The following is a 72089-nucleotide window of genomic DNA, read 5'->3' as shown; positions in this document are numbered from 1 at the left end:
GGTGAAGTTATTGGGATCATCCAGGTCAGACTCAGAGAATGCCTTCACCTTCTTGTACGAGGCAGTATGGGCCATGCCATAAAGGTCGTACAAGTGTGGCATCTCTGTCTTATTGTGATGCGCCTATAAGAGAGGAACAAAATATTAGCATCAAGAATGAATTGCATGAATCATGAAGCAAATCACATACCCAGTTTCGTCCAAACTGAAGTAAGTTGGCGCTGCCTTGATGGTGTGGCACACCAACCATTTGGCTACGCCGATCCTTCACATTATCTTGGACGGCTCACCAGCTGCGTGTGCACCACTCATCGACCAACGCCTCCCAACAATCCATCTTATCCGCACACCATCTCGGGGGCACCTGTAAGTTATTAGAAAGAATTTTCAGCGCTACGCCTATGAATGAAATCAAGAAAACTACGTAGAAGGACTTAAGAATAGGTAATTACCTTCATGTATTGCTCCTTCTTCAGAAACTTTCCGCGGCAATCCTTCTTCTGCTTCTTAATACCACGCGTGGCGTAGTAATCTCGAATAGCCTGCGACCGAGCCTCGTGGCGCAAGTTCTGTAGTAACCGCCTACACTCCGCCTCGAGAACCCTGGCCGCCTCCTCCTCATATTCATCCTCACACCTATAGAAGGTCTGCAATCAAACGTGAAAACACCGATTAGTACAATAATTAGCTATATTGTTAATTTTAGATTCTGTAAAAGGATAATTTACCCAAAAGCTCTTGATCACCATCTCGGCTCTCGTGTGGCACAAGACACCATCTATAATCTCCTCTGGCGGGGCCTGCGCAGCCTGGTAGTGCTCCCAGGAAAATCCTAGTGTAGGAACCTGACCCTCACCAGGCAACGTGACAAACCCCGGGAAATTTGTCCGGCAAAGCACACCAAGGATGGAGTTCGGCCTGCAGACTCCAAGAGGGTGTACCCATCCCCTGCAGTATGATAAGGTTAACGCATTAGATATTTGAACAAACTTGAAGGCAAAAGCAAAAAAAAGAGTAAATGTACTTACCTATCTCCTTCAGGTTTAATCACCGGCCTTTGCTCGGGGGTAGCCGGCGCGACCAGGAGACGTGTGCAACCACGCTTGTACACGATGGCCCCGTCCACCTGCACATCGCCCTCACTATCCGTAAGCTCATCCCCGCCATCCCCGCCCCCTGAGCCACCCGGACCCTCGGTCCAATCCGGCAACTCGGTACGATCCGGCCAGGTCTCCCATCCGGGCCTCTCCACGTCGGGTGAAGCCTCCGGAACCGTAGTCTCCTCCTGCTGCTCCTGGGCCGAATGCACCTCGACCCGAGGCTGCTCCTGGACCGGAGTCTCATGGGACGAATTCCCGTCAACAACAGGCTCCTGGAACGGAGTCTCTGTAGCCTCCTCCGCAAACGGGTCGACCATAGTAGTCCTATGCTCGGGTGAATGAGCTGGTGGTGGTGGCGGGATGGCTCAACAGTCCTCCTGGATCTTCCGCGGCCACCACCTCTCCCTGTACCCTTCCCCTTCTTCCCTACCCGACCGGCACCTCTCCCAGTAGGCAATGCCGCCGACGAAGAAGAACCCACGGGTGGTGTCGATAGACTGTCTGCCAAGGCTCTACGGAGAGATAGGGGTGGAAGGGAAGTACCATCCCTCGTGTGGGGCGCCTGGGAAGAACCCATCGAGCGATCTGGACCAGCGCCCACCATCTTTCCACACCTGGTGACCTGCCATGATAAAGATTAAAAGAAATTAGTACAACATAAAAAAATTGAATAACTGACATGAATAATAATATGTACATGAATAATAAATATTAAAATATATATAATTTAAGTTCCGAATCTTACAAACTAATAATCATCATCAATAAATGCATCATCATCATCACTATCACGCATGTATTCATGAATGACGTGCTCGTCGGGTTCAACAGCGTGAAGTTGTGAAAGGCCTTCCTATAATCGTTGAAGCATTGACAGGTCATCCGCATCAGTAACCTCTACGAGTTCCAGGTCTTCTGGTTCGGCTCAGGGCTGGAGTTGGATTCATTGTTGCTGCCTACTTCCATGATCTTGGGAGAAGCACGGCGATTCTTGAAACGTTTCTTGGAAAGACGTGTTTCTTGGAAGAATTCTCCATCATATGTGTCTGGGTTAATGTGAGGTTCATCATCCTGTTCATTTTGGAGAGGTGGTCTGACATGTGGCGGCACTTCATAAACATAATACCAACCTTCCAGATTCTTATCCGTTTGGCATGCCCACGATAGATAGAAAACTTGGGTCGCCTGTTGAGCCGTAATATAGACATCGGGAACATCTAAATGGGTGTTTGGATTGATTTCGACTAGTCCTATATGTTCATGAGTACTTCTAGTCTTTTTTGGCTGGAACGATAAAAACATTTGAAGACTACGACGTTCGGTGGGTTTTCACCATAGAATTGAAGTTCATAAATTGCTTCAACTCTTCCATAATACTCGATAACACCTTTGCCGATAGCAGAGACACCACAATTTGTAGATTTCTGGTCGGGTATAGATAGCTCTTTGCCAAAGGTACGAAAGAGATACCAGTTGATGTTGTATTTCTCAAATGAACGGACCTTATAGTCAAAACCATTAGCGACTTGTCTCAATTCAGCGTCCATAGACGCTGAATTAGCCTACAAGTTTAATACGAAATGGTTGTTGCATTAGCCGCAAGTCAGACCAAGAATGAAATGGGCCATTATTGATAATTACCATTTGTTTGAACCAAGAGATGAAACCGGGATAGCCGCCTCCTGTCTTTGACAGAAGCTCATACTCTTCGAGGGAATCATTTTCGGTCACCGCTCCATCCGAGAATTTGGCGACGTAACGGCTGTTTGAAATATCCGAGAATAAGAGCAGTTCAAATGAATTAGAAGTTACGGGAAAATGTGCCGAGAACTCAGTCGATGTACGGCCGTACTTCTGTTAGGTTGTTGAAGATATACAACGAAATGTTCCGCCATTCTTCTACATCCAACGCTATTGGTTTTGAAGCACCGGTTGGTGCGAGCTTCCCTTTGAATAGGCTGAGGTTGGACCCACCTTTTTTAGGGTCTGCATCATTGTGCCGAGGCTTCGGATTATGCAAATGATGATTTTTGGCTTCGTAGTGTGTTGTCACAAAGTTTGCCACCTCCTCAGTAATGAATGCCTCAGCCATCGATGCTTCAATTCTACGCTTATTTTTACATTTAGCTCGAAGGGTCTTCTGCATCCTCTGAGTTGCATAGCACCAACGATCTTGCACGGGCCCACCCAATCTTGCCTCGGTCGGTAGATGTAAAATCAAATGCTGCATTGGATTAAAGAAGCCCAGTGGAAAGATCTTCTCTAACTTGCACAACAACTCCGGTGCAAACTCCTCCATGTCTTCTACCACGCCAGGCGACAATTCTTTCGCACAAAGAACACGGAAGAAATAGCTCAGCTCCGCCAGTACTAGCCATTCATCCTGAGGAATAAAGCCACGTAACATCACCGGCATTACCCGCTCTAGCCATATGTGCCAATCATGACTCTTGAGACCAAAGATTTTTAATTTTTCAAGACTCGCTCCCCTCTTTAGATTCGCTGCATACCCATCGGGGAACATCAAGTGCATTTTGACCCACAAGATAATTTCCCTCATAGCTGGCCTTCCAAGATTGAACCAGGCCTTTGGCTTCCACAACTTCTGCTTTCCTTTGCCTTCTCGCATGTTTTGTAACGGTCTATGACATAGTGTCTCTTGATCGACTCTAGCCTTAATATTATCCTTTGTCTTCGCATCTATGTCGAACAATGTACCAAAAATAGCCTCTCCGATAGTCTTTTCAGTGTACATCATGTCGATATTGTGTGGAAGAAGGAGGTCTTTGAAGTAAGGCAGATCCCAGAATCATGGCTTGTGAGTCCAGCTGTGTTTTGAATTATACCCCTTGAAATACCCTGGACGCTCTGGATCAGGCTCGAGGGCGTTTAACTGTCCCACGATCTGTTGGCCTGTGAACGCAGGTGGTGCCATGTTTTTGACAACTTTACCTTTGGTAAAGTTCTTCTTGTATTTTCTGAACTGATGGTCAGGATCGAGGAACTGTCTATGCAAGTCAAAGCAAGAATACATCCGACCCTCCTGCAACCAATCAAACTGAAGAGCTGCCTTGCATTGGGGCACGAGAACCTTCCTTGCACACACCATCCAGAGAATAGCGCATACGCTCGCAAGTCATGCATAGAGTACATGTACCACACATGCATTTTGAAGTTTTCTTTTCTAGCGGCATCGTATGTCTTGACCCCATTATCCCAAGCTTCTTCCAATTCATCCTTAAGAGGTTGCAAGTACACATTCATATTCTTCCCTGGATAATTGGGCCCTGGAATTATCAACGTCAGAAATACTTAAGATACCTGCAAGACTCGCAATTGGGACAGTAGTCCAAGTGTGCATACTCCTTCCTAAATAAGACACATCCTTTCTCACAAGCATCTATCTTCTCATAGGGCATCTTAAGTACACGAAGTATTTTGTCCGACTGGTACAGGTTTGCAGGCATGACATGGCCTTTGGGTAGGAAACGTCCAAATAGTGTCATCATCGCGTCGTAGCATTCTCTTCCCAAGTTGAACTGAGCCTTCAGAGCCATTACTTGTGCAATTGCATCCAGCTGAGAGAGCTCAGTGTGCTCATGGAGAGGACATTTTGAAGACTCCAACATTTCATAAAAGGCCTTTGCATATTCCTCCATCTCATCTTCCGAATCCCGAGCATCATCAAAGTCTTACACCATGTCTTCGATCCCGATACCATGCTCGTCCGTGCGACGACGGACCACCTCAGCTCTTGTGCATTGTATAGACTCACCATGAAATGTCCACACCGTATAATTAGGCTTAAAACCCCTCCTATGCAGGTGTTTAATCATTACAGCCTCTGTCGTCTTTTTATAGTTGTCGCATCCAGGACAGGGGCAATAGTTTCTTTCCTGGCCATTTGCGAATGCGGCTTTCACAAATTCCTTTGTTTTTACAAACCATTCTTTCGTCATCTCTTTCTGACTAGGGTGACCGGTATACATCCACGCACGATCACTCATCTTGCGTAGCTACTAAAGACAGAAGAAATATATTTATATATAATTTAGCATTTATATTCGTCGGTTAATCAGGTTCGCCATTTTTGTTACGTCCAGGCAACCTACACGCTAATAGGTAAAGATAGGTCCTAATCCCACCCGAGTATGTGTAGATTGGGTTTGTTTTCCCATGCTCTGCTCCGGATCCAACGCAAAATTACGGCAGCACCTCCCAGCTGTTCGCCTGATACACGTCTCTGCAATAATCAGAGAGGATGTGCATCCGGAGAACAACACGGAAGCACTGACGAAATTCCGCATCGGATCCAAAGCACATCATACGGGAAAACGAACCCAATCTACACATACTCGGGTTGTCGATGGATAATGTTGGACAATTTGAAAGGATGGCGGTTATAAATATGGAAATACATGCATATTTATAGATGACACCCTTTCGAACGGGAGACGCATACTGGTCACGCCTACTCATGATTGAAGAAACCTATATATAGCTAGCAAGTTTCATCAACACGAATACCGGGACAGAGCAAATTAAGGTGGTAGGAGGAGAAGTCATTTGTGCTCACCAACAAACGTAGGGGCGGAGCTCGTCCAACGCACGTGGAGGTCGTCGAACAACTGCACATTAAAATTCACCCGATCAACACAAATATGATGTTTTTATAAGATAATCGAAAAATATGTGACCTAACTCTTATTTTATTTTTTCTTTTTTCCTATTCTTCTTCTTCTTCTTATTTTCTTTTTTCTTTTTTCCTCTTATTCTTCTTCTCCTTCTTCTTCTTTTCTTCTCTTCTTCTTCTTCTTCTTCTTCTTCTTCTTCTTATTTTCTTTTTTCCTTTTTCCTCTTATACTTCTTCTCCTTCTTCTTCTTTTCTTCTTCTCTTCTTCTTATTCTTCTTCTTCTTCTTCTTCTTATTCTTATTTCCTTTTTTCTTTTTTCCTCTTATTCTTCTTCTCCCTCTTCTTGTTTTCTTCTTCTCTTCTTCTTCTTCTTATTTTCTTTTTTCCTCTTATTCTTCTCTTCCTCTCCTATTTTTCTTCTTCTTCTTCTTCTTCTTTCTTCTCCTTCCCTTCCTTTTCCTTCTTCTTATTTTCTGTCTTCTTATTATTATTTTTCTTCTCCTTTCTCCTTCTTCTTCTTCTCCTTTCTCCTTCTTCATCTTCTCCTTTCTCCTTCTTCTTCTTATCTTTTTCTCCTTTACAAAACAAGAAACTAACCTAACTAAACCTAAACTAAAACTAAACCTGATCTAAACTAAAACTAAGCCAAAACCTCACTAAAACATATAACTAATTAGACAAAAACTATTAAAAAAGAAGAAGAAAAAACTAATCGAAAGGGGGAGGAGGGCCGCAGGGGGAGGAGAGGCCGCAGGGGGAGGAGGGCGGCAGCGGTGGGGTGGGGCGCTGGGGTGGGGGTGGCATCAGCGGCGGCGGTGGTGGGGCAAGGAGGTCGGAGGAGGGCGCGGCAGCGGTGGTGGTGTCGGGGGTGAGAGAGAGGGGTGTCGGGGTGGAGGAGGGGGCGCAGGGCGGCGGTGGAGGAGGGTGCAGGGCGGTCGGGGAGGAGGAGGGGCGCAGGGCGGCCGGGGTGGAGGAGGGGGTGCAGGGCGGCAGTGGAGGAGGGCGTAGGGAGGCCGGGGAGGAGGAGGGCGTAGGGAGGCCGGGGACGAGGAGGGCGCAGGGCAGCGCAGGGAGGCCGGAGGAGGGCGCGACAGTGGTGGTGGTGTCCGGGGTGAGACTCTGTGGTGTCGGGGTGGCCGTTAGGGGGAGAGAGGCGCGTGGGGGTGGGGCTAACGACCGTTAGGGGGGGGCACGCTCTTTGCGGTCTGCCTCCCGACGGCATAGAGTAGAAAAGCGGACGACAAAGAATGTGGCCGTTAGGGGGGAGAGAGGGGCCACAGGGTGGGCCGCCCATGCTCTTTGTCGTCTGCCTGCATGCTCTTTGTCGTGAGCTGGCAGACGGCAAAGAGCTGGCTGATGGAAAATAGTACCTTTGGCATCAGCCTGCTCTTTGCCGTCTGGTTTCTGGTAGCTGATGGCAAAGAGGGTCTTTGCCATCAGCCACCAGACGGCAAAGAAGCAGCAAATGGCAAATAACTGTTTTCTAGTAGTGATAAGTGAACATTAAACATAAATAAAACTGAATAATGCAACACAAGTAGGATGTAATTTCAAAGATAATTATTGACTTCATGTGGATGCTTAGGGAAACACAATCCTTAACACCAATATTCTTACTAAAGCATAATTACTCATCAACATAACTCACGTATCACTATCTTCATATCCCAAAACTATTGCAAAGAATCAAGCTTAACATCCAATGATCTTCATGGAAGTTTTTATTATATGTTCCCTTGATATCTATCACTTTGGGACTAATTTTATTTAAAACAAATTGCCATTGCTAATAACAAGCTCTCAAACAAATATAAGTGAAAAACGAGAGGACAAGTTTCTTTAAAATTTTCAACTCTCAAAATAATGTAAGTGAAGCAAGAGACGATTTCTTCAAAATTTATACAAACTCCCAAATATTATAAGTGAAGCATGAGAGCAAATTTATTCAAAATAATAGCACCACCATGCTCAAAAATATATAAGTTAAGCACTAGAGCAATTCCATGGTTCTAAAAAATTTAAGTGAAGCATAAAGAGCGAGTCTAACAAATCATAGCATAATTTGGCTCTCTCAAATAGGTGTGTCCATCAAGGTTTATTATGAAAAACTAACCAGAAAAGAAAGCAAATACCTATAATACAAGATGCTCCAAGCAAAACTCATGATATGTGACAAATAAAAATATAGCTCCAAGTAAAATTACTGATATTTCTTAGAAGAAAGAGGGGAAGCCTTCCGGGGCATCCCCAAGCTTAGTTGCTTGGTACTCTTTGGATATTACCTTGGTGTGCCATGGGGAATCCCCAAGCTTAGGGTTTTATCACTCCTTATTCCTTCATCCATCATGATCTCACCCAAAACTTGAAAACTTCAATCACACAAGACTCTACAAAACCTTTGTGAGATCCATTAGTATAAGAAAAACAAACTTTACTTTAGGTACTGTTGAAAACCTATTATAATTTTGTTTTTGCATTATACCTACTGTATTATAACTTTACCATGGCTTGTACCCCTGAGAAAAACCATCAAAATAAGCACACAACGCAAAGAAAACAGAATTTGTCAAAAACAGAAGAGTCTGTAAAGATTCGAATTTTACCCATACTTTAGTAACTCAAAAAATTCTGAAAAATCAGGACAACATAGGTAATTTGTAGATCAGACTTTTTAAAAAAAAGCAGACACTTTTGATGCTTCTTTCATTTTTGGAATTTGTGCTACTTGACAGAAAAGTTTCTGTTTTCCAACAAGATCAAACAACTATGACCCCGCATGATCCTAAAGCCTTTACTTGGAACAAACACTTCTTAAAACATGAAGAACATAATCATAATAGTGGCATAATTGTGCAAACACTCAAGAACAGAAAGAAAAAGTTAAAAATAAATTTTATTCATTGGGTTACCTCCCAACAAGCGTTATTGTTTTACGCCCCTAGTAACGCATAAATCATAGATTTCAACTATTGTCATCTTTATTTTCCAACTCCTCGATCACACATCCATAATTCCTTTGAGATCTAGCATGCGTATTCGAATTTTTTTCTCTCCTAGCAATAAAGTTAAAGAATTCATTCATATGAGTAAGTTAATTCAAGTTGAAGGGAGCCCTAATCATCTTAAGATCTACGTTGTTGCTAGAAGAGGCACCCAGGTTCTTGGGAGTTTGGGTAGGTTTCTTGCCAACAGGAGTTTTCTCAATAATTTCAATGGAAGAAAAAGACATGCTCAGGTTACTAAAAACTCCCTCTAATTTATGAATTCAAGAGGGACCCTCTACTACCCTTTCATTATTTATGGGTTGTTTCTCTTTCAACATTTTAATAGCTTCTCCCATCTTTGTACAATTACGCTTAACAAGATCTTATGCCATTTTACCCAGATTTTAACATGCTCTTTGGTAAGAATTTTATTTTAAATAGCATCCAACCTTTGCATAACATGCTCAAGAGTTAAAAAAGTTTCATTTATAATGATCGGTGGAGAACCCAATAAACTTACCATGGCATTGAGAGCATTGGAGGGTGGACAATTTCAGATATTTCCGCTCGGGATAGTGTCAAGAACAAATCTATACGAAGCAGTAATTCCCACATAAAAATTTCAAAGAAGAACGATAGTAGATTTCTTGTGGATAGATCTATCATGAGCATTGCAAATCCTATACCAAGCATTTTCTCACTTTCTCCTCCGATTTTCTTAAAATTAAGAACTACAATCTCGGGGGTGGCCCTAGCGAGGGAGGAGTTTGCCATAGAAATAAGTAAACAAGACATCCGGCAAGAAAACGACAAATAGAAAGAAGGCAAATAAAAAGAATTTTTGTTGTTAAGTGGGGGAGAAGAAAACAAGAGGCAAATGGCAAATAATGTAATTGCAAGGAGATGAGAGTTTATGTGTAGGAATGTGATAGATCTTGACGTGATCTTCCCCGACAACGGCACGAGAAATATTGACTCCCCGCAGATTCGCATTCGTTTCCCTCCAAGGTATCAATCAAGTAGGAAGATCCGCAAGACTATGTAAGCGGTACATGCACACAAATAACAAATCCTCGCAACACAACGCGTGCAAGGGTTTTCATTCCCTCCTGGGTAAGTAAAAGGATAGATTGATATATGCAAATAATGTGATGGAAAACAAAACACACCAAGATATTTTTGGGGTTTTTATAATATAAATCTGAAAATAAAAGAGAAAATAAAAGGAGAATACGAATTGAATAATAGAGATTGCAAATAGATGATGTAGAATAGACCCGGGGCCGTAGGTTTCACTAGTGGCTTCTCTCAAGAAAATAGCAAACAGTGTGTAGACAAATTACTTTTGGAAAATTTATAGAAGAGCGAATAGTTATGATGATCTCCAAGACAATGATCATGTATATAGGCATCACAACCAAGACAAGTAAACCGACTTATGCCTGCATCTACTTCTATTACTCCACACATTGACCGCTATCGAGCATGCATCTATTATATTAAGTTCATGGAGAAACGGAGTAATGCTTTATGAACGATGACATGATGTAGACAAGATCTATTCATGTCGGAATGGACCCCATCATTTTATCCTTAATATCAATGATACATGGCTGTGATGTCTCTTTGTTTCACTCAGATTGAGCACCGCAATATCGAACCCATCACAAAGCACCTCTTCACACTTCAAGATAAAAAGATCAAGTGTGACAGACAAAAACCAAATATCGTAGAAGAAATACTAGGCCATAATAATCAAGAATGGATATAATTTCATAGATCCGATCATAAACTAACAATTCTTCGAATCCCAACAAACAAACCGCAAAAGATAAAGTTACATCAAATAGATCTCGCAAAGACCATTGAACTAAGAAGCAAAATGAGAGAGAAATCCATCTAGCTAGTGACTACGGACCCGTAGGTCTGATATAAACTACTCACGCATCATTGGAGCAGCACCAATGAGGATGATTAACTCCTCCATGATCGAGTTTCTCTCCAGAACAAGCTCTAGATTGGATTTCGTGGTTTCTGGAACTTGCGGCTGAAACGATTTTTCGTCTTCTCCTCTAGGTTTTATGTAATATTGGGTTATTTATAGAGATTAGAGGCGGTGGAGGAGGTTCCCGAGGCCCCCACTACCGACCAGGTCGCGCCAAGGTCCTACGGCGCGCCCTGGTGCCTAGTGGGCCACCTGGACCTCCTCCGACGATCATCCTTGGTCCCCAAGTTTCCTTATGGTGGGAAAAAAATCTTCAAAAAGTTTTTTTGGCATTTGGACGTCATCTAGCATTGATTTTCTGCGAAGGAAAACAGCAAAAAAAGCAACTTGCATTGTGCACTATGTCAATAGGTTAGTCCCAAAAATGATATAAAGTTGCTATAAAATGGCCATAAAACATCCAAGAATGATAATATAACACCACGGAACAATAAAACGTTATAGCTACATTGGAGATGTATCAGTACCGAACTAGCAAAGTTTCTCGAAGCTGGATTCATCCGAGATATCAAACACCCCAAGTGGTTGGCAAACCTGGTCATGGTACCAAAAAAGGACAAATATTGGCGGCTATGTGTCGATTTTAAAGACCTAAATAAATCCATCCCTAAGGATCCCTTCCCCTTACCCTACATTGGCCAAATTATTGACTCCACCACCGGACACGACTCGTTATGCTTCCTCGATGCCTACTCCTGATACCGTCAAATAAAAATGTAGGAATACAATCAAGCTACAACCGCCTTCATGACTCCCTATGTGGCATTCTACTTCAACACAATGCCTTTCGGTATAAAAAACAAGGGCGCCACATATCAACACATGATTCACACATGCTAGGAAAAACAAATCGTTAAGATATTCGAGGCATACGTAGACGACGTGGTCGTTAAAATTAAACACGTAACCCAACTAGTAGACGACCGTCGACAAACCTTCGATAATCTTCAAAAATACGACATATGGCTCAATCCGTACAAGTGTGTGTTTGGAGTTCCCGCAGGTAAACTTATAGGATTCATCCTCTCCCACAGAGGAATAGAGGCCAATCCGGCTAAAATTTGATCTCCGAGCTAGCGATCTCAACGGAATTGAAGCACGTGCAAAAACTAGCAGGTTGCATGGCGGATTTAAGCCACTTCATGTCTCACCTTGGCGAAAAGGCACTACCTCTCTACAGTCTGCTCAAACAAACAAAAAACTTTGAGTGTACCAACGAGGCAACAACTGCACCGGAAGAAATTAAAACACTGTTGGCTAGTAATCCCATATTGATGGCACCTGTTGCAGGAGAGCCAATGCTCTTCTACATTTTAGCTACCAACCAAGTCGTCAGCGCATTCGTCGTCACCTAACAAGAGGCGGAAGGCCATAAGCTCCGGATTAAGAAGCCTATCTACTATGTCCCCGAAGTACTTACCCCATGCGAATCCCATTATCCGCACTACCATAAGATAGCCTATACAATTTTTATGGCATCTCACAAGCTCCGACACTACTTTCAACAGTGTTAGGTCACGGTAGCATCCGAAGTACCCGTGAATGATATAATCAACAACAAGGATGCCACAAGACGCACATCCAAATGGGCTATCGAGCTCCTACCTTTTGAAATCATGTACAAACCACGTTCAACTATTAAATCTCAAGCGTTGGCTGAGTTTCTTGCCGAATGGACACAGGCCAAACTCCCTAACCCATTGGACGATGTACATTGATGGCTCCAAGATGCTGGCCAGACTAGCGGCTGGTGTCATACTTACATCCCACACTGGCGACAACATTTGGTATGCGATACAAATTATGTACATTGATTCCAATAATGCGACCGAATACAAGGCCCTGTTGCATGCCCTACGGATGGCAGCTTCGATGGGAGTACAACGGGTCGAGGTATGGGGAGACTCTAACCTTGCTATCTCCCAACTCAATGGCGAGTTTGACACCAAAAATCCTAAAATGGCGGCTTATAGAAATGCCATCCTCAGAATATCAACGCGGTTCGAAGGTCTTGAATTCCACAACAACTCTAGACACAGTAATCAAGCTGCTGATGTTCTTCCTCGCATGGGCGCCAAACTTGAGCTTGTACCTAGAAATGCCTTTCTAGGATAGCTCTTTAAGCATTCTGTGGTATGGTAGGACGAAGAAAATGACACCAAAGTCAATGGAAAGGAACATGTCACCCCTCCTATAATAGATCAAGATGAACAAATCATTGGCGGCTCAGCACTTGGAGAAACGCCTTCGGCTCATGAAGTCATGGAAGAAATCAAGCCAAGGACAAAGACTTTTCTCGCTTATCTTCTCCGCCAAGAGCTCCCCGATGACCAAATTGAGGCAAGACGAATAATTTGGCGATCCAAGGCTTACAAGATTCATGAGGGGGAGCTATATAAGAAAAGCACCATCGGAGTTCTCAAGTGGTGCATATCCCAAGAAGAGGGTAAACAACTCTTGGCTGAAATACATGCTCGCATGTGTGGTCATCATGCAATAGCTCGGCCCTGGTAAGCAAGGCTTTTTGGGCCCACAGCTCGTGTAGACGCTCATACACTCGTCCAACATCGTGTTGGTTGTTAGATTTTTGCAAATCAAAGCCACATGCCCTCAATGGATCTTCAGGCGATACAGATCACTTGGCCTTTTGCGGTTCTGGGGATTGGATATGGTTGGACCACTTAAATGGGGGTCCAGGAAAAATAAATATTTACTGGTTATGGTCGATAAATTCACTAAATGGATTGAATCCAAACAAGTAACTTCTGCCAAATCCAGACTGGTTATTGATTTTATATCCAGTGTGGTTCACCATTATGGTGTCCCCCATACTGTATACACGGACAATGGATCCAACTTCACAGCTCAAGAGGTGAAGGACTGGTGCGCTAGTTTGGTCATGAAGCTCGATTTTGCCTTTGTGTATCACCAACAAACCAATGGATAGATTGAACGAGCCAACGACCTTATTATGAGAAGAATCAAACCGCGCTTGGTCCAATCTTTGAATCAATCTGATTGCCATTGGGTAGAGGAGCTTGACTCTGTATTGTTGGGCTTACGCACCACACCGAACCAATCAACATGATATACACCATTTTCATGGTATATGCAATAGAAGTGCTCCTCCCCTGCGATATCATCCATCATGCACCAAGAGTACGCATGTACGAGTAAAAAGAGGCTAGTCTAGATCGGCAGATTGACTTGTATCATTAGAAGAAGAATGGGACATAACTCTCGCACTTTCCACCTTTTATCAATAGCACTCTTGGCGCTGCCAGATCACGTTCCACCATTCGGGAGAAAGCATATATTGTGGGCGAGCTTGTGCTACGCCTCCCGGATAAGAACAAGAATACACTTGCACTAAAATGGGAGGGTCCTTTCATAATTGATGAAGTATTTGCACGAGGAGTGTATCATCTCCATAACCAATCATAGCCTTCAGTGAAATCCATGGAACGCAGTTCGTCTTTTTTGCTTCTATAGTATACTTGTATCGTCAAACTTAACTAGTTTTGTTTTTCTACTTTTCAATTTTTTATGTACCTTTCTTCCCTCTAAGACTGATTAGTATATCTGAAGCTATGTTCAGCTAGAAGGAACTATATTCACGAAAATGTATTTTCTGGTAACACCTGGGGCTTCTTAGTAAAAGCAGATCAAAGTGCACTTGTGCATCTATTTTTTCGCCTTTCTCGTGTATGCTTCTTTCCTATATTGTTTTAAATGCTATTATATGCATCAATTTGACTTGAGAATTGGCCAAGCTGGGTTGCCTTGCTCCTCTACGTTCCTGATTGTTCGGCTTTGTGGGGACTGTGACTCATAAGTCGTGATCACCGAATGTACCTACATAGTCATCCCAGATATCAATGCTCACTGAACACACATATACTTAATAACAAGAGTCTTACATCCATTACAAACCTTTTTACTCAAATATGGCCTTCATGGCCAAGTGTTCATATATTTGCAGCGGAAAATCTTCACCGATAGCGTGAACACATGCCATCTGCCTTAAACCTATGGGCATTCTGACCAGGAAGCGTCCTAGCTCGCACGTATGTCACCAAGTTAATCTTCATCATATCATGTTCTCTCATGCGTGGCCAATAAAATAACTAGTGGCAAGCCAATGAGTTCTATGAATGTACTCGCAAGCAGCCCATGTTTGGAACAAGGCAATAACAATGCATGAAATAGCACTAAGTTGGTAAGTTCTGGAAGGCTAGTTTTGAGTGCAATGTCATCATTCATCAACTTGTAAAAGCATGCATCAACAGGTTCCATATATCCGTATGAACAAGTTATAGATATCTTCATAAGGAGGGGTTGAAAATCTAATGTTCATTTATCATTTTAAGTCATCTGTCTTAACTCAAGCATCATCTTTCTCACACTATCATCTTAATCACACACACACACCAAGTTTGTGAAAACATATGGACATGGATATGACTATTCGAATAGTTTTACACTCCGCACAGGCTACGCGCTGTACCCACAAGACTTGGGGAACTTCAGTGTCATCCATGACTCCTGGTATATTACATACCACAGGTAAGCACCTGCACAATGGCTATCCCCTGGCGACACCAAACAAAGATTCCACTCGTTGGTGCCATCTCTCATGATGTACATTATACGAGCCCATGGTCATGAGGGCACGCAATGGTGTCCCCGGTGTCTATGAAAACAGCCCATGATAGCCCTACCTGGCACAAACCCACATCGAGAGGGTAACTTGGCCTTCAGGCCACTAGTAATGCAGGCTCTGTGCTAGGATCGACCAAGGTAATCGAAAAATCCCCGTCCCATAAAGGGGTATCATGGTCGCACATGTAAGGTAGGTACTGTCAGCACATCTTAATTCTAATCAATTTTTGAAAACACACCCACAACTTGCTTCGGTATACTATTTCTTTATCAAGTGGTTACCTAGGTCTACATCATCTCCCTCGCGCATTAGTGGCACCTGATGGGGTTTTCAAAAAGTCTTTGAAATCGTCCCCTTTCCGTCACCATCATTGTTGAGGAAATCTTTAACTGATAACTGCTCGGTTGGCTGATGAGTAGGGGATTAATGGGCTAATCGGCAAGTTAATCTCCCATTTAATCCATTAATCGGGCGAATTATCAGTTAATCGGCTACTCGGTGACCCTGCGAGTAGGGATTAGTCGGCAAGTTAACTGGTTTATTGGACGAATTCTTGAACAGGGGTCAGCATGCATATTCCCATTTGCCTAGTAACTACATAGAATCCTAACTACTTTTCACCTCAACAACCCTCATAGGAAGGTAGGGTCATGCTCAATGCAGGTATCAACAAGGAAATAGTGGTGACAACCCACCATGGTAGTCACCGATTCAACATGATTCTGATACAACGAAATAAAGTTCCATAACGCATGCATAAAAAATGGTTTCATAGTCATGGTAAAAGGGTTGCTTGCCTGGTTCAACAAAGTCTTCGAGGTCTTCATGAGATTCTAGTCCAACTGAAAGCAGATATGCTCCTGTTGGGGATATATCCCACGGTGTAACCCGGCTTGAAGTATGACCCGCCAAGGACTTGGCGACTCACCGGCGACTTAGCAGTGACCTGGCGGGCGGGACATACATGACCAGGCAGGCGACTCAGACAAATTATGAAGGCCCATGGCCCGACGTACACCCTAGCATAAGGCGACTCACAAGCGAAGGCCCAAGAAGAGGAGAGACTCCCTCACAAAGGAAACAAGACCCGGATTAGGATTCAAGAGAGACTAGTCCTATTCCTACTTCTAGTAGGACTCTACATGTAAACCTACACCTTCCACCTATATAAGGAGGGGTAAGGCGCCCCAAGAGGGAGAAGATTCACAACTTAGGTCTAGACAAGACAAATCATGAGATAGACAAATTAGACACCCACGAGATTAGAGGTGCCGAGTCTGCACCCTTGTAATCGAGATCATCATCTTCATCAATGAAACACAAGCAGGACATAGGCTTTTACCTCCATGAGAAGGGCCGAACCTGGGTAAACTCGCGTCTCTCGATTCCGACCAACCCCTTCAAGCCACCACATGGTTGCGATGGCCTCACACCTAAGTCCTTATACGAGGATATCTGCCATAACCAAACCACGACAGCTGGCGTCCATCGTGGGGCCGATCGCATGAGAAATTATGTTCTTGAAGGCATCTTTTTTAGGGATCGAGAAGCTTATGACCCGCCGGATTCATAAGAGCCGGCACGGAAAGATCTACATCATCTCAGCGAGCAGGCTGAACACACATTTTCGCCGAGATCGCCAACAGGAGTTTTCTCACGAACAGTCAGTTAGATCCAGATCAAAGTTTGGAGGAAACATGAGCGAAGCTGCAGCACCACATCCATCGAGCAACCATTATTGCACATGCTGGATTCAAGTTCCAAGACGATCAAGGGCTAGCATCTGAGGAAGTGAAGTAAGTGCATATTACGTGGAGGTAGAAAGAAAGGTAGAAAGAGGAATAGCTTCCCAAGTTGGATACTACTTCGCTGCAAAATATTGAAGGGGCATAAGATCGGCAGCGGCTTGGGGTTGACCACGGACTCGATACCCCGCCGAGCTGCCTCGGCCTCGCCTCGACTACTTGCTGCTGACGTTGTGGCCTCGCTCCGTCATGTCACCGCAAGTCTGAGTTGGACTCGCCTTACCCCAAGCCATACTGGCCGTGGCGGACTCGCCTCACCTCGAGTTGCCTGCTGTCGTCGCCTCGCATCAAGTCACCTCGGACTCGACCAGCCATGCCTATCACCGATGCCAAGCAGGACTCGCCACGTTCCTGCATCGCATGAGCCGCCGTGCCCCAGTTTCACGCGGACGCGCCGTTCCCCTGTCTCGCGTGAGCCGCCACGCCCCTTATCACATGGTCTTGCCGCGCTCGCCTCTGCGCACACGCCACTCCCGGTCTGCTGCTGCAAACCAACGTGTTGTGCCGGCTCGCCCCGCCGCGCGCGCGCCACCGTTGTGGCTTGCCGCGTCTTAAGCCACCGCCGCGCCCACACCCGCCGTGCCGTGGCTCGAATGCGTCCCGCCTCCACCGGCGCCTGACCGAGTCGTGCTCGAGTCGACCTCGTCGCCGATTTGTCTCGGACTCGACCCCATCTCCGAGCCGCCTCGCTTCGCCTTGGCTCGCACTGCCACATCTGCATCCTCAGCTTCCGTTTCGTGGCGTATGGGCAGGGATTAGTTACTCGCATGAACGTCCTCGGCATCTCTCTCCAAACCATATCTAACACGGATGATATGAGCCCAGACAAAAGCAGACAACAATGGCAGGAGAAGCAAGACAGAAGCTATTGCATCGCTCAAAGGGATCTTGGTTAGATCTGGCATTAGCAGTATTGCACGCAAGGCGACAGCCACATGAGAAGCTAGCCTTAAAAGATGGACTCCAAGTGTACAAAATTAGTACTACTCTCCACGGAGTACAATCGCATGTTTTCTATCACACCAGAGAACCAGATGGAAACAACCTCCAACATTTGCTGGACTGTTATTGCATACTGTTCAAAACAACCTGTCAGTGATATACATCATCCAAAGAGGGTTACAGAGGTCTGTAAATTAGACAAGGAGATGACTGCCAAATTATGCGATGCACAACGTATTCAAATATGACCAACCGGGGTGACACACATTGTTCCTATGTTCGTAAGGGTAGATCAATTGAACCTTTGGCAACGTCTACAGTGTTGCGGTCTTGAAAATAAGTCAATGAAATTGGAGGTTTTAGAAACTTTTGGCAGCATCCTAGGCGAATTGTCTTGACTGATTGAATGAGAGAAGCAATTTAATCAGCCGCCACATCAAGAACAAAATTGACCATGCTAGGAGAATATGAAACCAAACGAGAGAAGCAATTTTTTGCATGATGTCGCGACATTATTGATGCCGCGTATTTTATGATGCAATCAGTCTACAAAGTTAGACGGTCAACTATGCGAAAAAATCTCAGGTGCTATCTATCCAATTTATTTTTATTACCACATATTAATTATTGTAAATAATTATTTCTTCTTGTACTTTTTTACACATGACAATTATTTATCACAAAAATGACGTGGCATTAGACTGCGAATGAGGAGATCGCAACCGACTCGCCATCCACGGCGGCCTATAATGCCTCGATCGATTCGCCACTCGCGTTGGCTTACAATACCGCCTCCGACTCGTCGTCCACGCCGGCTTACAATACTGAAACCGTCTCACTCCCCGTGCTGGTTCACAACGCCGCGGACAACTCTCACATCCGCGCGACCAAGACAACTCACAATGACGCGACAAAACTTTCACGCCCGCGCGACCAAGGTGGCTTACAACGCCACGACCGGTTCTCGAGTCCATGGCAAATCGCCAAACAACTTTCGCGTTCAAAGACCAACCCGCCGATACAGTGCTCGCCTGTACAAGCTGGCCAACAGACGCACGCGAGTCGCCGTCCCCTTGGACCGTTCTCCAACACATCAGAAAAATATGAAGACTCTCAAGCCGCCTCCTTGAGTCGACTTAAGACTCGGGGGCTACATGGACATGGCTCGGCACGCTCAACTGGGATGAATAATTCAAGAACCCCGGGTCATTACAGAAAAACTAAGCCAGTTCCGGGGGCTGCTTCCTCATTAACGAGAAGATTTTGAAGTCGCTCAAGAGGATGAGTCGCCACGATGCGTTGTTCAAACATGGGTGCCCTGCTTCATTTGCAGGTATTTTAAAGTCACCCAAGAGGACGAGTCGCCATGATGCTTCGTTCAAACATGGGTGCTCAGCTTCATGGCAAGAATTCATGGTTAAACCTGCCTGTCTTCATGATGCTACTTCGAATCCCGTGTACTCCGTTTCATGATAAGCCAATCCAGTTGGACCCTGAACTTATCCAGGTTAAAACATCGATTGGTCGTGAGTGTCGGCTTACAGAAAGCGAGGATACTCCATTTGCCATTAAGCCACCTTCTTGGTCAAACCTGCCTTTCTGCATGATGCTACTCCGAATCCCGTGTACTCTTGATATGTCAATCAAGTTGGACCCTGAACTATCGAGGTTAAAACATCGATTGGTCGAGAGTGCCGGCTTACAGAAAGCGAGGATATTCCATGGGCTATTAAGCCGCCTTCTTTGAAACTTGGTTAAACCTGCCTGTCTGCATGATGCTACTCCGAATCCCGTGTACTCTCGATATGTCAATCCAGTTGGACCCTGAACTATCGATGTTAAAACATCGCTTGGTCGCGTGTGCCGGCTTACAAAGAGCGAGGATAAACGAGTGGCTAACAAGCTAGTTTCATTGAAGTAACATTCAAATCTCATAAACCAGCAATATTTTGTCATATACATGCATCATTTTGTATTGCATCATACATCATATATACATATCATGCCGGTCTTCAAAACCGGGTCAAAGCATAAATTCTTGCAGGTGCAAATAAATCTTTGAATGGCCAATTTGGATGGATTTTCATCATGGTTTATCATAACCAGTGTTAAATGATTGGGGTTTGTAAGCCAGCTCGAAAGAATTGATATTGTCGAAGAGCCGCCCTATCACATATAATGCCGAGTCATCCAATTGACCGGCCCTTGGATTTCTTCAACTAGTGCTCTGTAGTAAACTACAACACTTATGGATTTCTCAAACATATGGATTTCTTAAAGGATATATTTTCCGGGTTACATTGCAAACCACGGTCAAGGATTTCTTTCATCACAAAGGTATCATGAGAGTGGATATGATTGTACAATGGAAGGAATAGTCCCGAGTTGCTGCAGGCACACAACCCGACACTTGGGGGCTACATTATTCAAATCAAGATTACACCAAAGTATGAAAGTCCCATGTCGCTGCAAGCATGCACCATGACACTTGGGGGCTAATGCAATCCGCTTTTCAAATCATCACATCATCAACCGACCCGGCTACCTCAAGGAGATAAGCCGGCCTTGGAGAGCTACATAACACTCTTTATTCAAGTATGGATTCAAGGAAGCACCGGGTCATCATTTTTATAATGCCCCGCTCCTTGGGGGCTACACATTGCTGCTAAAGAACCTGGAAGTCCCGAGTCGCCGCAAGCAATCGACCCGTCACTTGGGGGCTACACTATTCAGATCATAATTTCTAAAGTCCCAGGTTGCCGCAGGCAAGACAACCAAGCCCTTGGGGGCTACAACACTAAGTTGTTTCATATATCATGAGGTTCAAATTGAAGACCCGACCCATCACACACTGATGATCCGGCCCTTGGGGGCTACAGGTAATACGGATATATCAAAAAATTGAAGAGCACATTTCATTTCGTCATGGAGGTGAAGCATTGAAAAACCAGCTCAACATCACACGGATTTCTTTATGCCCAATAATTCGATACAGTCAATTGGAGTTTAGTTGTTTGATAGGGCACTACCAATAATCTTGACCCGCCATTAGCAACATGACCCGCCATTGTAATCATAACCCGCCGAAGCAAGAGAAGTTGGTTCAACATTGTGTGAATTTCTTATTCTTCAAATTTTCATCAAGCCAAATCATTGGAGGTCGATTCAGTGGCATATGTATTTTATTTCAAAGGACACGTACCAACAAGATTATTGTAAAGACGACTCATTAATATGAAGAAGAAACCCGGATTTTTCAAGGAGTCACTTCAGTAAATCAAGCCGGCCAGAGGAGCAAGCCGGTCCCTTATCATATTTATTATTCTTATTTCAGGAACTTACCTTGAATAAATTCAACCTAACCTGGGGGATAATGTTGGGGATATACCCCACGGTGTAACTCGGCTTGAAGTATGACCCGCCAAGGACTTGGCGACTCACCGGCGACTTAGGAGTGACCTGGCGGGCGGGACATACATGACCCGGCAGGCGACTCAGACAAATGACGAAGGCCCAAGGTCCGACGTACACCCTAGCATAAGGTGACTCATAGAGAGGTCAGGAAGGCCGACTCACAAGAGAAGGACCAAGAAGAGGAGAGACTCCCTCACAAAGGAAACAAGACCCGGATTAGGATTCAAGAGAGACTAGTCCTATTCCTACTTCTAGTAGGACTATACATGTAAACCTACGCCTTCCACCTATATAAGGAGGGGTAAGGCGCCCCAAGAGGGACAAGATTCACAACTTAGGTCTAGACAAGACAAATCATGAGATAGACAAATTAGACACCCACGAGATTAGAGGTGCCGAGTCTGCACCCTTGTAATCGAGATCATCATCTTCATCAATGAAACACAAGCAGGACGTAGGCTTTTACCTTCATCAGAGGGGCCGAACCTGGGTAAACTCGCGTCTCTCGATTCCGACCAACTCCTTCAAGCCGCCACATGGTTGCGATGGCCTCACACCTAAGTCCTTATATGAGGACATCTGCCGTGACCAAACCACGACAGCTCCCTTGATGATTTTGATAATGAATGACAACATACATTGTCTCTTGGACTAACACTTTTACCTAGATATTTCAGGAAAGGTCCATAGAAAGCATTGGCTAAAGGTTTATGTGGAGACACCCCTGGATACAAGAAAGGAATAATATTGGCCGAAGCTTCAAGCTAGAATACTCTTCATTTTATATTTGTGAGAAATCACTTTTGAGTCCATAGGAAAACAAATACTATTAAAATGGGGTGAGGTAGTAAAATGAACTGATTTCTCAAATGCTCAAAGTTAGCCACCAAAACACTGAGTCATTTTTCCCACATATCCACTCTGTCAAGTTCCACATTCACAAATTCGGTGTCACCAACATTGCCACATCGGACCCACCAAGTTTGAACCTGAGACATAACCCTACCCATTCCCACCAAATCGGTGCAACAGAAACTGCATCGGTGCTATCGAGTTTAGTGTGACCAACATTCTGTTGCCAAGATACACAAAATCTGAATTTCCGAGTATGAGTATCGGTGCCACCGACTTTGGTCATCTGACCGTTAGTCACCATTTTGGTCCACCAAGTTCTATATATCGGTCTCACTGAGATTCAAAAGTTCACACCTTTAGTACTAGTCGGTACCACCGAGTTGTCCACTTTGGTGTCACCGAGTTTGCACTTTTGTGTGTAAAGGTTGGATTTTGGCTGCTGCCTATATATACCCCATCACCCACCTCTCATTTGTGGGAGAAGCACTCAGAACACACACTTTGTTTCCAGATCCATTTTTTGAGAGAGAACCACCTACTCATGTGTTGAGACCAAGATATTCCAATCCAGTCATTTGAAACTTGATATCTAGCCTCCCCAAACTGCTTTCCTCCAAATCAACCTCTCCTACCCATTCATATTCTGTGAGAGAGTGATTTGTGTTGACCCCATCTATCACTAACATGGACGTACGATAGCGCCACCTATCGGAACCATGCCAAAAATCGATGTGTAAACCTCATGCGTTTGATCTCCCTACCTTACTCCTCTACATTACACTTGCATGTTTTCTTTCCGCTGCTATACTCTTAGAACTACATGTGTAGGGTGACTTAGACTTGTTTCAACCGCTAGATTTCTGCCCTCCTAGAAATTAAGTTAGGCTAGATTTTTAATCTTGACAAGTAGTCTAGTCGCCCCCCTCTAGACACATCTTCTATTGATCCCTCAATTGGTATGAGAGAAAGGTCTCCAAAACCTTGGTTTAACCGCCATTGGAGGAAGATGAACGTGACTAGTTCCATGATTTTTAGTTGTAGAGTGCCTATTATTGATGGGGAGTACTTTAAACAATGGAAAGACAAAACGTTTGATATATTAGATGAGTTACATTTGTGCAAGTACATTGAATATCCCTATGCGCCTCCCATTGACCCCATACATCCTTCTCATGATGATGAAGTTAATATGCTTAGTAACCTTAACAGTGTCAATCTTATCATTAGAGGTTTACCAAGAAGTGCACTTAATCAGTTGCAAAACTTTGTTGTGCTCATACCTTATGGAAATACTTAGACAACAGATATCCAAATTATTCCTTCAAAAATCTTTATATGATGACACTGCTACCCAAGATCCACCGAGCCCAACTTCCCCAAGAGTGATGAATAATAGAGAGCTACTCCTCAGTCTTCATCAGAAGGTCTATCACAATCACAAATGGGTCAAACGTCAATTCAGTGCCATTGTAAAAACCCTCAACGAAACTCAGAACACAGTGAGGAAAACTCACTATTGTCTTCATGAGGTGTTTGATCGTACCTGGGCCACCTTGTCTCCTCTGAAGACTCAAGAGGAACTTGAGGAATTGGAGTTTACTCAGGACTTTGACTGGTCGTGGCCACCAAAGAAGAAATTCAAGCATATTCCAGTTCCTCACCTTGTGGACAGTTCTTTTTCTTCATTCCGCACTGCTGAGTCAGATGTAGAACCAGAAGACACTGCAACTGGTCCAAGGAAGAAGCCTGTCGCAAAGAATCCTCACGCCTCTTCATCAGCCAAGAAGTGCAAGTCTTCATGGGGCGTTATTCCTAAGTTTTGTCCCTCTTTCTTCACTTGATGACAAAGGGGGAGAAATCTGAGTTAGTCTTCAAACTTGATCTATTTTGGGGCTTATGAACATTATTAAGTTACAAACTCTTGGTTCTTCTGAAGTGTTTTATGTAATGAGTTGTAACTTAAGCCCGATGGTACTCTGACTCTTTTCAACATTTTTCTTTGCATGCTTATTCCTCCAAGTATATTAATGTAGGAATGCTAAAATTCGTCACATACCATTTCTCATCATGCATTCTCGAATTCCTCATTTTATATGTCCAATGTATGCATGATTTACAAGATACAGGGGGAGATCTCCATGATATAAATCATCAATGTGCATCTGCTGTGAAAAGCAAAACTCCTCAAAATATGCACATCTTCAGGGGAGTCTCTCAGTATCTTGATTTCAAATTCCTCAAACTCAGTATTTACACTTCATATTTTATCCCTGTTGAAAACTTAACCTTATTGTCATCAACCACCAAAAAGGGGGAGATTGTAAGTTCATCCGGTGCCCTTAGTGATTTTGGTGGTTTGAAGACTTATAGGTTAAGTAACTAATGTGTTTAAAAGTGTACACAAGCTTTATAAGTCGTGATGAGTTTGAGTTATATGATGAATGCCGACCCCTAAAAATGTATGTCTTTGGCTAAATAAATTGGTCTAAGCTTGAAGATTTTGATCGCGAAGAAATTGCGATGAAATTGATATTCCTCATGAAGATATTGAAGATAAGGAATTCGGTGTGTCCTGAAGAAAATTAATCTAAAGACTTTGAAGCGTGAAGATTTATTGTTTCTGTTTCATTTTCTTTACTCTTGAGTCATAGGAACACGGTACTGTTAAAGGGCGTCGAGGTAATACTATGGAATGAATTTCCTCATGATGCTCAACCCAAGCCTAGACCTACAAAAGCCTCAAGTGAGGAATATGAGAGACATGAGGACTCTCACAGTTGAGAGTTTCGACCGTTGCCACGGTTCGCGCCACCTCACCAGTCTTATACACACCAAGGGTCACATTATTTAAGGGCATTTATGTCAAATCATGTCGGGATGCTCCCAGGCTATAAACAGCCGCCCCCACAACCACTAGCTGGTTGGCTGCTCCGAGAGAAACTCACACTTGTCATTTAGAGCAACCCAAATTCCTCAAAGTCCTCGAGAGTAAATCATCAGTGAGGAAATACCCCAAACACCAAACCACAAACCAAAAACCAAGTGATTGAACATCACTGAAGAATTTGTTCTTGTGTGGAACTAAAGTCTTTTACCTTTGAGGACTATGCATCCTCCAGATGGTTAGGCGTCATGTTCTAGAGCATCGAGTAGTAAATTGTGGATCGCCGGGTGACCGAGTTTGTGAGGGTTTGAAAGTCTGCCCTTAAGACTTACCACGAGTGTTGAGCGAGGATTGTGTGTCCTTAGCTCAAGGAGAATACGGTAGGGACTGTGTGTCCCGGGACTGTGTGTCCTTTGGTTTCAATACAAAGCCGCTCCAAACCAGACATATGACTGTCACAGAAGTTGGAACTGGGTCATCGACAACTGTCTTCATCGTGATACGGGTTCTATTTCTTCAACTCTTTCAATTCCTCAATATTGCATGTTGAAGACTTTCATTGTCACTGTTCGAAGAATTTGCTGAAGACCTTCTCTGAATTTCCTCAACCTCAAATTCTTCATACCAGTTAATCTTCACCTGCTTATTCTGTGCCTCCATACTGTGCAAAGAGATTCTCATAATCTTCATCAAGAAAACTGTTTTTGTAATCTTTACACCTCTGATCCTGCGCTATTTCCGCTCCACGTTATTCATCTGTTAGGAATTTCCTCAAAATGAATTTCCTCAAAAGGAATTTCCTCAGCGATGAAATTATAAAAATCGCCTATTCACCACCCCTCTAGTCGATATAACGCACTTTCAATTGGTATTAGGGCAAGGTACTCCCTTGTTCTGTGTGATTTTGGTTTAACCACTTGGAGTTTTAGTTATGTCGACTGCAGGTATGATCAAGGTTACTGCAGGATGTCCTACCTTGAAGGAAAGGACTTTCCCTATTGAAAGACCAAGATGGAGATGCATCTTTAGACTATTGACAATGATCTCTGGTACATTGTGGAACATGGCATTCCCTCCATCGCTGCTACTGTCTCTGTCGATGATGTGAAGAAATTCAAGCAACTTGATTCTCAAGCGAAGAATATCATTTGTGGCCATATGAGCAAAGGTCAGTATGGCAGAGTGAGTACTTTAGGCACATCAAAGCTTATCTGGGATCGGCTGTCCAAAGTCAATGAAGGAATTTCAACTCAGCGTGACTCTCGTGTTGATCTTCTTCGCAATCGCTTCAAGAGGCTTGATAATGAAAGCTGCCAAGATACCTTTGATCGCCTCACTGACATCTCAAATGAACTTCAAGCACTGGGAGCTCGATACATCACTGACCATGAAGTTTTGAAGAAAATGCTAAGATATCTGGATCCATCATTTGATACATTGGTTCTGATGATTCAAGAAAGAGCAGACTATAAGATGCTTGATCCTGTTGATATACTCGAAAGACTCGATACTCATGAATTCCAACAAGAAGAAAAAACAGATCTGTATGGACCAAGCTACTATAGACCTCGTGCGCTGAAGGCCAAAGCAATTTTCTCATCTAAAGAAGAAGACTCAGATTGCAACATTGGTGATCCTAAAGAACTTGGACATGAGCTTGCAATTCTCGTGAGGAAATTCTAGCAGTTTACAAGGCGTGGCCAGTTTGGTAAATCTTCAAGAAGAGATATGAGGAAATCAGAATCTTCATCTGAGGACTACAAGAAAAGAACCTGCGACAAATGCAAGAAATCTAGTCACTATATTGCTGATTGTCCTCGCTAGGTGAAGGAATCAAAGGAAAAGAAATACAAGGATGAAAGTCATCATGAGTCAAAGAAAAAGAAGAATTCTTCAAAGTCCTCATCCTCAATGTCCTCATCGCACAAGAAGACCGGTTTCAGAAAGGCTCGGGCACTCATTGGCAAGGAAATGGATTCTGAGGAAGTATCTAAGGAATGTGATGAAGAGGAAGGTTCAAAAGAAGTCTCAGAATCTGGTGTGGCAAGTATTGCACTGGCTACCACATTCGTCAGCAAGTCAATCTTCAACCTTGAAGAAAATGACAACGCTATCTACACTGATGACTATGTTGATGACTTCGCTCCAACCTATTGCTTCATGGCAAAAGGTTCAAAGCTACCGAATGACACTTCCTCCTATGATTCAAGTGACTGTGAACCTGATAGTTATAAAAAATCCAGTTACAGTAAACTTGCTAACATTGCAACTAAGCAACAAAGTGCCATTGAAAAGCTGCAAAAACTGCTAGACAGAAGCGATGATCTGTTGAATGATGAAATGAATCGTACTCAAATCCTCACTGAAGATGTGAAAAGTATTCAGTCTAGATTTGATAGTCTTCAAGATCGTTATGGCACACTGTTTGCTGGTCATGAGAAACTTTCTATGAATTTCTTCAAAGGAAACTTGATCTTGAGAAGTTGAAGATGTCTCATGATGATCTTCGAATGGAAAATGATTCATTGCTTCCTCAACAGCTCAGTGCCGCTCAGGTTGAATTCACTCCACCATGTCTCAAATGCATTCAGTGTGAAACTACCAATTCTTCACCAGTATGATCAAATGCTTCTATTGCTACAAATTCTTCAACTGCTCCTGTGGTAACAAATTCCTCACTTGAGGAAACAACAAATGTCACTGAAAAAAATGCAGGCCTGAAGGAATTGTATGTGACAGGCATGTACAAACGTCTCAAAGGGCATCAAACCCTTTGTGATGTGCTCAAAAAGCATATTTTGAAAAGGAACCTGAGGAAAGAAGGAATTGCCTTTGAAAGCAAACTCAGTGCTGATGGATCATACTGGAAACCTAAGTAGTATCCCAAAACCTCATGGGTTGCTGCTAAAGGACCTCATGTTAGTCCATCCAATCTAATAGGCTTTGCATGTGAATTATCCTATTCCATAGATGAGTCATTTGAGTCCAACTATAAACTATTCAAAAATCAATCCGGTGAAGTATTTGCTCGATATGTTGGAACTAACTACACGAATGGACCACCCGTGAAGAACTGTTCAAAACTCGAGCTAATGCTTCTGATATGCAGGGAAATTACAAGGGATATGAATATGAGCATTATACATCAAATCATTATGTTCATAAATCCTCAAAGAACTCCTCTGCCTATTTATTTCAGTACTCTAAGCCCCTACTGTGAAGAGAAGTGCATTAGCTTCAATGCCCCCTTTGTCATATGGTGCTCGCAGGATGATGAACTCTTTGCCACCCCTTCAGATGTGGGTGGTGAAGAAATTGAACTAATAACTTATGCAGGTCAGGTCTCTAGATGAAAATTATCATCTGAAGAATTTGCTGGAGACCCGAGGAAAATGCTTGGTTGGACGCAAGCTAAAATTGATGAAATGATAACATTTCACAAGTCCTCAAATCTACTGTTGATGATGAAATTCCTATCTGATGAAATTGATATCATATTCTTCATGTTTGAAGCATATGAGATGGTAAGTTGTACTAATTCGTATGTAGTATGATAAACCCAAGAGTACTGAGTGGGTTCTTGATGGTGGTTGCACAAACCACATGACTGGTGATAAAAGCTTGCTGATGAATGTGCCACTGACTCCATCACCACTTAAGCAAATCACTTACGCAGACAAAGGTAAAAGCAAGGTATTAGGACTTGGCAAAGTGGATATTTCCAAGGACAAGCACATGGACAAAGTGATGCTTGTAGAATCCCTTGGGTTTAACCTCATGTCAGTCTCAATGCTTTTTGATCTTGATATGGTTGTTATCTTTGGAAAATATATATGTGTAGTCATCATGGAACCTGACAGATCCAAAGTCTTCGAAGGCTTCACGAGAGGAGATTTGTACATTGTTGATTTTTCCACAAGTCCTCAACCAGCCACATGCTTACTAGCAAAAACCACACAAGGCTGGCTATGGCATCGAAGGATGGTATTGGCATCGAATCCGTCAAATTCCTCAAGGACAACCTCAGTGGTTCTTGTGAGTCTGGAAAAATGACTAGATCCAAGCACCCCTCGAAGACTATCATGACTACTACTCGTCCATTTGAATTGCTTCACATGGATCTGTTTGGACCTACTCATTATGCTACTCTAGGAAGTGCAGCATCCTTATATGGCTTTGTCATCTTTGATGACTATTCCTTACTTGTTTGCATATCATTATGTATAAAACTGAAGTGCGGGAAGTCTTCAAACGATTTTCCTCAGGGGCCTCGACGAACTTTGGCATCAAGATCAAACACATCAGGAGTCACAACGGGACAAAATTAAAAATTACTGGTCTTGATGATTATGTTGATGAACTTGGTATTACTCATGAATTATCTGCTCCTTATACTCCTCAACGGAATGGCGTCGTATAACGCAAGAACAGAACTCTGGTGGAAATTACATGGACCATGCTTGAAAAATATCAGACTCCTCGTCGTTTCTGGCCTGAAGCTATCAACACTGCTTGCCACATCATCAACAGGGTAAAACTTCACGAATTCCTCAAGAAAACCTCATATGAACTCCTCACTGACAAGAAACCCAATGTAAGTTATTTCAAAGTCTTCGGTGCAAGATGGTGGATTAGAGATCCTCACCATTGCTCAAAATTTGCACCTAAAGCACATGAGGGATTTATGCTTGGTTATGGAAAGGACTCGCAGACCTACAGAGTCTTCAACACCTATCACAACAAGGTTGTTGAAACAATAGATGTGTGGTTTGATGAAACTAATGGCTCGCAAAGAGAGCAATTGCCTCCTGTGGCAGATAAGTTATATCCTGAGGAAGCAATCAAGTTCAAAGCTATTGAAGACATTATTCCTACTAAGGAAATTGCTGAAGAAATCGTTCCCAGCACTGATGAAATTCAAGAAGGTGCTCCTGAGGAAATTGCTCTAGAGCAAAGTTCTTAGCCCAGACAAAATCCTCAACCAGCTAATCCAAGGATTGCAAATGAAGTAGAACTTGAAAAAATCCTCGACGACATCAATGCGCCAGGTCCTCTCACTCACTCAAAAGCTTCACATTTAGTTAACTTTTGTGGGCATTCCTCTTTTGTGTCTATCACAGAACCATGAAAAGTTGCTGAAGCTTTCATGGAACCTGAGTGGATTCAAGCCATGCAAGATGAACTTCTTCAATTCAAGCTAAATGACGCGTGGGAACTCGTCAAATGACCAGATCCTCGTCAGCACAATATGATCGGCACCAAGTGGATTTTCCGAAACAAGCAAGATGAGGATGGTCAAGTGGTGAGGAATAAGGCCCGACTTATAGCCCAATGCTACACACAGGGTTGAAGGAATTGATTACGGTGAAACTTTTGCAGCTATTGCTAGACTTGAAGCTATTCGAATTCTACTTGCTTATGCTAATTATCATAACATTACTCTATATCAAATGCATGTGAAAAGTGCATTCCTCAATGGTAAGCTTGAGGAAGAAGTATATGTTGCTCAGCCCCCAGGTTTTGAGGATCCGAAGCATCCAGGCAAAGTCTTTGGACTCCAAAAGGCACTCTATGGCCTCAATCAAGCCCTTCAGGCGTGGAATGATACATTGAAAGAATTCCTCATGAAGAAAGGCTTCAAACCTGGTTCACTCGATCCAACTCTGTTCACTAAATCCTATGATAATGAACTATTTGTGTGCCAAATATAGGTCGATGACAATGATACATCTCTGTCGTATCTACTTTTCTGAACTCTTTTGCCCTTGTTTTGGACTCTAACTTGCACGATTTGAATGGAACTAACCGGGACTAACGTAGTTTTCAGCAGAATTGCCATGGAGTTGTTTTTGTGCAGAAATAGAAGTTCTCGGCACGTCCTGAACATTTATGGAGATTTTTTCCGGAATAAAAGAAAAATACCTGCGCAAAGATCCACCGGAGGAGGCGGACCACTCGGCCACAAGCCCACAGGCCGCGGCCACCCCCTGGCCGCGCTTTGAGGGCTTGTGGGGCCCACGTGGCTCCACCGCCCCCAAACTCAGCTCTATATCTTCCGTCTCGCCCGGAAAAAAAATCAGAGAGAAGGTTTAATCGCGTTTTACGACACGGAGGTGCCGCGACATCCTGTTCTTCATCTGGAGGGGAGATCTATAGTCCGTTTTGGGCTACAGAGAGGAGAAATCGTCGCCATTGTCATCATCAACCTTTCTCCATTGATAATTCCATGATGCTCTTCATCGTTCGTGAGTAATCTCATCGTAGGCTTGCTGAACGGGGATGAGTTGCATGAGATCTATCACGTAATCGAGTTAGTTCTTGACGGGGATTGATCCCTAGTATCCACTATGTTCTAGATTGATGTTGCTACTACTTGGCTATGCTTAATGCTTGTCACTAGGGCCCGAGTGCCATGATTTCAGATCTGAACCTCTTATGTTGTCGCCAATATATGTGTGTTTTAGATCCTATGTTGCAAGTTGTAGTCACCTACTATGTGTTATGACCCGGCAACCCCGGAGTGACAATAGCCGGAACCACTCTCGGAGATGACCATAGTATGAGGAGTTCATGTATTCACCACGTGTTAATGCGTCGGTTCGGTTCTTTATTAAAAGGAGAACCTTAATATCCCATAGTTTCCATTAGGATCCCGCTGCCACGGGAGGGATGGACAATAGATGCCATGCAAGTTCTTTTCCCTAAGCACGTATGACTACATACGGAATACATGCCTACATTAGATTGACGAACAGGAGCTAGTTACTTATCTCTCCGTGTTATAGCTGTTACATGATGAATCACATCCGGCATACTCATCCATCACCGATCCACTTCCTACGAGTCTTTTACTACTGGTCCTTGCTACCTTACTTTGTCTAGGCTTGTCCCTTGCTAAAAAAGGGATTGTGCCAGTTTGCTACTACTGTTGCTACTACTGTTACTCTGTTGCTTCTCCTTCTGTTGTTCCTTGCTACTCTGCTATTACTTGTTGCAAGACCTTTTTCGACACCGTTGTCGGGGAAGAATAGTTCCCCGTCCATGTGCAACACTGGCGCCATTGATACAACAGTTAGGAATAGTCTGCCGTCAACAGTTCTGTTTCTGACACCGTTGCTATCATACTACTTTGCTACTGATACTTTGCTTGCAGACACTAATCTTTCAGGTGTGGTTGAATCTGACAAACTCAGCTGCTAATACTTGAGAATATTCTTTCGCTTCCCCTTTGGCGAACCAACAAATTTGGATTGAATACTCTACCCTCAAAAACTATTGCGCCCCCCTACACTTGAGGGTCATCAAGACATTTTTCTGGCACCGTTGCCGGGGAAGCACATCTATATTCTCCGAGTCACTTGGGATTGACGTCTGATGATCACTATGAGGAATCCAAAAGATCCAAGAACTAAAATCTTGTCTTCCACTACAAGGAGAGGTATGGAACTGCCATCTAGCTCTGCACTTGATTCACCTTCAATTTTGAGTAGGTTTGCGACTTCGCCTCCTACTAGAAATCTTGATATGTCGCCTATGCTTGATACTATGCCTGATGATGCTATGCTTGATACTATGCTTGATGATGCTATGCTTGATACTATGCCTGATGATGTTATGCTTGATACTATGCCTGATGATGCTATGCTTGATACTGCTTTGCCACTAGGTGCATTCCTAGATGCACAACTTGCTAGAGTTGCTGCTAGACGTGATGATACTTCTAAAAATGCTGATACTATTGAAGTTGAACCTGCTACTATGCCTGAATTGTCTGTTATGCCTGATACACGCTATGTTATGGAGGGAGAGATAGCTGAGGACTTTCTTGCGTGTAAGGATAGCTATGATGTTGAGAAACTTCTACGCAAGTGTAAAGAAAAATCTCTAAACGCTAGGATGAAATACGACCCGAAGTTGGCTACTTCGCCTATCTTTGTAACCGATAAGGATTATGAATTCTCTGTCGACCCTGAGCTAATCACTCTGGTCGAATCTGATCATTTTCACGGTTATGAGTCTGAAACGGTTGTAGCCCATCTTACCAAACTGCATGATATAGCCACCCTATTCACTAGTGAGGAAAAGATCTGCCACTATTATATCCTCAAGTTGTTTCCTTTCTTGCTAAAGGATGATGCTAAGACTTGGTTCACTTCTCTTGCTCCTCGATGTGTGCGTAGCCCCCAGGATATGGTCTACTACTTCTCTGAAAAATATTTCCCTGCCCATAGGAAGCAAGCTGCCTTGCAGGAAATATACAACTTTGCTCAAGCTGGAGAAGAGAGTCTCCCACAAGCTTGGGGGAGGCTCATCCAGCTACTGAATGATTTGCGTGATCACCCTCTCGAGAAGAATGAAATACTTGATATCTTCTATAATGGACTTGCCGATGCTTCCACAGACCATCTAGATAGTTGTGCTTGTTGTGTTTTTAGGGAACGAACCGTAGAACAAGCTGAAATTCTACTGAATAACATCTTGTGCAATGAGAATGCTTGGACTATTCCCGAACCACCTCCTAAGCCAACTCCGAAGAAAAGAGGTATTCTATTCCTTTGTCCTGAAGATATGCAAGAAGCCAAGAAATCTATGCGATAGAAAGGCATTAAATCTGAAGATGTCAAAAATCTACCACCTATCGAAGAGATCCATGGTCTCGATAACCCGATACAGGTAGTAGAAGTAAATTCTCTGCGTAGGTTTGATGAGAGTGATATTCCTTTTGATAAACCCGCTAGCCTATGCCTGGATGAATTTGATAACTTTGTTGTCAAACAACAAAGTTTCAATGATTATGTTAGGAGACAATTGGAACAGAATGCTTGTATGCTTAGTCATTTAAGTGCTTGTGTGGACAGAAATGTCAATGATCTTAAGATCCTGAGTAAACATGCCTCTATGGTAACTACTCAGGTAGAACAAGTACTTAAAGGTCAGAATGACTTGCTCAATGAGTTGAATGACAATTATGTCATAGTCGTTACTAGAGGCGGTAGAATGACCCAGGAACCTTTGTATCCTGAGGGTCATCCGAAGAGAGTTGAACAAGATTCTCAAGGAGTTAGCACCGATGCACCTAGCCATCCTAGAAAGAAGAAGAAAGATGATAGGAACCTACACGCTAGCAACCCTGCTACCCCTGAGAGTCCAAATGATGCCTCTGTCTCTGATGCCGAGACACAATCTGGTGATGAACATGAGCCTAATGATAATATCGATAGTGATGTTCATGATGATGGTCAACCTAGCAATGATTAGGATGTGGAGATTGAACGTGTTGATCTTGATAACCCATAGCCTAAGAATAGAAGATATGATAAGAATGACTTCGTTGATAGGAAGCACGGTGAAGAAAGGGAGCCATGGGTTCAGAAACCTATGCACTTTCCTCCCAAACCATCCAAGAAAAACGATGATGAGGATTTTTAGCGCTTCGTTGAAATGATCAGACCTGTCTTTCTACAAATGCGTTAGACAGATATCCTCAAAATGTCTCCGTATGCTAAGTACATGAAAGATATTGTCACCAATAAGAGGAGGGTACGTGAGGTTGAGATTTCCACCATGCTTGCTAATTATACCTTCAAGGGTGGAACTCCCAAGAAACTAGGTGATCCCAGTGTGCCCACTATACCTTGCTCCATTAAAGGCAACTACGTTAGAACTGTGTTATGTGACCTTGGAGCCGGTGTTAGTGTTATGCCTCTCTCTCTTTATCGTAGGCTTGAACTAGATAAGTTGACACCCACGGAAATCTCTCTGCAAATGGTCGACAAATCAACTGCTTTCCCTATCGTGTTGTGGTTCCTAATGTCACTATCTTAAAATACTTCGTTATATTGGATATTCCTGAGGACTATGCCATGGCTGGTATCCTCGGAAGACCCTTTTTAAACACTGCAGGGGCTGTTATAGATTGCAACAAAGGCAATGTCACTTTCCATGTCAATGGTAATGAGCATACGGTGCACTTTCCGATGAAACAATATCGAGTACATTGCATCAATGCTATCGAAAAACTTCATCGATTCTTATTGGGATGTTTGAATGTCCTATTCCTCGTGTCAAGATGAAGTATGATTTGCTTGTTGGGGAGATACACATCCCCATTGAGGTGACCTAGTGACTATTCAAAAATTCTCCGTCTTCTTTTGCGATTCGAAGAGGTTTGTCAAAGAGACTTGATCAACCTCACTGACGGATTTCTTTCGGTGACCATGAGATGGATGAATCGAGGAGTCACGAACCTCTGTTCCAAGCTTTCACCTTTCGTTGCTTAGAAGAAAAATGATAGATTTAGTTTAGTTTTCCCTGATTTTTTTTTCGTGTCCGGTAGAAAAGTATCCCGAATATAAAAGTTCTCCGAACGCCGTGAAAATCAAATATGATTTTTTCTTGATTTTTTGAAAAATATTGGGACAGAGAGCTTGTCTGGGGGCCACACCAGTGGGCCACAGGCCCTAGGGGCGTGGGCACCAGCCCTGGCCGCGCCACCCAGGATTGTGGGGCCCACAGGCACCCCCTCCACTACTTCTTGCTCTTATCTCCTTCTCCTGCCTCCAGAAAAAATCGTTTCGCAGCTCAAACCCGTGTTCTTGCTCCTCTTGCTGGGATTTTCGTTCTCTTTGCTCAAATCACCATTCTCCGATCTGTTTTGGGGAAATTACTCCTTGATAAGTGACTCCTCCATTGGTCCAATTATTTTTTGCTCTAGTGCCTTACACTCCGCGTATTTTTGCTGCCTTGGTGACCATGTTCTTGAGCTTTGCATGCTAATTTTAGCTGGGCCCAAGTAGTTTTGATGCGTGATATGGTCTCTAGGCACTTGTGGGAGTAGTTTCTTCTAGTTTAGTTGAACCTTGTTCACCCTTCCTTTGGGTCACTGAAAATTTCAGAAAAGGGAAGATGTTCAGGAGAAACTTTCATGGTGGTTCCCCAAGCAAGAGAGTTCCCCGTCTTGCGATTCGGGAGCCTGATCCTTACCAACCAAGGGATGCGCAGGTACAACCATGTGACTGGCCTTCTGATGAATTTATGATTGAGGCAGGTTTCAAGGATGAGTTTGATGCACTTGTTCGCAACGTCGGACTCGAAGAATTCATATCCGATAAATGTGAAAAGTATGTTGCTCTCACTTCCTCTTTTGTTCGTAGATTGAAATTTTCAGCTGGCCATGAGCCATCGGTACTGTTTGATCTCTATGATAAATCGTATACCATGGATTTAGAGGATTTCAATAGAATTTGCAAAATACCTATTTGGGGTAGCCTCAGTGATCCTCCTAAATCTTCGGTTAGAGATTTTTGCTCTGGTATTACTGTTGGAGAAACCAAAGACATTACGCAAGCTACCATGGGGATTATTCATTTTCCTGCCTTGCATTACTTTGTCCTCTTCATAGGCAGATGCATTAATGGCAAGATTGAGCATTGTCACCTCTGCGCACCCGACCTTAGTATCCTTAAGAGCGCAGTGACGGGTGACAAAAGCTTCAACATGGGAGCTATTATAGCAAGGAGGCTGAATAAGAATACTATTGAAAGGGATTTCTTTGGTGGGATGTATGCCACTCACATAGCAAATTTTCTTGGAGTACCCATCCGCGAAGGAGATCCCCCGCTCCATACAGCTTTCCTTGACCGCGTCGCTTTGACACGCTACCAGTTCCTTGAGAGGGATGACGCATCCCTCCTATACCGTTTGATATTTAACCGGCAGCGTGCTGTCAATATTACCCTTCCTGCTCCTGCTTTGTTTGACTTTCAGGTAAAATAGAGATATTACATAACCAGAGGAGAGGCAGAGGAGTATGAGACGGAGGCAAATGCTGCTCGTCTCCATGAGGCAGCTATTCAGGCAGTGGCTGCAGCGCTCCCGTATAACCCCGATTATGATTTTGGGTTTCCCCAGGACCATCCTTGGGAGTATATTAACTTAGGCCAAAAGCCTAAGCTTGGGGGAGTACGGGTTCTCACCGACTTTACATTCTTGCTTATGCTTTCACTTTGTTAGCCGGTGTTCACACTTTGCCACTGTATCATCCATGTTAGTTTATTTTTGTTTTCTCGTTTTGTTTTCATGTGTCTGTCTAGTTTGAGAAAACCCAAAAAGATTTTCTTGTTCTTCTTTTCCTTGTTGGGAGCTTTCCCGTGTAAATAATATTTTTTCTTTGGGTCAAGGTAGAAGATATTGGTTACAATGTTTAGTGGCTCTTGCATGCATACCTGTTTAGCCTTCAAAGAGCCATATTACTTTGTCTTCTCCTTTGTGTTTGCCTGCTGATTCCAGCGTAGTCCAATGCACGAGCACTCTTATTATTGTTCACATCGTTCGGTCGTGCAAGTGAAAGGAAGTAATGACGATACATGATGAAGTGACTGAGGCTGGAAAAGATGGTATGAACTCGGTCTATTTTGTTTTTGTAAATATGACTAGCTCATTGTGCCTGATTCAACTTTGTTGTGAGGGAAACATGTTTGCAATGACAACTTAGCGATCATAGTTTCTTATTCCATGCTTACTTAGCTAGTAGCTTATAATGGTTTGTCTTGGATGCCCACATGAATGTTGAGATGACTATGATGTAGTATGATAGGATGTTATCCTCCTTTGAATGATTCAAGTGGCTTGACTTGGCGTGTGTTCTCGCATGTAGTTGAAACAAAATCAACACAGCCTCTATGATGTTCATGTTCATGGTGATTTATGTCCTACTCATGCTTGCACTCTATGTTAGTTAATCTCAATGCATTTTGATGACTGTTATCGCTCTCTAGTTGGTCGCTTCCCAGTCTTTTGCTAGCCTTCACTTGTACTAAGAGGGAATACTGCTTGTGCATCCACCTCCCTAAACCCAAAGTTATGCCATATGAGTCCACCATACCTACCTATGTGTGGTATCTACCTACCGTTCCAAGTAAATTTGCATGTGCCACTCTCTAAATCTTCAAGAAATAATCTGTTTTGCATGCCCGAACCGCTCATGTGGTGACAGGGGGCTATTGGTATCTTCCATGCTAGGCGTGTTATCCTCGGTATGTTTTTATAGACTATCATTCATGAGAAAGGGGCCGGTAATTGGAATTCCCAGTTCCATGCTCAAATCGAAAAGATAATTGTAGACAAAACTCCCCCTGGATTGATGTTGGTATGGACGGTACCCGAGGATTCGGCTAGCCGTGGAGTGTGATTGATTGGTGGTCGGGGAGTCAAAACTTTACTTTTCTGTTTGGGAACCGCCTATAGCATGCGTAGCGTGGAAGATGTTGAGAAATCTTAGTCATTGCGTTGACAATGAAAGCATGCGACCCAAAATTATTATCTCTGTTTTCAAAGCATGAGCTCTGGCACCTCTGCAAATCAATGCTTCCCTCTGCGAAGGGTCTATCTATTTATGTTCTTGTTGAGTCATCCTCCACTTATAAAAGTACCAATCAGAGAGCACCTCTGTCGTTTTTATGCTTTGCTTTTAACTGTGTTGAGTATGACTGTGACTGGATCTTCATTGCCTTGAATTACAATGTTTAGTCAGCCCTTGGCCTTTGAAGGTGCTCTGCATTTATGTTTTGCGGTCTCACAAAGAGCTAGCGAGATACCGTCTATTCGTACTGCTTCATGTTGTTTTGATTGAAGTGTTGAAATTTGAGGCTTATTATTATTTGCTCGCTAGTTGATTATGCCATTGATAACAGTTTGCCGTCAGACCTAGATGTCCTTTGCTTATGTGGTTTGCTTGTGATGTTGCTGAAATTCTGGTTGTGAGTTAGACATAGTTGCAACAACAAGATCAAACAGAGTTTGTTAAAGTTTTTCTTTTGTATCTCTCAGTTTGTCAACTGAGTTGCTTGAGGACAAGCAAGGCTTTAAGCTTGCGGGAGTTGATACGTCTCTGTCGTATCTACTTTTCCAAACTCTTTTGCCCTTGTTTTGGACTCTAACTTGCACGATTTGAATGGAACTAACCCGGACTAACGTTGTTTTCAGTAGAATTGCCATGGTGTTGTTTTTGTGCAGAAATAAAAGTTCTCGGAACATCCTGAAAATTTACGGAGATTTTTTCTGGAATATAAGAAAAATACCTGCGCAAAGATCCACCGGAGGAGGTGGACCAGTGGGTCACAAGCCCACATGCGGCGGCCACCCCCCTAGCCGCGCCGTGAGGGATCGTGGGGCCCACGTGGCTCCACCACCCCAAACTCAGCTTTCATCGCGTTTTACGATACGGAGGCGCCGCCACATCCTGTTCTTCATCTGGAGGGCAGATCTGGAGTCCTTATCGGGCTCCGGAGAGGTGAAATCATCACTATCGTCATCATCAACCTTTCTCCATCGACAATTCCATGATGCTCTTCATCGTTCGTGAGTAATCTCATCGTAGGCTTGCTGGACGGTGATGAGTTGGATGAGATCTATCATGTAATCGAGTTAGTTCTAGATGGGGATTGATCCCTAGTATCCACTACGTTCTAGATTGATGTTGCTACTACTTGGCTATGCTTAATGCTTGTCACTAGGGCCCGAGTGCCATGATTTCAGATCTGAACCTATTTTGTTGTCGCCAATATATGTGTTATTTAGATCCTATCTTGCAAGTTGTAGTCACCTACTATGTGTTATGACCCGGCAACCCTGGAGTGACAATAGCCGGAACCACTCCCAGAGATGACCATAGTATGAGGAGATCATGTACTCATCATGTGTTAATGCGTTGGTCCGGTTCTTTATTAAAAGGAGAACCTTAATATCCCGTAGTTTCCATTAGGACCCGGCTGCCACGCGAGGGATGGACAATAGATGCCATGCAAGTTCTTTTCCCTAAGCACGTATGACTACACACGGAATACATGCCTACATTAGATTCACGAACGGGAGCTAGTTACTTATCTCTCCGTGTTATAGCTGTTACATGATGAATCACATCCGGCATACTCATCCATCACCGATCCACTTCCTACGAGTCTTTTACTACTGGTCCTTGCTACCTTACATTGTCTAGGCTTGTCCCTTGCTACAAAAGGGATTGGGCCACTTTGCTACTAGTGTTTCTACTACTGTTACTCTGTTGCTGCTGCTACTGCTATTCCTTGCTACTCTGATGTTACTTGTTGCAAGACCTTTTTCGACACCGTTGTCGGGGAAGAATAGTTCCCCGTCCATGTGCAACACTGGCGCCATTGATACAACAGTTAGGAATAGTCTGCCGTCAACAGTTCTGTTTCTGACACCGTTGCTATCATACTACTTGGTACTGATACTTTGCTTGCAGACACTAATCTTTCAGGTGTGGTTGAATCTGACAAACTCAGTTGCTAATACTTGAGAATATTGTTTCGCTTCCCCTTTGGCGAACCAACAAATTTGGGTTGAATACTCTACCCTCAAAAACTGTTGCGATCCCCTACACTTGAGGGTCATCAGACATTTTCTTTGGCTGTACTGACAAACGTTACAGTGATGAATTTGCTTACATGATGAGTGAAGAATATGAAATGTCTATGATGGGGGAGCTGAAATTCTTGTAAGGTCTTCAAATTCGTCAACAACGCAATGGCATCTTCATATCACAGGAGAAATACCTCAAGGATGTTCTGAGGAATTCGACATGCATGAATGCAAAGGCGTCAGGACTCCCATGGCTACCAATGGCCGCCTCTGCACTGACGAAAATGGTAAAGATTTTGATCAGCAGGTATATCGCTCGATAATTGGCTCTTTATTGTATCTATGTGCATCTAGGCCAGATGTAATGCTTAGTGTTAGCATGTGTGCTCGTTTCCAAGGAAAACCGAAGGAATCACACCATAAGGCTCTGAAGCATATTCTTCGATACTTAGCTCACACACCAACACTAGTATTATGGTACCCCAAGGGATCAAATCTTCATCTCGTTCGATATTTTGATTCTGATTATGCTGGTGACCGTGTGGATCGGAAGTCAACTTCTGGCACTTGCCATTTCCTCGGAATATCATTCGTCCGCTGGTCCTCATAGAATCAAAGTTGTGTTTCTCTCTCCACTGCCGAAGCTGAGTAAATTGCTGCTGGATCCTGTTGCACTCAACTACTATGGATGAAGCAAACCCTGTGAGACTATGGCATCAACATGAAGAATGTGCCTCTCTACTGCGACAATGAGAGTGCAATCAAGATCGCCTACAACCCAGTACAACAGTCGAAGACTGTGGCACCCAGATAGAGGGCCGACGCACGCCCATCCACAGGATAAGACCGGACGCATGCCAAAGACATGATACATCAATTCCAGGCAAAAATGGCTTTATTAATATAATGGAGTATTATAATACTGTTGTTTACAACAATATTACGGAACTCCAAAGCTATCTAAATGGCAGCAGAGGTCTTGACTCAACGGCAACAACATCTCTGGTTGGGCACCATAACTCGTAGGACTGGCTGGGTTATGATCTAGCACAACGAATCTTCTCCTGCAACTAGCCACGTGCAAGGTCTGGTGAGTACTTTGAATGTACTCGCAAGACAACCAAATACATAGCATCCAAACAAGCAGATAACAAAGCAAGCCCTATGCTATATAAGAATTATTCTAAGCATGGCATGGAATTAACACGAAAACATGAATCAAGCATAGCATGGATTAAACATCTAGCATGGCAAAGATCACAACATGTGCTTAAATTACTTATTGTTACTGGATACCAACTTACTCTCTTTTGGGTTGTTCCACAACCCTTGACATACTCGTAATACAACCTGAACAAATCCAAATCACCTCCAAATCATGTAGTCACCTATATGGCCATCTCTTGACTAACATATCATATCCCTGACATCCTCTGATGTCCACACAAGATGAGTTCTTCCATCATTACTAAAACTGATATGGTTGACCACCTACTGAGGCCTGGTCGGGCTGTCCAATACCGTGGACTCGGCTATTCGAATAGGTTTGACACTCTGGAGAGGTTGCACACTTTACCCATACTATGGAGCACCGACCTCATGATCCCATTCGGGTGGACCAGTGTTGCTCCAACAAAACTTGTCTGATCCGTGACTCTCTCATCGTACCACCGGCATTCATCCTCCCCCGGAATCCTGCCCTGGGTGGCCCTTGTGTCCTCATGACACCTTCCACCATCATCGCCAAACTAAACTGTCGCAAACGGGGACGCTGACACAATACTCAACTGGCTCACAAGATTATCACAGCCTACCTGATCAGGTTAGCACGCATGCATAACCCTCCCTCTTTGGAGGTACCGGTGAAAGAGCACGCAATCAGACCAAGTCAAGGTCATCCCATATCGGCAAATGTGGTTGCCCGGGTAAGCCCGGTTAGGTGACTCAAGATCAACCAACTAGGTTGTATTATTTCCGAATAATATCTCTGTTATAGCTGACACTCCGATAGTAATCCAATAAATAATAAGCACAAGCCACTACTGTTGATCCATATCCATAAACTGTCGGATGAAACCCAAAGTAATCATAAACAGAAATCTCAACATCATGGCATGAGATCAAACAATATTACTCCATGTCAATGTTACTAACAATATTATTATTAGCATGGTATCATGTGATCAAGACATGACATTAGATAAAAGGTAATGCTAAGAGCTACTAACGATATTATCACACATGTATGCAAACGTAGACTAACAGGTGATAAAGATAAACACACAGAGTGCAAGCAAAGTCATCACGCAAGTCCGGAGCTAATGATAAGAGGTTGGCTTGCCTGGGGGTCGACGAATACTCCGGGAAGAAGCGCGATAAAACGCCAGAAAGACTTGCCGGAGAGGGTTCTCTATCGAAGGGCTCGATTGGAAGGCAAGGGAAAAACAGTCATTTCTACTGTGCAAACACATTATGAAAATCATACAATCGAAACGGGCTCGATGAGATGAAAGCATGGGCGCTGGTTTTACCTCAATCGGAGGTACGGTTGCGGAGATACGCTCGTTAGAGCACCAGGGACCAATCTGTAAAAAGAATTACTGCAAACAGGTCCCTGGAGCTAAAACAGAAAATGCATTCCGGTGGAGTACGTCTTCTGATCAGGAAAACACCTTTTGGCAAAATGCGCTTCCACTTAAAAATGCGCTGGCCTGGGGGTGTTTGACGTCTTCTCTCTCTGATGGGCAGGGCCCGCCTTATCCACTCCCTCTCGCTCTCTCTCTTACACGCGGGGCCTTCCCCATCTCTCTCTCTCTCTCCTCCTCCTCCTACCTTCTTCTCCAACGCGATAGAGGGTAGGGGAGGGCGCCGGCCGCCGCGGCTGCCACTGCTCCGCCGCGAGGGAGGGACGACCGGAGGGCGCAGGGGAGTTGCCGCTCCTCGCCGCACCATGGGGTGGCCGCGGGGTCACCCAAGGCGGCCTGCAGCGCCACCGCTGTGACAAGGGCAGAGCCGGCACCGGACGGGCTCGATGCCGAGGTGCGAGGCCACTGTGGCGCCCGTGAAGGGCAGGGCAAGCTGCTGGATGGTAGGGGCTCGGGGCAGGCAATATATAGTCGGGGAGAGGGTCTCTCGCGACGCCGGGAGAAGCTCCGAGAGCCATGGTGAGATCCCGGTCGGCAGACACCTCCAGGAGGAAGGGGACGAATGGGAGAGGTCTCTAGAGGGTTCACGCACGCCATTGGAACCTCCACGACACTCCTGGACTGGCTGGAGTTTGCTAGAGATGCGCTCCCGACAACTCAAATGCACAGAGCTCGTTTTTGGCACGCTCTGCACGTGGTCACCATTTGTCCATGGCGTTGCCACGCCGCACTTTGTGCCAAAGGATGTCTAGGGTCTTCTCTACACTGCTCTGAGTTCACCTATGCATCTAGACATCACTAAGGAGCAATGGTGTGCCCTCTCCTTGCCCAACAAGAATCCAACAGCAAGGTGTTTGATCTGTGAAGTGTCCACCACAGTGCTCCTCTTGGCATGGTCGTTGGCTGAGGTTGATCACTCACTAAGGTCACTATCTTGGCCAAAGTTAAGCACAAACAAATAAGTCTAGGGGGTGCTTCCTTTGTAACTTGGCAATCTGACCAGAAATGAAGAAGATGATGCTGGGTTAATTGGCTAGATGGAAATGGCTCAAACTTGGAGGAGACCAATGATTTAGGTATATGGAGTCACTGTAAAAGATTCATACCATTTGCGTAAGTGTAAATGGTACTTCCTTCACAATGCTCCAATCTGGACAGAAACTTAAATAAATTGCTGAGGAATAATGGATAGAGGGAATGAGCTAATTTTTGGTGGACAAGGGTAATTTATCATAATCACCAACCCTGCAAAATTTCAGCTCAAGGGAAACAAGGAATCAAGCACTTCCTTTGCAAACAGGAAATCTGGACAAAATTTGCAAAGGGGTGTTGTGCTCAATTTTTGAATTGGGGAACTTGATATTTTGATGGAACAGATATATATGGATATGAGAAGCTCCACCAATTATTTGGAAAGGCCCCAAATTGGAATATTGGCTTTAAATAGGAAAAAGGCATTTTTCCTTACTTAGTGATGACCAATATTTTATGAGAGCCTCATACGATCACAAAGAAGATCTCCACAAGTTTTCATGACCTTGGAGATGTATATATATTTTATTGGATTTAATTCCTCAGAAAGGCACAAACATGAATTAATTCTATAGGAGAAATATTGCATATAACTGGGCAATATTTTTGCACATCTAGGGTCTATGAGGGAAGAATGATATCTCGGAAAATTTGGAGGATTAACGGATAAGGGAAATGATGGCTCCTTTGTAAACACAAAGGAAGGATTCCTAGTTCCAATATTTCGGAGCTAGGGTTTCAAAGAGGATCGGGGTTTGCTCAACAAGGGCAAGCTGGAACAAGGACACGGAGAAAAGCACTAAGAGGTTGAGGATAGACTGGATTCACTTGATCATTTGCCAAATTCCAGAGGAAAATTTGGGAGAGAAAAGCTAGGAACGATTAACAACACAAGACTAAGCACATACAGATTCGTCATCATTTTCTTCGGGACCATGTCCTCAAGGGCAATATCATCATTGAGCATGTGAAGATGACAATCAACTAGTGGATATTTTCACTAAGCCCTTGGATGAGATAACGTTTTGCAATTTGCGGTGTGAGCTAAATATCTAGAGTCGTGAAATGTTTTGTGAAAACATGCACACGTCCTAACACTTATGCAAAATTGATGACTTAGATGTGCAACACACGAAGAATCGATTTTCTTCAATCAATGAAGAATATCACTCTTAGTGTGAGTAAATTAATGAAAAATTTGGTTCTCATGGCCCTACGACAATTGTACGCGGCGCCTGAAATCATCATTCTTATACGGTGGGTCACGCCACCACCCAACTTTGAGATTCTTCAAGCTGTTTTTCTTCAAAGTTGAAATTCATCAACCCGACGCTTTGTCACAAAATCCTCAAGATTTTTAAAATCATCAAATTCTTCAAAAATATTTGATGATTTTCATTTGCCTAGATATATATATACACTGAGATTTCAAAGTCCTCAACAGCATTCACTTATAGCTTTGTCTTCAGTTTTATATTTCATCTAAGTGATTGTGATCGGACCCGACTCCCCTCTATGCTATACTCAACCCATTCTATTCATATCTTCATATGCGTTCTACTTGAAACTTGTTAAAAATCCTCACTGTGTCCTCGTCAGCTGAGGACTTTGCAACGAAATCCTCAAAACTTGAAAAATGAATTTTTATAATGTTACACAGTAACTGGACCCACTTCCCATGATCGGATAACCACGATCTACACCGCTTCATTCATGGGCTCCACGTGTCGTGCGGAGATGAATGAGCAAGGGTAGTTCGGTGCGAAAATTTCGATCGAACAGTTTTTCACCTAAGCTATAAATAGGCCCTTACCCCCCCCCACCCCTCAGTTAACATTCTTCGTCCTGTCATCTTCTCTCCATTTGACCTCAACCGTAGCACCACCGTTAGCAATCTTGTTGTTGCTGAGGAAAAGCTTCACTACCTCACCCTCGCCATGGCCGAACTCACTCCGGAAGCATAATCTCTCCCTCCACCACCGCCATAGCTGATTTCTACCACCAAGTTAGGGCGCAGAAGATCTGAACCGAAGAGCTTCACTCTTTTACTCCTCCTGTTCTTCGTGTTCTTCGCTCAGGGTAAGTAAAATCTTATTTTACTGCCTCTGGTGATATATTATTTCATTCTAGACTCGCGAAATCTGTTTCTCCTCACAGTGTCTGTCAGCCACGCACATTCATTCATCAAACAGTTGATGAATTTCACTACACCACTCAAATTATTCATGAGATTCCTCAATTGTGTAAATTCTCGAATCTGCACAACTCTGGAACCCAAGATCAGAATGCTTAGTCAAATTCCTCAACGCACTGGTCAAATTCCTCAACTTCTAAAAATTTTCAATTTCTTCAAATCTGAGAACGCATATGACCTCTCCAAATTCTTCGCACCCATACTGTGTTCACAGGTACAAAATGTCAGCTGATGAATCACTAGGTTCTCATAAAACTAACTCATTTGCAGCATTCCTCGAAGAAACTTTACCAGTTTCATCAGAATCTTCAAGAGTGCATATTCCTCAGCAATAGCCTCAGTTGAAGAAAATGGAAGATGACAGGAAGTAAAAGGGAGGAAAGAAGCTTGCACAGAACACTGCTTTTGATATTCCTGAAGAAATATATGCTGACTACTGCACTCCTGATGAGGAAATATATGGCAAAGAAACCATGGCGAAATGCAAGATAAGGCTTCAGAAAATCGAATGCAGGTGGGCTAAGGAGTGGAAGGAATACCGCTATGTAACTCCAAAATATGCGAAGAAATTCGCCCTCAAGCCACCTTGCAACAGGCCTCCTCAGGGTGATCAACAAGCTGCTCATGCCTCAAGCGTTGAAACAATTGAAAATTACCCGGATGAGAAAGACAAATATTTGTCTCAGCTACAGAAGAAAGCAGAAGCAACCGTGAAGAAATTCAACGATCACTCTGCTTCTGCTGCCACTCCTTCCACCTGTTTAGCTGCTGAAGCCTCTGGTAAAGCTATTCCTAAGAAGACTATGCTGAAGAAATCAAAGGCCTCAGTGCCAAAAGAGTAATTGCCTCAGAATCTGCACCAATGCCAAAACCTTCAACAGCACCCACTACAGGAATCTGAGACTTTGCCGTCTGCCATGGCGGACGGCGAAGGGGGCCACCCCGGACGGCAATGGCCTTTGCCGTCCGTCAGCAGACGGCAAACTGGACGGCAAACAAAAATCCGGTGAAGAGCCTCTTTGCCGTCTGCATTGGGAGAGCTGACAGCAAAGGATCTTTGCCATGAGGGGGCTGACAGCAATGAATATGGGACGACACATGTGGGGGCACCTCCGTCATGTGCTAACTGCGGCCTGCTGGATACACAGATAGTTTGCCGTCTGCCTTTGCCCCTGTGGCGTCTGCCGTGCTGGTGGACTAACGGCAAAGGCACCGCCAAAGCCCCTCTCATTTCCCCCTTTGCCATCTACCCTTTGACCCTTTGCCGTCTGCCCTTTGCCCCTTTGCCGTCTGCCGTGCTGGTGGGCTGACGGCAAAGGTACCAGCAAAGCCCCACTCACTTACCCCTTTGCCGTCTGCCCTTTTAACCTTTGTCGTCTTCCCACCAGCACGGTAGACGGCAAAGGGGGAACCCAATTTGATTCAAGAGGCCAGTTTGGGCCCTTTGCTGTTTGCTATAGCTCCTTAGCCGTCGGTGGGCACACGGCACAGGCTCCAAACTGCCACTATTTATTTTATTTTCTATAATATCCAGCAATTTTCACACAAATCAAGAATATATTTCACACAAACTGCCCAAAATGACATAATATATTTCACACAAAGGCTCCAAATGACATAATATATTCCACACCAACTACCCATACTCATAACCATATTAAAGTAAGTTCCATCCATAATCCATACATATTATGCAAATTTCATCCATACCAAACCATACATTACACTAGTTTCATCCATACATACAAAGTTTCATATCCATTTACTACAATAGTTTCAATCCAAGCTTCTGTGAAGCCATTTTAGAAGAAAGCATATTGAAGCACTCCATCAATATAATCCAAGCTTCCGTGAATTGAATGTAATATGCGAAATGGGAAATAAGTAAGTTAGAAGAAGAGTAGATGAAGAGGTGAAGAAATAAGTAAGTTTCATATCCACTTAGCTCCCAAAAGACATACTTAGCTAATTTAGCTCCAAGAAGAGGAGAAGAGGAGAAATGAAAAGAAGGAAGAAGAAGAAGAAGAGAAGAAGAAGAGAAGAAGAAGAAGAAGAAGGAGAAGAAGAAGGAGGAGAAGAAGGACAAGAAGGATCCTCCTTCTCATTCTCATTCTCCTTCTCCTTCTCCTCTTCTTCTCTTCTTCTTCTTCTTCTTCTTCCTTCTTTTCATTTCACCTCTTCTCCTCTTCTTGGAGCTAAATTATCTAAGTATGTCTTTTTGGAGCTAAATGGGATAATTATGTCATTTTAGAGGAAAACAAGCTAAGTATATTATATTCATGAGCTAACCAAGGTTCTTATGCCATTATGAGCTTCTTATGTCATTTTGGAGCTAAATTAGTCATTCAAATGAGCTAACCAAGGTTCTTATGATGTTTTTACCTATCTAAGCTAATTATGTCATTTTGGAGGATAATTAGCGAAGTATGTCTATGTTGGGGAAAATAAGCTACGTAGAAGAAGAAAGAGAAGAAGAGGAGAAGAAAAAGAAGAAGAAGGAGGAGGAGGAGGAGAAGGAGAATGAGAAGGAAGAGGAGAAGAAGAAGAAAATAAGAAGGAAAAGAAGGAGGAGAGAAGAAGAAGGAGGGCTCCTTCTCCTTCTTCTCCTTCTCCTTCTTCTTCTCTTCTTCTCTTCTTCTTCTTCTTCTTCCTTCTTTTCATTTTTCCTCTTTCTTCTCCTCTTGTCCCCTTCTTGGGGCTAAATTAGCTAATTATGCCTTTTTGGAGCTAATTATGTCATTTTGAGGATAATTAGCTAAGTATAGGTCATGTTTTATTAAATAGTCCATTTTGGACCTAACTAAGCTAATTATGTCATTTAGGTGAAATCCTAGCTAACTATAGGTCATTTCGAAGCTAACTTGGGTAAAATATGTCATTCCGGAGCAAACTATGCTTATTAAGCCATTTTGGATCTAGCTAAGCTAATTATAGGCCATTTAATACCTAAGTAAGGGGGAATATGTCATCTTGGAGCTAAGTTAGCCTTATTATGTCATTTAGGAGAGAACTTAGCTAAGTATAGGTCATCTTTTTATTAAATAGGTCATTTTGGAGCTAACTAAGCTAATTATGTCATTTAGGTGGAAGCCAAGCTAACTATATGTCGCTTTGGAGCTAACTAGGGTTAAATATGTCATTTTGGAGGATAATTAGCTAAGTATATGTCATTTTTATTAAATAGACCATTTTGGATCTAACTAAGCTAATTATGTCATTTAGGTGGAAGCCAAGCCAACTATATGTCGTTTTGGAGCTAACTTAGGTTAAATATGTCATTTTGGAGCTAACTATGCTTATTAAGCCATATTGGAGCTAAATTGGTTAATTATATCATTTAGGTGGAAGCCAAGCTAACTATATATTATTCATGGGCTAACCAAGGTTCTTATGCCATTTTGAGCTTATTATTTCATTTTTGATCTAAATTGGTCATTTTAATGAGCTAACCAAGGTTCTTATGATGTTTTCACCTAACTAAGCTAATCATGTCATTTTGTTGGATAATTAGCCAATTTAGTCTTTGTTGGATGAGTCTAAGCTACGTACAGAGAAGAGAAAGAGAAGAAGCAAGAAGAGAAGAAGAAGGAGAAGTAAAAGAAGAAGAAGGAGAAGGAGGAGGAGAAGGAGAAGGTAGAGGAGAAGAAGAAGAAACTAAGAAGGACAAGAAGAAGGAGAAGAAGGAGGAGAAGAAGGAGAAGGAGCTTCTCTCCTCCTTCTCCTTCTTCTCCTTCTTCTTCCTCCTTCTCCTTCTCCATATTCTTCTCTTCTCCTTCTCTTCTTCTTCTTCTTCTTCCTTCTTTTCATTTTTCCTCTTTCTTCTCCTCTTGTCCCCTTCTTCGGGCTAAATTTGCTAATTATGCCTTTTTGGAGCTAATTATGTCATTTTGGAGGCTAATTAGCTAAGTATATGTCATTTTTATTAAACATACCATTTTGGAGCAAACTAAGCTAATTATGACATTTAGGTGGAAGCCTAGCTAACTATAGGTCATTTCGGAGCTAACTTGGGTAAAATATGTCATTCCGGAGCAAACTATGCTTATTAGCCATTTTGGATCTAGCTAAGCTAATTATAGGCCATTTAATACCTAAGTTAGGGGGAATAGGTCATCTTGTAGCTAAGTTAGCCTTATTATGTCATTTAGGAGAGAACTTGGCTAAGTATAGGTCATTTTTTATTAAATATGTCATTTTGGAGCTAACTAAGCTAATTATGTCATTTAGGTGGAAGCCAAGCTAACTATATGTCGTTTGGGAGCTAACTTGGGTTATATATGTCATTTTGGAGCTAACTATGCTTATTAAGCCATATTGGAGCAAAATTGGCTAATTATATCATTTCGGTGGAAGCCAAGCTAAGTATATAATATTCATGAGCTAACCAAGGTTCTTATGCCATTTTGAGCTTATTATTTCATTTTTAAGCTAAATTGGTCATTTTAATGAGCTAACCAAGGTTCTTATGATGTTTTCAGCTGACTAAGCTAATTATTTCATTTTGTAGGATAATTAGCCAATTTAGTCTTTGTTGTATGAGTCTAAGCTACGTAGAAGAAGAGAAAGAGAAGAAGCAAGAAGAGAAGAAGAAGGAGAAGTAAAAGAGGAAGGAGGAGGAGGAGGAGAAGGAGGAGGAGAAGGAGAAGGAAGAGGAGAAGAAGAAGAAAAGAAGAAGGACAAGGAGATGGAGAAGAAGGAGGAGCAGAAGGAGAAGGAGCTTCTCTCCTCCTTCTCCTTCTTCTCCTTCTTCTTCCTCCTTCTCCTTCTACTTCTTCTTCTCTTCCTTCTCTTGTTCTTCTTCTTCCTTCTTTTCATTTTTCCTCTTTCTTCTCCTCTTGTCCCCTTCTTCGGGCTAAATTAGCTAATTATGCCTTTTTGGAGCTAATTATGTCATTTGGAAGGATAATTAGCTAAGTATATGTCATCTTTATTAAATAGACCATTTTGGAGCTAACTAAGATAATTATGTCATTTAGGTGGAAGCCTAGCTAACTATAGGTCATTTCGGAGCTAACTTGGGTAAAATGGGTCATTCCGGAGCAAACTATGCTTATTAAGCCATTTTGGATCTACCTAAGCTAATTATAGGCCATTTAATACCTAAGTTAGAGGAATAGATCATCTTGGAGCTACGTGAGCCTTATTATGTCATTTAGGAGAGAACTTAGCTAACTATAGGTCATTTTTTAGTAACTAGGTCATTTTGGAGCTAACTAAGGTAATTATGTCATTTAGGTGGAAGCCAAGCTAACTATATGTCGTTTTGGAGATAACTTGGGTTGAATCTGTCATTTTGAAGCTAACTGTGCTTATTAAGCCATATTGGATCATTATGCGATTGTTCAGCAAAACACTAGAAATAACATACCATTATCGTCATCATGGCGGTGAAGCACGGTGGCTCTGGCTTGTTTCACCTGGAGAAGGCTGCCCTGGAGAATGCTCGACTGTAGAAGGGTCGTGCGATACGTTTCGGGAGATATTCTGCACCAAAAACCGTTTGCAATGTGTCTTTAGCATGAGGACACTCTTAAGATCACTGCACTGAAATGAAACTCACCGTCCCCGCCATGTTAATGACAGGCATCGCCGGAGGGACTTGGCCGGTCTTCTCGCACATAGACTGTACATTTGGTTTCTACAAGTCAAACTTTTTAGTTATTAATGAAACGGACATTAAATGCAAGATTTGAAATAATATGAAGAAGAAACTTACCACGAAGAGCTCGTATATGGCCCTGTTAGACGCATCATTTTGTGCCCTCTCCGCATCCACCAATGTAGTCGTCCTCTCCTCCAGCTCCCTCATCTCCTTATCCTTCTCTGCCATAACCGCCCGCATTGCCTCTCTCTCTTTCAGAATAGCAGCCTGCAACACAACTCATTGTTAGCATTGTAATCATATTGGTTCCAACGCACAACATAATGCAGAAAGATAGTTGAGTCCATTAAACTAACCTCGATGGCGAGCTCTACTGGCCGTGGACGACGTGTTATCTCAGGACAGGAGCTCGTTTGGCGTGCCTTTATCTGCCGGAGAGTGCTAGGACAACGTATAAGGCCGTCTCCAATAGCGATCGAGCCATGGGGCCTCCCGTTGCCAGCTATCATCACCAGCTTTGGATCAGTAGGCCCCTCGCTCGGGTTAAATTCCTCCCCTTTCCTCGCCTTCCAGTGATCTGTGTACTTCACGAGCTTGTGGTGGGAGGAGATGTTGGTGAAGTTTTCTGGATGCTCGAGGTCAGACTCAGAGAATGCCTTGACCTTCTTGTACGAGGCAGTATGGGCCATCGCATACAGGTCGTACATCTGTGGCACCTGCGTCTTATTGTGACACAGCTAAAAGAGAGAGAGAGAGAGGAAAATTGTATTAGTAAAGGGATCAAGATAACATTAAGAATGAATTGCATGAGGCATGAAGCAAACCACATACCCAGTTCTCGCCAAATTGGATTAAGTTGACGCTCCCTTGATGGTGTGGCACACAAACCATTTTGCCACGCCTCTCCTTGGCGTTGTTGTGGCTGGCCTCCCATGTTTCGGAGCACCACCGATCCACCAAGGCCTCCCAACAATCCATCTTATCCACACACCATCTCGGGGGCACCTAAGTTAATAAAGAGAAATTTGAGCGCGTAAGAACCAAATCAAGGAAACTAACTACAAAGCCTTAATAATATGTAATTACCTTCATGTAATGCTCCTTCTCCATCTTAGAATCACGACACTTCGCCTTGTCCTTCCTAATTCGCCGCGTGGCATAGTAGTCTCGAAAAGCCTGCACCCGAGCCTCGTGCCGAAAGTTTTGAAGTAGGTGGCGACATTCGGTTTCGATAACCTTTGCCGCGTCCTCCTCGTATCCCTCCTCACACCTGTAGTAGGTCTGCAAATGAGACAACACCGATTAGTACAATAACTAGCTATTGTTGATTTATAATTCTGTGAAGGAATAATTAGCCAGAACTGTCGGATCACCATGTCGGCTCTCGTGTGGCACAAAACACCGTCGATCTCCACCTCTGGCGGGGCCAGGGCACCCAAGTAGTGCTCCCAGGTCATTCCTACCTCTTGCTCCCAACCGGGCAACGTAACAAACCCTGGGAAGTTTTGACGGCAAAGCACACCAAGGACGTTGTTGGGCTTGCGGACACTCTTGGCAACAATCCAACCCCTGCGGTATGACAAATTAAAGCCAAAACATTAGATATTTGAGAAAACGTGAAGGCTAAAGGTGAAATAAGAGTAAATTAACTTACTTGTCCCCATTTGGCTTAATCGACCACCTCTGCTCGCGAGTCGCCGGCACGAGCGCGAGCCCCGAACTACCACGCTGGTAGACGGTAGCCCCCTCACCCAGCTCCTCGTCGCTATCAGCATGGCCACATGGCTCAGCCCAGGTATCCCACTGGGTCTCTGGAGACGTACCCTCTTATCTGCTTTGCTCCGGAGTCGCATGGAACGAAGCCAATGGGACACGAGTCTCGTGGGTCAAAGGCTCGTCGACCTGAGGCTCGTCGACCCGAGGCTCGTGAACTAGAGACCGTGTAGTCTCCACCTCAGACGAATCCACCCTAGAAGTCTTGTGCTTAGGTGAATCAGCTTGGGGTGGTGGCGGAGACCGTGTGGCCTCCACCTCAGAAGGAGTGCCAGCCACCGCCCTACCTCTCGCGCGGCCACGTGTACCTTCAGTACAACATAAATACCAACATGAGTAATAAAATGTATATAAATACCAACATGCATACAACATGAGTACAACATAAATACCAACATGAATACAACGTGTACCTTTAGTACCTCTCGGCTTCGCGGGGGGTCGACCTCCTCTCACGGGGGGTGCTCCTTGCAGAGTAGAGAGCAACGCTCTCCGAAGAGGCGAGGCAGGAATGGAAGTACCCATCCCGCCACCCGCGGACGAAGAAGGAGCCGCGGAGTGCTTTCGACCCTTTCCCACCATCTTTCAACACCTTTCATGAAAAAGAGTAAATGAAATTAGTACAACATAAATACCAACATGAGTAATAAAATGTATATAATTTAAGTGTATCATCGTCATAAATACCAACATGAGTAATAAAAATTGAATACCTAACATGAACTCAAAATTTATATTTAGTAATAGTGGAATACCTGACATGAACTAATAACAATCGTGCTCGTCTATATATGCTTTGGGGTCAATAAATGCATCATGATCATCACTATCTTCAATAAATGCATCATCATCATCACTATCAGGAAGAACATGTGGAAGGCCACCATTATGTTATCGGTCAAGAAGTGAAAGGTCATCTGCAGCAGTAACCTCTTCTTCTTCGAGCTCTTCCTGTTCGGGCTCAGGTGTTAAGACGGATTCACTATCGCTGTCTACTTCAATGTTCTCGGGTGAAGTAGAGCGGTTCTTGAAATGTTTCTTGGACATACGTGTTTCTTCGAAGAATTCTCCTTCATATGTGTCTGGGTTAATGTGAGGTTCGTAATCCTCTTCATTGAGGGTAGGTGGTCTAAAATGTGGTAGCACTTCATAAACGACATCCCAACCTTTGAGATTTGGATCAGTTTGGCAGGCCCACGGTAGATAGAAAACTTGTGTCGCCTGTTGAGCCGTAATATAGACATCGGGAACATCTAAGTGGGTGTTTTGGTTGATTTCGACTAGTCCTATATGTTCATGAGTCCTTCTAGTCTCCCTCGGCTCAAACGAATAACATTTGAAGACTAAGACAGTCGGTGGGTTTTCACCATAAAATAGAAGTTCATAAATTGCTTCAACTCTTCCATCATACTTGGTGCCTCCTTCGCCGATAGCAGAGACAAAACAATTTGTAGTCTTTAGGTCGGGCATAGATAGCTCTTTGCCAAAGGTATGAAAGTGATACCCGTTGATGTTGTATTTGTCAAATGAACGGACCTTATAGTCAAAACCATTAGCGACTTGTCTCAACTCGGCGTCCATAGACTCTGCATCAGCCTACAAGTTTAATACGAAAGAATGGATGCATTAGACGCAAATTAGACCAAGAAATCAAATGGGCCCTTAATGGTAATTAATTACCCTTTGTTTGAACCAAGAGATGAAACCGGGATAGTCGCCTCCATGCTTTGCGAGAAGCTCATACTCTTCGAGAGAATCCTTTTCGTTGACCGCTCCATCCGAGAATTCAGCAACGTATCGACTATATCAAATATCCAGGAATAAGAGTAGTTCAAAGGAATTAGAAGTTGCGGAACAATAATTTACTCAGAACTTACTCGATGTACGGTCGCACTTCTGTTAGGTTGGTGAAGATATACAATGAAATGGTCCGCCAGTCTTCGACATCCAACGATTTCCCTTTCGAAGCACCGGATGGTGCGAGCTTACCTTTGAATAGGCTGAGGTTGGATCGAACTTTTTTTGGATGGCCATCATTGTACCGAGGCTTCGGGTTATGCAAATGATGATTTTTGGCTTCGTACTGTGCTGTGACGAAGTTTTCCGCCTCCTCAGTAATGAATGCCTCGGCCATCGATGCTTCAATTCTACGTTTATTTTTACACTTAGCTCGAAGCATCTTCTGCATCCTCTCAGTTGAGTAGCACCATCGATTTTGAACGGGCCCCCCATTATTGCCTCGGTCGGGACATGCAAAATCAAATGCTGCATTGGATTAAAGAAGCCCGGTGGAAAGATCTTTTCTAATTTGGAGATCAACTCCGTCGCCAAATCTTCCATTTCATCTAGCACGCGAGGCGATAGTTCTTTCGCACAAAGAGAACGGAATAAATAACTCAGCTCTGCCAGTACTAGCCATTCATCCTCAGGGATAAAACCACACAACATGACTGGCATTACCCGCTCAATCCATATGTGCCAATCATGACTCTTGAGACAAAATATTTTCAATTTCTCAAGACTCACTCCCCTCTTTAGATTCGTAGCATACCCATCGGGGAATATCAACCGCATTTTCACCCACAATAGCATTTCCCTCATAGCTGGCCTTTCAAGATTGAACCATGCCTTTGGCTTCGCTATGCTTTGCTTTCCTTTCCATTGTCACAAGTTTTGTAACGGTATATCACATAGAGCCTCCAGGTCGATTCTAGCCTTAGGATTATCTTTTGACTTCCCCTCTATGCCGAATAATGTACCAAAAATAGCCTCCGCAATATTCTTTTCAGTGTGCATCACGTCGATGTTGTGTGGGCAAAGGAGGTTTTGAAGTAGGGCACATAAGGATGACTTGTGAGTCCAGGCGTGTTCCGTATTATACCCTTTGAAGTATCCTGGACGCAAAGGATCAGGCTCGAGACCGTTTAACTGATCAAGGGTCTGTTGGCCTGTCAACGCAGTTGGTGCAGTGTTTTTGACAACTCTACCTTTGATGAAATTCTTCTTGTCTTTTCTGAACTTATGGTCAGGATTCAGGAATGTCTATGCATGTCGTAGCAAGAAACTTGCGACCAGCCTGCAGCCAACGGAACTGAAAAGCTGCCTTGCATGTGGTGCACGGGAACCTTCCATGCACACACCAGCCAGCGAATAGCGCAAACGGCGGATACTCATGTGTCGAGTACATGTACCACACATGCATTTTGAAATTTGTTTTGGTAGCCGCGTCGCAGGTCTTGATCCCATTATCCCAGGCTTCTTGCAACTCATCCTTAAGCGGCTGCATGTACACATTCATATTCTTCCCCGGATAGTTGGGCCCTGTAATTATCAATGTCAGGAAAATGTTCTTTCTTTTCATAATCTCTCCGGTTGGCAAATTGAGTGGAATGACAAATACAGGCCAACAATTGTATTGTGGTGTCGTCATACCATACACATTGAACCCATCCGTGCTGATGGAAACTCTAGGATGCCTTAGATCTTCCGATTTATCCTTATGTAATGCACCGAAGTGCCTCCAAGCAAAACCATCTGAAGTGTGTACCAGCATCTTGTTCCCATCCGCATCTAGTTCGGTTCTTTTGCCCAATTTGTGCCATGTCATATGTCTGGCCGACTCTTCGACCATGAAAATACGTTGAACTCTTATTACGATTGGCAGATACCGAAGAACAATAATGGGGATTTTGGTCTGATTCTTCTCACCCATATCGTTGTCTGCCACAATATACCTGGAAGAATTGAAAATAGGGCAATAGTTCAAGGCCGCATACTCAAGCCTAAATAAGGCACATCCATTCTCACAAGCATGTATATTCTCATAGGGCATCTTAAGTACACGGAGGATTTTCTCTGACTGGTACATGTTTGCATGCAGTACATGGCCTTTGGGTAGAAAGCATCCAAATATCGTCATCATCGCATCGTAGCATTCTCTGCCTAGGTTGAATTGAGCCTTCAGAGCCATTACTTGCACGATGGAATCCAGCTGACAAAGCTCAGTCTGCTCGTGGAGAGGACGTTTTGAAGACTCCAACATTTCATAGAAGGCCTTTGCAGATTCCTCCATCTCATCGTCTGAATCCCGATCATCATCAAAGTCTTCCACCATGTCTTCGAACCCGGTACCATGCTCATCGGTGCGACGACGAATCACCTCATCTCTGGCACGTTGGTCAGACTCACCATGAAAACTCCACACCATATAATTAGGCGTAAAACCCCACTTCTGCAGGTGTTTACCCATTTCAAACTATGTCTTCCTTTTCCAGTTGTCGAAGTTGGGACAGGGATGCTACGGCGACAGAAATCCTTCTGTCGTCTCTTGAGCTTGCGTTGGTTTTTCCCTTGAAGCGGAAAGGGTGATGCAGCACAGGAGCAGTAAGTATTTCCCTCAGTTCGAGAACCAAGGTATCAATCCAGTAGGAGAATCATGTCAAGTCTAGAGTACCTGCGCAAACACAAAAGAGCTTGCACCCAACGCTATAAAGGGGTTGTCAATCCCTTCAAGATTGATTGCAAAGTGAGATCTGAAGGCGGAAAGTGCAACGAAGAAAAAGAGTAAGGCTGAAAATATGGTGTGGACTAGACCCGGGGGCCATAGTGTTCACTAGAGGCTTCTCTCAAAATAGCAAATATTACGGTGGGTGAACAAATTACTGTCGAGCAAATGATAGAACCGCGTAAAGTCATGACGATATATAAGGCAATGATCATACATATAGGCATCATGTCCGAGACAAGCAGACCGATACTTTTTGCATCTACTACTATTACTCCACACATCGACCGCTATCCAGCAAGCATCTAGTGTATTGAGTTCATGACGAACAGAGTAACGCCTTAAGCAAGATGACATGATGTAGAGGGTAATCTCAAACCAATGATGAAAACCCCATATTTTTACCCTTGATGGAAACAACACGATGCGTGCCTCGCTACCCCTTCTGTCACTGGGTGAGGTCACTACATGGTACGAACCCAAAACCAAGCACTTCTCCCAATGCAAGAATCATAGATCTAGTTGGCCAAACAAAACCCACAACTCGAAGAGAATTACAATGATATGAAATCATGCGTAAGAGAGATTAGAAGAAACTCAAATAAGATACATAGATAATCTGATCATAAATCAACAATTCATCGGATCTCGACAAACACACCGCAAAAGAAGATTACATCGGATAAATCTCCATGAAGATCATGGAGAACTTTGTATTGAAGATCCAAGAGAGAGGAGAAGCCATCTAGCTACTAGCTATGGACCCGTAGGTCTATGGTGAACTACTCATGCATCATCTGAGAGGTCACGGTGTTGATGAAGAAGCCCTTCGTATCTGAATCCCCCCTCCGGCAGGGCACCAGAACATTCCCGAGATGGGATCTTGCGGAGACAGAAGCTTGCGGCGGTGGAAAAGTACTTTCGATGATCTCCTGATTTTTTTTGGTATTTTAGGGAATTTATAGGCGAAAGACCTAGGGTAAAGGTGGCCCTGGGAACCCACAAGCCCGGGAGGCGCGGGCCCCCCTGGCCACGGCTAGGGGGCTTGTGGGGTCCCTGCTGGCCCCCTGCCCTGATTCTCAGGCTTCCCGATCTTATTCTGTTTTGGAAAAAATCTTTTTGGCAGTTTCATTCCGTTTGGACTCCGTTTAAAATCCTCCTCTGAAAGGGGTCAAAAACACGAAAAAAACAGGAACTGGCACTTGGCACTGAGTTAATAAGTTAGTCCCAAAAAATATATAAAAGGCATACAAAACATCCAAAGTTTGACAAGATAATAGCATGAAACCATCAAAAATTAGAGATACGTTGGAGACGTATCAAGGGACACCATGTTTTTTGCTGGCCATTTGCAAATGCGGCTCTCACAAACTCCCTGGTTTTTGTTAACCATTCATTGGTCATGTCTTTCTGACTAGGGTGACCAGTGTACATCCAAGCACGATCACTCATGTTGCCTAGCTACCTATGGGAGCACAAGAAATAAATATATAATTCATCATCTATATTCATCCACTAATCAAGTTTGTCAGTTTTATTACGTCCATGCAACCTACACGCTAATAGGTAAAGATAGTTCCCAATCCCACTCGAGTATGTGTAGATTGGGTTCATTTTCCCATGCTCTGCTCCAGATGCGACGTAGAATTTCGGCAGCACCTCCCCGCTGTTCTCTTGATACACGTCTCGGCAATAACCAGAGAGGATGTGTAGCAGGAGAACAACATGGAGGCACTGACAAAATTCCGCATCGGATCCGGAGCACAGCATATGGGAAAACGAACCCAATCTACACATACTCAGGCTGACCATGGATAACGTTGGACAATTCAAAAGGATGGCGGTTATAAATATGCAAAGACATGCATATTTATAGATGTCGCCCTTTCGAACGGGAGACAAATACTGGTCACGCATACTCATGATTGAAGAAACCTATATCTAGCAAGTTTCATCGGCACGAAGACTGGAACAGAGCAAATTAAGGGGGTAGGAGGAGAATGTTGGGGAACGTCGCATGGGAAACAAAAAATTTCCTACGCGCACGAAGACATATCATGGTGATGTCCATCTACGAGAGGGGATGAGTGATTTATGTACCCTTGTAGATCGTACAGCAGAAGCGTTAGTGAACGCGGTTGATGTAGTGGAACGTCCTCACGTCCCTCGATCCGCCCCGCGAACAATCCCGCGATCAGTCCCACGATCTAGTACTGAACGGATGGCACCTCCGCGTTCAGCACACGTACAGCTCGACGATGATCTCGGCCTTCTTGATCCAGCAAGAGAGACGGAGAGGTAGAAGAGTTCTCCGGCAGCGTGACGGTGCTCCGGAGGTTGGTGATGACCTTGTCTCAGCAGGGCTCCGCCCGAGCTCCGCAGAAATGCGATCTAGAGGAAAAATCGTGGAGGTATGTGGTCGGGCTGCCGTGGAAAAGTCGTCTCAAATCAGCCCTAAAACCTCCGTATATATAGGTGGGAGGGAGGGGACCTTGCCTTGGGGCTCAAGGAGCCCCAAGGGGGTCGGCCGAGTCCAAGGGGGAGGATTCCCCCCCCCAAACAAAGTTGGACTTGGTTTGGTGGGAGGGAGTCCCCCTTCCTTCCCACCTCCTCCCTTTTTTTTCTCTTGATTTTCTCTTCTTGGTGCATTGAGCCCTTTTGGGCTGTCCCACCAGCCCACTAAGGGCTGGTGTGCCACCCTCAAGGCCTATGGGCTTCCCCGGGGTGGGTTGCCCCCCCCCCCCCCCCCGGTGAACTCCCGGAACCCATTCGTCATTCCCGGTACATTCCCGGTAACTCCGAAAACCTTCCGGTAATCAAATGAGGTCATCCTATATATCAATCTTCGTTTCCGGACTATTCCGGAAACCCTCGTGACGTCCGTGATCTCATCCGGGACTCCGAACAACATTCGGTAACCAACCATATAACTCAAATACGCATAAAACAACGTCGAACCTTAAGTGTGCAGACCCAGCGGGTTCGAGAACTATGTACACATGACCCGGGAGACGCCTCGGTCAATCTCCAATAGCGGGACCTGGATGCCCATATTGGATCCTACATATTCTACGAAGATCTTATCGTTTGAACCTCAGTGCCAAGGATTCATATAATCCCGTATGTCATTCCCTTTGTCCTTTGGTATGTTACTTGCCCGAGATTCGATCGTTAGTATCCGTATACCTATTTCAATCTCGTTTACCCGCAAGTCTCTTTACTCGTTCCGTAATACAAGATCCCACAACTTACACTAAGTTACATTGCTTGCAAGGCTTGTGTGTGATGTTGTATTACCGAGTGGGCCCCGAGATACCTCTCCGTTCACACGGAGTGACAAATCCCATTCTTGATCCATACTAACTCAACTAACACCTTCGGAGATACCTGTAGAGCATCTTTATAGTCACCCAGTTACGTTGCGACGTTTGATACACACAAAGAATTCCTCCGGTGTCAGTGAGTTATATGATCTCATGGTCATAGGAATAAATACTTGACACGCAGAAAACAGTAGCAACAAAATGACACGATCAACATGCTACGTCTATTAGTTTGGGTCTAGTCCATCACGTGATTCTCCTAATGACGTGATCCAGTTATCAAGCAACAACACCTTGTGCATAATCAGAAGACACTGACTATCTTTGATCAACTGGCTAGCCAACTAGAGGCTTGCTAGGGACGGTGTTTTGTCTATGTATCCACACAAGTAAATGAGTCTTCATTCAATATAATTATAGCATGGATAATAAACGATTATCTTGATACAGGAATTATAATAATAACTATACTTATTATTGCCTCTAGGGCATAATTCCAACAGTCTCCCACTTGCACTAGAGTCAATAATCTAGCCCTCACATCACCATGTGAATTACATTGTAATAAATCTAACACCCATACAGTTCTGGTGTTGATCATGTTTTGGCCGTGGAAGAGGTTTAGCCAGCGGGTCTGCTACATTCAGATCCGTGTGCACTTTGCATATATTCACGTCCTCTCCCTCGACGTAGTCGCGGATGAGGTTGAAGCGTCGTTTGATGTGTCTGGTCTTCTTGTGAAACCGCGGTTCCTTTGCTAAGGCAATGGCACCAGTGTTGTCACAGAACAAGGTTATTGGATTCAGTGCGCTTGGCACCACTCCAAGATCCATCATGAACTGCTTCATCCAGACACCCTCCTTACCCGCCTCCGAGGCAGCCATGTACTCCGCTTCACATGTAGAATCTGCTACAACGCTTTGCTTGGAACTGCACCAGCTTACTGCACCCCCATTAAGAATAAATACGTATCCGGTTTGCGACTTAGAGTCGTCCGGATCTGTGTCAAAGCTTGCATCGACGTAACCTTTTACGGCGAGCTCTTCTTCACCTCCATACACGAGAAACATCTCCTTAGTCCTTTTCAGGTACTTCAGGATATTCTTGACCGCTCTCCAGTGATCCACTCCTGGATTACTCTGGAACCTACCTGCCATACTTATGGCCAGGCTAACATCCGGTCTAGTGCACAACATCGCATACATGATCGCTGAAGCATAGGGGACGGAGCGCATATGCTCTCTATCTTCATCAGTTGCTGGGCACTGAGTCTTACTCAATCTCGTACCTTGTAGAACTGGCAAGAACCCTTTCTTGGACTGTTCCATTTTGAACCTCTTCAAAACTTTATCAAGGTATGTGCTTTGTGAAAGTCCTATCAGGCGTTTTGATCTATCCCTATAGATCTTAATGCCTAGAATGTAAGCAGCTTCTCCTAGGTCCTTCATAGAGAAACTTTTATTCAAGTAATCCTTTATGCTCCCTAAAAACTCTACGTTGTTTCCAATAAGTAATATGTCATCCACATATAATATTAGAAACGCCACAGAGCTCCCACTCACTTTCTTGTAAATACAAGATTCTCCAACCACTTGTATAAACCCAAATGCTTTGATCACCTCATCAAAGCGTTTGTTCCAACTTCGAGATGCTTGCACCAGTCCATAAATGGATCGCTGGAGCTTGCACACCCTGTTAGCATTCTTAGGATCGACAAAACCTTCGGGTTGTATCATATACAACTCTTCCTTAAGGAAACCGTTACGGAACGTCGTTTTGACATCCATCTGCCAGATTTCATAATCGAAAAATGTAGCTATTGCTAACATGATTCTCACGGTCTTAAGCATCGCTACGGGTGAGAAAGTCTCATCGTAGTCAACTCCTCGAACTTGTGAAAAACCCTTTGCCACAAGTCGAGCTTTATAAACGGTCACATTACCGTCAGCGTCCGTCTTCCTCTTAAAGATCCATTTGTTCTGAATGGCCTTGCGGCCCTCAGGCAGTACCTCCAAAGTCCACACTTTGTTCTCATACATGGATCCTATCTCGGACTTCATGGCTTCCAGCCATTTGTTGGAATCTGGGCCCACCATTGCTTCTTCATAATTCGCAGGTTCATTGTTGTCTAACAACATGATTGATAAGACGGGATTACCGTACCACTCTGGAGCAGCACGTGGTCTCGTCGACCTGCGTGGTTCGACAGAAACTTGAACTGGAGTTTCGTGATCATCATCATTCACTTCTCCTCAACCGGCGTTGCAATGACAGAGGTTTCCCCTTGCCCTGCGCCACCATCTAGAGGGATGAGAGGTTCGACAACCTCGTCAAGTTCTATCTTCGTCCTGCTAAATTCTCTCGAGAGAAACTCCTTCTCGAGAAAAGCTCCGTTTTTAGCAACAAACACTTTGCCCTCGGATTTGAGATAGAAGGTGTACCCAACTGTCTCTTTTGGGTAACCTATGAAGACGCACTTTTCCGCTTTGGGTTCCAGCTTTTCAGGCTGAAGCTTTTTGACATAAGCATCACATCCCCAAACTTTAAGAAACGACAACTTTGGCCTTTTGCCATACCACAGTTCGTATGGTGTCGTCTCAACGGATTTTGATGGTGCCCTATTTAAAGTGAATGCAGCTGTTTCTAATGCATAGCCCCAAAATGATAACGGCAAATCAGTAAGAGACATCATAGATCGCACCATCTCTAATAGAGTACGATTACGACGTTCGGACACACCATTACGCTGTGGTGTTCCAGGCGGTGTTAACTGTGAAACAATTCCACATTGTCTTAAGTGAGCACCAAACTCGAAACTCAGATATTCACCCCCACGATCAGACCGCAGGAACTTGATCTTCTTGTTACGATGATTTTCCACTTCACTCTGAAATTGCTTGAACTTTTCAAATGTTTCAGACTTGTGCTTCATCAAGTAGACATAACCATATCTACTTAAATCGTCAGTGAAGGTGAGAAAATAACGATATCCGCCGCGTGCCTCCATGCTCATCGGACCACACACATCGGTATGTATGATTTCCAACAAGTCACTTGCACGCTCCATTGTTCCTGAGAACGGAGTCTTAGTCATCTTGCCCATGAGGCATGGTTCGCACGTGTCAAGTGAATCAAAGTCAAGTGACTCCAAAAGTCCATCAGCATGGAGTTTCTTCATGCGCTTTGCACCAATATGACCTAAGCGGCAGTGCCACAAAAATATGGCGCTATCATTGTTAACTCTAACTCTTTTGGTCTCAATGTTATGTATATGCGTATCGCTATCAAGATTCAATATGAACAATCCTCTCACATTCGGTGCATGACCATAAAAGATGTTACTCATAGAAATAGAACAACCACTATTCTCTGACTTAAAAGAGTAACCGTCTCGCAATAAACAAGAGCCAGATATAATGTTCATGCTCAACGCAGGCACTAAATAACAATGATTTAAGTTCATCACTAATCCTGACGGTAACTGAAGTGACATTGTGCCGACGGCGATTGCATCAACCTTGGAACCATTTCCTACGCGCATCGTCACTTCATCTTTCGCCAGCCTTCGCCTATTCCGCAGTTCCTGTTTCGAGTTGCAAATATGAGCAACAGAACCGGTATCGAATACCCAGGCACTACTACGAGAGCCGGTTAAGTACACATCAATAACATGTATATCAAATATACCTGATTTTTCTTTGCCCGCCTTCTTATCTGCCAGATACTTGGGGCAATTGCGCTTCCAGTGACCCATACCCTTGCAATAGTAACACTCCGTTTCCGGCTTAGGTCCAGCTTTGGGTTTCTTCGTCGGATTGGCAACAGGCTTGCCGCTCTTCTTCGAATTGCCCTTCTTTCCTTTGCCGTTTCTCTTGAAACTAGTGGTCTTATTCACCATCAACACTTGATGCTCTTTACGGAGTTCAGACTCTGCGACTTTCAGCATCACAAACAACTCGCCAGAAGACTTGTTCATCCCTTGCATGTTGTAGTTCAACACAAAGCCTTTATAGCTTGGGGGCAGTGATTGAAGGATTATGTCAGTGATAGCTTCTTGCGGGAGTTCAATCCCCAGCTCAGCTAGACGGTTTGAGTACCCAGACATTTTGAGCACATGTTCATTGACAGATGAGTTTTCCTCCATCTTGCAAGCATAGAATTTATCGGAGGTCTCATACCTCTCGATCCGGGCGTTCTTCTGAAAGATAAACTCCAACTCCTCGAACATCTCAAATGCTCCATGATGCTCAAAGTGGCGTTGAAGTCCCGGTTCTAAGCCATACAAGACTGCACATTGAACTATTGAGTAGTCCTCCTTACGTGCTAACCAAGCGTTCTTAACATCCTGATCAGCCATAGCGGGTGGTTCATCTCCTAACGCAGCATTAAGGACATAATCCTTCTTCCCAGCTTGTAAGATTAGCTTAAGATTACGAGCCCAGTCAACAAAGTTGCTTCCATCATCTTTCAACTTAGCTTTCTCTAGGAACGTATTAAAATTCAGGATGACTGTCGCGTGAGCCATGATCTACAACACAAATATATTCAAAGTGGACTTAGACTATGTTCAAGATAATTAGAGTTTAACTTAATCAAATTATTCGCTAAACTCCCACTCAAAAAGTACATCTCTCTAGTCATTTGAGTGGTTCATGATCCACTTACACTAGCTTAAGTCCGATCATCACGTGAGTTGAGTATATGTTCAGTGGTAAGCATCCCTATGCTAATCATATCATCTATATGATTCATGATCGACCTTTCGGTCTCATGTGTTCCGAGGCCATGTCTGCACATGCTAGGCTCGTCAAGCTTAACCCGAGTGTTCCGCGTGCGCAACTGTTTTGCACCCGTTGTATGTGAACGTTGAGTCTATCACACCCGATCATCACGTGGTGTCTCGAAACGACGAACTGTAGCAACGGTGCACAGTCGGGGAGAACACAATTTCGTCTTGAAATTTTAGTGAGAGATCACCTCATAATGCTACCGTCGTTCTAAGCAAAATAAGGTGCATAAAAGGATTAACATCACATGCAATTCATAAGTGACATGATATGGCCATCATCACGTGCTTCTTGATCTCCATCACCAAAGCACCGACACGATCTTCTTGTCACCGGCGCCACACCATGATCTCCATCAACGTGTTGCCATCGGGGTTGTCGTTCTACTCATGCTATTACTACTAAAGCTACATCCTAGCAAAATAGTAAACGCATCTGCAAGCACACACGTTAGTATAAAGACAACCCTATGGCTCCTGCCGGTTGCCGTACCATCGACGCGCAAGTCGATATTTCTATTACAACATGATCATCTCATACATCCAATATATCACATCACATCATTGGCCATATCACATCACAAGCATACCCTGCAAAAACAAGTTAGACATCCTCTAATTTTGTTGTTGCATGTTTTACGTGGTGACCATGGGTATCTAGTTGGATCGCATCTTACTTATGCAAACACCACAACGGAGATATATGAGTTGCTATTTAACCTCATCCAAGGACCTCCTCGGTCAAATCTGATTCAACTAAAGTTGGAGAAACCGACACTTGCCAGTCATCTTTGAGCAACGGAGTTACTCGTAACGATGGAACCAGTCTCTCGTAAGCGTACGAGTAATGTCGGTCCAAGCTGCTTCAATCCAACAATACCGCGGAATCAAGAAAAGACTAAGGAGGGCAGCAAAACGCACATCACCGCCCACAAAAACTTTTGTGTTCTACTCGAGAAGACATCTACGCATGAACCTAGCTCTGATACCACTGTTGGGGAACGTCGCATGGGAAACAAAAAATTTCCTATGCGCACGAAGACCTATCATGGTGATGTCCATCTACGAGAGGGGATGAGTGATCTACGTACCCTTGTAGCGTACAGCAGAAGCGTTAGTGAACACGGTTGATGTAGTGCAACGTCCTCACGTCCCTCGATCCGCCCCGCGAACAATCCCGCGATCAGTCCCACGATCTAGTACCGAACGGACGGCACCTCCGCGTTCAGCACACGTACAGCTCGACGATGATCTCGGCCTTCTTGATCCAGCAAGAGAGACGGAGAGGTAGAAGAGTTCTCCGGCAGCGTGACAGCGCTCCGGAGGTTGGTGATGACCTTGTCTCAGCAGGGCACCGCCCGAGCTCCGCAGAAACGCGATCTAGAGGAAAACTCGTGGAGGTATGTGGTCGGGCTGCCGTGGAAAAGTCGTCTCAAATCAGCCCTAAAACCTCCGTATATATAGGTGGGAGGGAGGGGACCTTGCCTTGGGGCTCAAGGCGCCCCAAGGGTGTCGGCCGAGTCCAAGGGGGGAGGATTCCCCCCCAAACCGAGTTGGACTTGGTTTGGTGGGAAGGAGTCCCCCTTCCTTCCCACCTCCTCCCTTTTTTTTCTCTTGATTTTCTCTTCTTGGCGCATAGAGCCCTTTTGGTCTGTCCCACCAGCCCACTAAGGGCTGGTGTGCCACCCTCAAGGCCTATGGGCTTCCCCGGGGTGGGTTGCCCCCCCCCCCCCCCCCCGGTGAACTCCCGGAACCCATTCGTCATTCCCGGTACATTCTCGGTAACTCCGAAAACCTTTCGGTAATCAAATGAGGTCATCCTATATATCAATCTTCGTTTCCGGACTATTCCGGAAACCCTCGTGACGTCCGTGATCTCATCCGGGACTCCGAACAACATTCGGTAACCAACCATATAACTCAAATACGCATAAAACAACGTCGAATCTTAAGTGTGCAGACCCTGCGGGTTCGAGAACTATGTAGACATGACCCGAGAGACTCCTCGGTCAGTGTCCAATAGCGGGACCTGGATGCCCATATTGGATCCTACATATTCTACGAAGATCTTATCATTTGAACCTTAGTGCCAAGGATTCATATAATCCCGTATGTCATTCCCTTTGTCCTTTGGTATGTTACTTGCCCGAGATTCGAACGTTAGTATCCGTATACATATTTCAATCTCGTTTACTGGCAAGTCTCTTTACTCGTTCCGTAATACAAGATCCCGCAACTTACACTAAGTTACATTGCTTGCAAGGCTTGTGTGTGATGTTGTTTTACCGAGTGGGCCCCGAGATACCTCTCCGTTCACACGGAGTGACAAATCCCAGTCTTGATCCATACTAACTCAACTAACACCTTCGGAGATACCTGTAGAGCACCTTTATAGTCATCCAGTTACGTTGCGACGTTTGATACACACGAAGCATTCCTCCGGTGTCAGTGAGTTATATGATCTCATGGTCATAGGAATAAATACTTGACACGCAGAAAACAGTAGCAACAAAATGACACAATCAACATGCTACGTCTATTAGTTTGGGTCTAGTCCATCACGTGATTCTCCTAATGACATGATCCAGTTATCAAGCAACAACACCTTGTTCATAATCAGAAGACACTGACTATCTTTGATCAACTGGCTAGCCAACTAGAGGCTTGCTAGGGACGGTGTTTTGTCTATGTATCCACACATGTAAATGAGTCTTCATTCAATACAATTATAGCATCGATAATAAACGATTATCTTGATACAGGAATTATAATAATAACTATATTTATTATTGCCTCTAGGGCATAATTCCAATAGAGAAGTCATTTGTGCTCACCAACAAACGTAGGAGCATAGCTCGTCCAACGCACGTGGAGGTTGTCGAACAACTGCACATTGAAATTCACACGATCAACACAAATATGATGTTTTTAAAACATAATCGGAAAATATGTGACCTAACTCATAATTTACAAAACAATAACCCCGTCGGTTTGTGGAAGGCCGAAAAGCACCTTCTCGTTCAACCGGAGGCAGAAGAGTTATCGGGGGTCGGGGGTGAGTGCTGTCGGGAGTCAGTGCCGTCGAGGGTCGGTGGTGTCGGGTGTCGGTGTCATCGGGGTTCGGGGTTAGTGGCGTCGGTGGTCGGGGGTCCAGGGTCAATGGCGTCAGGAGTCGATGGTCAGGGGACTTTTCGATCAACAAGAGGCAGAAGAGGTGTCGGAGGTCGGGGGTTGGGGTCAGTGGTGTTGGGGGCGGCATATTAACAGTTGCGTGGAGTTTTTTGCCAGTGTGTCGTCAGGATGTCGTGTCGGGGTTTCGGGCATCGTGTCGGGGTGTGAGGGTGTCATTTTCTTCTTCTTCATCTTCTTTTTTTTGCTCCTCTTGCTTTTCTTCTTTTTATTCTTCCTTCCTTCCTTTTCTTCTTCTTCTTCTTCTTCTTCGTTCTTTTCAATTTCCCTCTTCTTCTTCTTCTTCCTTCTTTTCCTTTTTCGTCTTCTTTATTCTTCTCCTCTCTCCTCTTTTTCTTCTTCTTCTTTTTATCCTCCTCCTCCTCCTCCCCCTCTTCTTCTTATTCTTCTTCCCTTATCTACTTATTCTTTTTTTATTCTTCATCATTTTTCTACTTATTTCAATTATGACTATGTAGAATCTAAACCTATCACTAAACCGATCGCTAAACCTATATAGCACTAAACAGCAAAATAAATAACAAAAACAGAATCTACCAATCATTAACTAAAAAAGAATCTACCACTAATTAACAAAATAGAATCTACCTCTAAATTAACAAATAACCTAGCACTAATTAACTAAACCTAGGACTAAATCTACTATTTAACTAAAACAACTAACTAAACTACCACTAAATCAATAACTAAATCAACTAACTAAATCTACTCAAATAACAAAAAAAAAACTCACCTATTAGAGGATGGTAGTGGGCAGCCGGGGCGGTGGGCAACCGGGGAGGAGGGGCAGCTGGAGCAGTGGGCAACCGGGGAGGAGGGGCAGCCGGAGCAGTGGGACATCGGGGTAGTGGGCAGCACGGGAGGAGGGGCAGCCGGGGCCGTGGGCAGCTGGGGAAGTGTGCATCCGGGGAGGAGGGGAGGCCGAGCTCCGGGGAGGAGGGGTGGCGCGCTGCTCGGACGAGCGGAGGGGAGCCGGCCGGCGGGCGGGGGGGGGGGGGGGGGGGACGGCCGGTGGGCGGGAGGGGAGGCGGCCGTCGGGAAGGAGGGGAGGCGGCCGGCGGGCGTGGGGGGAAGGCCCAAGGCGGGATGGGAGGCGGCCAGCGGGCGGGATGGGAGGTGGCCAGCGAGCGGGAAGGAGGGCTGCCGCGACGCTCGGACGAGCGGAGGGGAGGCGGCCGATGGGCGGGGGACAAGCAGAGAGAGCGGGTAAGAGAGAGACAGAGAGATGCCGGAGATAGGGGACGTGGGGTGGGGAGACGACCGTTAGGGGGGCTTTCTTGGCCGTCCGCCCCCCGACGGCAAGGAGCAGGAGATAGGGGGACGTGGGGTGGGGAGATGGCCGTTAGGGGGGGCTCTCTTTGGGGTGGGAGGGGCGTGTGGTGGGCCGCCCCATGCTCTTTGCCGCCTGCCCTCGTGCTCTTTGTCGTGCGCCCGCAGACGACAAAGACAAGACTGATGGCAAAGAATATCTTTGCCATTAGTCTTCTCTTTGCCGTCAGTTTTCTGGTGACTGACGAGAAATAGGGTCTTTGCCATTAGCCGGCAGACGGTAAAGAAGAGGCTGACGGCAAATAACTGAATTACAGTAGTGACCACAGTCCTAACAACCTCAACAGAAGCAGATAGTTAAGCATCAACCTACTCATTCCAGTTCTAGAGTGCCATCTGCCACAAGTTCTGATACAAAGTCTTCATCACCTCTCTTGAAGACTAAAATGACTGCTGGAAGAGGCATCAGGCCTACTCCTAGCAAAGTCATGAACGTTCCTTCCGCATCAAAAGGAAGTGAGGAATTTGATGATGAAACTCTAAAAAGAAATCATCAGAAACAAGAAGGAACGGGTTGCACAAGACTCAAGCAGCTCTATTCTTCTTGCCGTGGACCCAAAGGTTCTGCTGGACTTCATCAACCTCTGGTATGAAGATCCAAACGCTCCCATTGATGACTTGAAGCTTCCCCTGGTGTCAGTCACGTGGTTGCAGCTTTGATCAATGAGGCAAAATGGAAAGAACAGCAAGCCAAGCAAGCAAAGGCTGCTAAACTCAAGAAGGAGAAATTACTCAAGCAAAATCTCCTCAATCTGACGCCTGAAGCTCTTGTATCAACTCAGGCTGAACTGAAAACCTTGACAAATAAGTACACAAGCCTATATGATCGTCACAGTGTCAAGGTGAATTTCATCCAGGTTGCAACAGCTGCAGTTGATGAATACAACAAGAAAACTGCTCCTCCTGTGAAGAAAAAGCTAAATGAGTCTAGCTACACGGTTCAGCAGACACAAGCAGATGAAGTTGATGAACTTGGTGCTGAGGAAATTCCTCAAGATACTCCAACCGAAGAATCCGCCCGAGCTGAAGAAACTGTTCCAGCTAA

The sequence above is a fragment of the Hordeum vulgare genome, chromosome 5H (genome assembly GCF_904849725.1).
Source record: "Hordeum vulgare subsp. vulgare chromosome 5H, MorexV3_pseudomolecules_assembly, whole genome shotgun sequence".
Taxonomy (NCBI): domain Eukaryota; kingdom Viridiplantae; phylum Streptophyta; class Magnoliopsida; order Poales; family Poaceae; genus Hordeum; species Hordeum vulgare.
Note: the sequence above shows the minus strand (reverse complement) of the source record.